The sequence below is a fragment of the Esox lucius genome, chromosome 7, assembly GCF_011004845.1.
Source record: "Esox lucius isolate fEsoLuc1 chromosome 7, fEsoLuc1.pri, whole genome shotgun sequence".
Taxonomy (NCBI): Eukaryota; Metazoa; Chordata; class Actinopteri; order Esociformes; family Esocidae; genus Esox; species Esox lucius.
The window spans coordinates 49,938,923-49,995,489 of record NC_047575.1 but is presented as its reverse complement, the minus strand read 5'-3'; the positions used below and the strand labels follow the sequence as shown (position 1 = coordinate 49,995,489).

The 56,567-nt window shown below is 44.3% G+C and overlaps 2 protein-coding genes across 3 annotated transcripts; one reads left to right on the top strand and one right to left on the bottom strand.

Moving 5' to 3' along the window:
- Positions 1-2,233: 2,233 nt before the first annotated feature.
- angptl5 (angiopoietin-like 5) lies at positions 2,234-29,518 on the bottom strand. The gene is made up of 9 exons (XM_029121009.1): positions 29,363-29,518; positions 26,524-26,698; positions 25,478-25,581; positions 16,034-16,127; positions 15,792-15,895; positions 15,512-15,632; positions 12,708-12,893; positions 3,149-3,562; positions 2,234-2,250 (listed from the first exon to the last, which is right to left on the bottom strand). Exons 1-9 carry the CDS (start codon positions 29,429-29,431, stop codon positions 2,234-2,236), a joined length of 1,284 nt encoding a protein of 427 aa, XP_028976842.1. The 5' UTR covers positions 29,432-29,518.
- Positions 29,519-44,187: 14,669 nt separating this feature from the next.
- On the top strand, positions 44,188-53,633 carry cfap300 (cilia and flagella associated protein 300). 2 transcript variants are annotated; one of them, XR_004575912.1, is made up of 7 exons: positions 44,188-44,322; positions 44,746-44,827; positions 44,913-44,982; positions 45,237-45,394; positions 46,298-48,120; positions 48,461-48,527; positions 51,722-51,736. XR_004575912.1 is itself a non-coding variant. In XM_029120694.2 (7 exons), exons 1-7 carry the CDS (start codon positions 44,192-44,194, stop codon positions 51,851-51,853), a joined length of 813 nt encoding a protein of 270 aa, XP_028976527.2. In that variant the 5' UTR covers positions 44,188-44,191; the 3' UTR covers positions 51,854-53,633. The 2 variants fall into 2 exon arrangements, 1 of the variants encoding a protein (XP_028976527.2); XM_029120694.2 differs by having other exon boundaries at positions 46,298-46,470; positions 51,722-53,633.
- Positions 53,634-56,567: the final 2,934 nt, after the last annotated feature.

The following is a 56,567-nucleotide window of genomic DNA, read 5'->3' as shown; positions in this document are numbered from 1 at the left end:
TAGATGCCCCGATTAGTCATACAGATGCGCAGATAAATGAGTACCTTTATAACCAGCCGACACCAGTCAATGATGCCCCCTATGCAAATACCAGTTCCCCCTCTCCCACAGTCCTCAACTTATCTAAACAATGGGACTCAGTCCTTTAATCATTGAGAATACAACAGGTCTCAGAAATGTCCCTGACACACCCCCATCCTAAAGAAACCTGGACTAGACAACACCCTCCTTAACAATTTTCGCCCCATCTCCAACCTCCCCTTCCTGGCAAGAACTCTTGAAAGGATTGTTGCCTCAGAGCTCCAAACTTACCTCCTCAAAAATAATCTATATGAGCCTCTTCTGTCTGGTTTCCGGCTAATCCATAGCACTGAAACTGCACACCTCAAAGTCGTCAATGACCTTCTCCTCTCTGCTGAAGCCGGTTCCCTCAACATCCTGATTCTCCTCGACCTGAGTGCTGCCTTTGACACCGTTAATCACCAGATACTGCTCACCAGGCTCAAGGGGCTGGGTGTTGAGGGAACTGCCCTCTCCTGGCTGAACTTCTATCTCACTAACCAAACCCATTATATTTCACTCAAAGGCTTAAACTCAGACTCAGCTACAGTCACTCAAATTGTCCCCCAGGGCTCAGTACTTGGTCCCCTACTCTTCATCATCTACATCCTTCCCCTTGGTCAAATCCTCTGTCACTTCAACCTTAATTTCCACTGCTATGCTGATGATACGCAAATATATCTAGCCACCAAGTCTCTCACCAAACCACCTCTGACCCATATTGAATCCTGCCTGACTGTAATAAAAGCATGGATGATGGAAAACTTCCTCAAAATAAACAGTGACAAAACAGAACTCATACTCATTGGAACCAAATCCACCCTCACCAAAACTGGCACTTTCAATCTCAGCATCACCCATCCCCCCACACACGTAACCTTTGCATCATTCTGGACTCTACACTCTCCTTTGATCAGCATGTAAAACAGACTGTAAAATCTTAATTCTTCCATCTTCCCAACCTGGCCCAACTCAGACCTTCCCTCTCCCATCCTGCTGCTGAAACCCTAATACATGCATTCATAACTTCCCGTCTTGACTACTGCAACTCCCTACTTACCGGCATCAAATATACATCCTTCCATGAGCTCCAAATTGTTCAAAACTCTGTAGCCAGACTACTCAAACAAGGCCCCAGCAGCATATCACCCCTATCCTCTGTGAGTTACACTGGCTTCCTATAAACCAACTCATCAACTACAAGATCCTCCTATTGACATATAAAGCCCTAAACAATACTGCCCCTGCCTACCTCTCAGACCTTCTTCTTCCATATCAACCAACACACTCCATTCAGGTACTGCAGGACACCTCATAATCCCCAAGTCCAAGCTCAAAGGCTTTGGTGACAGGACATTCTCAAGGGATGCTCCTTGTCTCTGGAACTCTCTCCCCAAAACCATCCATGACTCTGAGACTATCCCCATCTTCCAGCAACGCCTCAAGACTCATCTGTTCAAAATCACCTACCCATAGCCATGCCAAATCCCACACTCTCTTTGTTGTTCTCTCATAGTATTTATTTTGTTTCTGTTTGTTTTCTGTTCCATGTCACTATAGTACAGCGTCTTTGGGTCCCTGAAAAGCGCTATATAAATATAATGTATTATTATTATTAAGCTGTGGTTTCCAAGGTGTGTTTGCCGGCTCAACAGGCCTCCGTGGCGTCTGCCCTGGCATGACGTTTCCCATGTCAATGGTTGGATTCTGCACGCAGGGCGCTGAGAGTTGGACCTGTGGGTCTGATACCATTGTGTCTTTTCCTCTCAGGTCCTCACATTTTTGCATGTATATCTCAAATAAACAGATTTTCAACACTCTACCTACCCCTGGCCTTAGTTTATGTACCAGGGGCTTAGGGTCACTGAATTATTACTATTACTATGCTGAATACAGTTGGATTTAAGGAATGCTCCTTCTAATTTCTCTGGTGTCCTATTGAATATTGGGGTGATCAGAGCTCTTGGACCAGAACAACTGGGCCTGACAACTCCTAGATGACCCTGTTCAAATCCACCATGCTAGAATCCATTTTCAGCTTCTCAAGTAAGGAACTCCCTATGACGTCATGGAAGAGGCCTATGAAGCAGTAAGTCTATGTGTGTTCAATTATATTTCTTTGAAAAATGTAAACTTTTATTTATACAGGGAAATCACAATTGAGACAAAGGCCTCATGTACATGGTAGTCCTGTGAACAGGATGTACAAAGGAAATACAATTTAAAGCGCAATATAATAAAACATTTACATAAAATTAAGATTCCCCCTCCAAAAATGGTCTAAATTGATGAATCAAAATACCTAAATTAATAAATGGAAACACATTCACTTAACATTGATTAACTCCTCAATGATCTAAATTAGGGGAGATCAGCTTATCTTATTTCTAGAAGGCCCAGAGGGTATCCCTAGTTAGTGGCATGAAAACTAAATCAGTCACTCCTAGCTCAGTGGAAACCGGAGCTCCAGAGCCAACAAGTCCAGAGAGCAAGTCTGGTAATGACTGAGTTTACAGTACTAGAGTGAAGTAATATAAACAGGACATTTCAGCAGAATTGCTTACTAAATAAATGAAAGTGAATTTCGCTTTCTATAGAATGAACCCAGGTTTTATCTTTAACCATTTCACTAGCTCTATTACATGGTTTATTTAACTGTTAAATAAAAAGATCAAACGAGGTAGCTTTTGAATGTTTTTATTAGTCAGACTGTGGTCTCCAGCTACTGTGGTAGCTTGAAACAAGGTTCCCGAGGTTTAAGAAGCCTACTCGTTGGTGGGTATTCTTCTAATCTCCATGGTAACTGATTTGATGAAGTGAGGGACTCCATTCTGTGTCCAAGTGTCCCAATGGAGATGACTCCTCCCATTAACTACCTGGCCCCTCCACTTCTCTCCCCCACTCCTCTCCTTCTCTCCTCCACTCCTCTCCTTCTCTCCTCCACTCCTTTCCTTCTCTCCCCCACTCCTCTCCTTCTCTCCCCCACTCCTCTCCTTCTCTCCTCCACTCCTCTCCTTCTCTCCTCCAGTCCTCTCCTTCTCTCCACCACTCCTCTCCTTCTCTCCTCCACTTCTCTCCTCTCCCCCACTCCTCTCCTCTGCCCCGGTGCTCTCCTCCACACCCCAACTACTCTCCTTCTCTCCCTCAATAGTCCTTTTCTTTACCCCGGTCTGCTCCACCTCTCCCCCACTCTCTATCCCTCGCCCACTCCTCTTCTCCTCCTCCCCTATCCTCCCATTATTTCTCTCGCTCCTCCCCTTCTCGGCCCCAATCTGCTCTGTGTCTCTCCTGCTCCTCAACAGGTCCTGTGGGGACCCGTTGAGGTTGGCCAGTCCACACTGGTTAAACCACCACCCACTGCCGCGGTTCTGGAGGCTACAACTCTCCACCGTCTGGTTGTCCAGGGAACAGAACGGGGAACAGCCGTCGTTGTCCACGTCTAAGGTGCTGAATGGAGCGGTATCCTGATTCTGGTCCTGGTCGTAACCTCGGAATGCATCACCTGACAGGGGTGAGAAGAGAAACTGGAATTTAAAGAATCTTTTGTATATTACATTCAAAAGGCTTTTCTTAAATGCCTTGCTTTCTTTTTTACTGTAGTGCTCTGTCACAGCAAAATCATTGCCGCCACTGCAAAAAAGGAAAAACTACAAAAATCCTGACAATAACGCTTTGTTAGAGACATTGCATTTGCTTGGTATACAGTGGGGAGAACAAGTATTTGATACACTGCTGATTTTGCAGGTTTTCCCACTTACAAAGCATTTATCATAGGTACTCTTCAACTGTGAGTGATGGAATCTAAAACAAAAATCCAGAAAATCACATTGTAATTACTTTGCATTTTATTGCATGACATAAGTATTTGATACATCAGTAAAGCAGAACTTAATATTTGGTACAGAAACCTTTGTTTGCAATTACAGAGATCATACGTTTCTTGTAGTTCTTGACCAGGTTTGCACACACTGCAGCTGGGATTTTGGCCCACTACTCCATACAGACCTTCTCCAGATCCTTCAGGTTTCAGGGCTGTCGCTGGGCAATACAGACTTTCAGCTCCCTCCAAAGATTTTCTATTGGGTTCAAGTCTGGAGACTGGCTAGGCCACTCCAGGACCTTGAGATGCTTCTTACGGAGCCACTCCTTAGTTGCCCTGGCTGTGTGTTTCGGGTCGTTGTCATGCTGGAAGACCCAGCCATGACCCATCTTCAATGCTCTTACTGAGGGAAGGAGATTGTTGGTCAAGATCTCGCGATATACAGGTGCTGGTCATAACATTAGAATATCATCAAAAAGTTGATTTATTTCAGTAATTCCATTCAAAAAGTGAAACTTGTGTATTATATTAATTCATTACACACAGACTGATATATTTCAAATGTTTATTTCTTTTAAGTGGTGATTATAACTGACAACTAATGAAAATCCCAAATTCAGTATCTCAGAAAATCAGAATATTACTTAAGACCAATACAAAAAAAATATTTTTAGAAATGTTGGTCAACTGAAAAGTATGAACATGAAAAGTATGAGCATGTACAGCACTCAATACTTAGTTGGGGCTTCTTTTGCCTGAATTACTGCAGCAATGCGGCGTGGCATGGAGTCGATCAGTCTGTGGCACTGCTCAGGTGTTATGATAGCCCAGGTTGCTCTGATAGTGGCTTTCAGCTCTTCTGCATTGTTGGGTCTGGCGTATCGCATCTTCCTCTTCACAATACCCCATAGATTTTCTATAGGGTTAAGGTCAGGGGAGTTTGCAGGCCAATTAAGAACAGGGATACCATGGTCCTTAAACCAGGTACTGGTAGCTTTGGCACTGTGTGCAGGTGCCAAGTCCTGTTGGAAAATGAAATCTGCATCACTATAAAGTTGGTCAGCAGCAGGAAGCATGAAGTGCTCTAAAACTTCCTGGTAGATGGCTGCATTGACCATGGACCTCAGAAAACACAGTGGACCAACACCAGCAGATGACATGGCACCCCAAACCATCATTGACTGTGGAAACTTTACACTGGACTTCAAGCAACGTGGATTCTGTGCCTCTCCTCGCTTCCTCCAGACTCTGAGACCTTGATTTCCAGAGGAAATGCGAAATGTACTTTCATCAGAGAACATAACTCAGCAGCAGTCCAGTCCTTTTTGTCTTTAGCCCAGGCGAGATGCTTCTGACGCTGTGTCTTGTTCAAGAGTGGCTTGACAGAAGGAATGCGACAGCTGAAACCCATGTCTTGCATACGTCTGTGCGTGGTGGGTCTTGAAGCAGTGACTCCAGCTGCAGTCCACTCTTTGTGAATCTCCCCCACATTTTTGAATGGGATTTGTTTCACAATCCTCTCCAGGGTGCGGTTATCCCTATTGCTTGTACACTTTCTTCTACCACATCTTTTCCTTCCCTTTACCTCTCTATTAATGTGCTTGGACACAGAGCTCTGTGAACAGCCAGCCTCTTTAGCTATGACCTTTTGTGTCTTGCCCTCCTTGTGCAAGGTGTCAATGGTAGTCTTTTTGACAGCTGTCAAGTCAGCAATCTTCCCCATGATTGTGTTGACTACAGAACTAGACTGAGAGACCATTTAAAGGCCTTTGCAGGTGTTTTGGGTTAATTTGCTGATTAGAGTGTGGCACCAGGTGTCTTCAATATTGGACCTTTTCACAATATTCTAATTTTCTGAGATAGTGAATTTGGGTTTTTCATTAGTTGTCAGTTATAATCATCAAAATTAAAAGAAATAAACACTTGAAATATATCAGTCTGTGTGGAATGAATGTATACATTATACAAGTTTCACGTTTTGAATGGAATTACTGAAATAAATCAACTTTTTGATGATATTCTAATTTTATGACCAGCACCTGTATGGCCCCATCCATCCTCCCCTCAATACGGTGCAGTCGTCCTGTCCCCTTTGCAGAAAAGCATTCCCAAAGAATGATGTTTCCACCTCCATGCTTCACGGTTGGGATGGTGTTCTTGGGGTTGTACTTTTTATACCAAAAAGCTTTATTTTTGTCTCATCAGACCACATGACCTTCTCCCATTCCTCCTCTGGATAATCCAGATGGTCATTGGCAAACTTCAGACGGGCCTGGACATGCACTGGCTTGAGCAGGGGGACCTTGCGTGCGCTGCAGGATTTTAATCCATGACGGCGTAGTGTGTTACTAATGGTTTTCTTTGAGACTGTGGTTCCAACTCTCTTCAGGTCATTGACCAGGTCCTGCCGTGTAGTTCTGGGCTGATCCCTCACCTTCTTCATGATCATTGATGCCCCACAAGGTGAGCTCTTGCATGGAGCCCCAGGCCGAGGGAGATTGACCGTCATCTTGAATTGCACTAACAGTTGTTGCCTTCTCACCAAGCTGCTTGCCTATTGTCCTGTAGCCCATCCCAGCCTTGTGCGGGTCCACAATTGTATCCCTGATGTCCTTACACAGCTCTCTGGTCTTGGCCATTGTGGAGAGGTTGGAGTCTGTTTGATTGAGTGTGTGTCTTTTATACAGGTAACGATTTCAAACAGGTGCAGTTAATACAGGTAATGAGTGGAGAACAGGATGGCTTCTTAAAGAAAAACTAACAGGTCTGTGAGAGCTGGAATACTTATGTCATGCAATAAAATGCAAATTAATTGTTTAAAAATAATACAATGTGATTTTCTGGATTTTTGTTTTAGATTCCGTCTCTCACAGTTGAAGTGTACCAATGATAAAAATTACAGACCTCTACATGCTTTGTAAGTAGGAAAACCTGCAGAATCGGCAGTGTATCAAATACTTGTTCTCCCCCACTGTATATATTATCTGGCGCAGTACTATGGTATTTTTAAGGTTATTGAGCTCCTTGCGCTACTGTTTGAATGCACGCATTGAGAAACACAGAGTGCACTATCCTTGTAGGCGGAGTCAGACAGTGAATCCGGCCCAATGCAGACCGGCAGTGCGGGAACCATTTGTTGTTACTGCTGCGCGAAATGCATCACTTAGTGTCACCAGTGTCACCGGACCCCCCCGTCTCAGTTCCAAGGTGTTACGCTGCTATATTATTGTGCTGGGGGATATGAGGAATGCACTACTAACTTTTTTTCAGTCTCCTCCAGTTTAAAATTTTAGGAGGAGATGAGGTCCTGGTCCACACCTGCGGATTACCTGGTTTGGGGGGCCCATTGCTGTCCCTGTCCTTGTCCACCTGGTCATACTTCTGACCTAGTCTAAAATCAAATAGACTCTGGATTTAGCCCAGAGAAATGTATTTATTATTCCAATTGGACTCTTAATATCTCACCCGGCACAGCCAGAAGAGGACTGGTCACCCCTCTGAGCCTGGGTCCTCTCTAGGTTTCTTCCTAAAATCTGTTGTCGATTGTTCTTTTCTTCATAAGCCACTTCTTCATAAGGATGAGTGTGTCAACTAACAAGTTGAAGTATAAAATGATGTTTTCTTTACGACCGCTATCATCTGTTACACGCACCTCAGTGTAACCAAGGTAACATTTCCTAATCTTAGACAGTACATTTTAAATTGAAATGCAATTCATTAAAAAACTGTATATGTCATTAATAAATAAATGTAACTAATAAATTAGTAGAAAAAAAGGACAACAAAATAAGTGGTTAAAACCTGAAGATTAAGAATGAAGCTTACAAAAAACTTAGAACAGTCTCGGGAAAAGCTAGGTAAAAAACATGATTTAAGAAGAAAAAAAATGTAATGTCTGAAATTTCAGCTCTCCTTGCGTCTTGGCTGAGAGCATCAAAGCAAAACGCTGCCTAACCCTACATGCACACTTTCCACCCAATCAACTTGCTAATCGCTCAATCTCTGGCGAGCTGTTAGCGAGTGAGTTTTAGATAGCTAATGGATAAGAGAAGGGACTTCAAGATGCAGAGAACATCTGCCATGCTGTTGGTAGTCGCCAAACTCCGTCACTGCCCGCTCACTGGAAATTAACATAAAGTAGAACATTTCTTATCTCTCAACAATTGCTGTCACTGGGAGATGTTGTCTCTGAGAGTAGCTCTGCCCGCGGTCACCTTTTAGCTCCAGCGAGCGGACAGTGTTCAAGGCCATCGTATCTTTCGGTGCTTGGCTTTGGAATAGCTTAAAGCAGGGACACAACCAGACAATGCACAGACATTTAGAAGGGCATCGGTCGAAATGACAGCTCTCTCCAGATATATGCTGGCAGCGGAACAGACGTTGGGCCTGTCAGCTTCTATGATGTGTGTTTAAGTAAATGACTTGCGGGCACCAGTGGGCTTAAAGGGCAGCTGTTGAGCCTGAGGGGAGAGGGGCAGAGGTTCAAGCCCCCCTGGGGTCTGTCTGTTGAGCCTGAGGGGAGAGGGGCAGAGGTTCAAGCCCCCCTGGGGTCTATCTGTTGAGCCTGAGGGGAGAGGGGCAGAGGTTCAAGCCCCCCTGGGGTCTGTCTGTTGAGCCTGAGGGGAGAGGGGCAGAGGTTCAAGCCCCCCTGGGGTCTGTCTGTTGAGTCTGAGGGGAGAGGGGCAAGGCCCCCGGGGGTCTATCTGTTGAGCCTGAGGGGAGAGGGGCAGACGTTCAAGCCCCCCTGGGGTCTGTCTGTTGAGTCTGAGCGGAGTGGGGCAGAGGTTCAAGCCCCCCTGGGGTCTATATGTTGAGTCTGAGGGGAGAGGGGCAGAGGTTCAAGCCCCCCTGGGGTCTGTCTGTTGAGTCTGAGGGGGATGGGGCAGAGGTTCAAGCCCCCCTGGGGTCTATCTGTTGAGTCTGAGGGGAGAGGGGCAGAGGTTCAAGCCCCCCTGGGGTCTATCTGTTGAGTCTGAGGGGAGAGGGGCAGAGGTTCAAGCCCCCCTGGGGTCTATCTGTTGAGTCTGAGGGGAGAGGGGCAGAGGTTCAAGCCCCCCTGGGGTCTATCTGTTGAGTCTGAGGGGAGAGGGGCAGAGGTTCAAGCCCCCCTGGGGTCTATCTGTTGAGTCTGAGGGGAGAGGGGCAGAGGTTCAAGCCCCCCTGGGGTCTGTCTGTTGAGTCTGAGGGGAGAGGGGCAGAGGTTCAAGCCCCCCTGGGGTCTGTCTGTTGAGTCTGAGAGGGGAGGGGCATGACCTTAGAGACCTACTGAGGAGATTTTTCAAAAACATCTCCAACATCTATTGAGGTTCACAACTAGAAGTGATTTAGCAAATGCTTTGTTTTATTCAAACGACTCACAAGTGAGGCTGAGAACAATCAGAGAATACATCTGCAACTCCTATAACATAACTCTAAACACTGATAATAATAATCAATATACAGCTCTGGAAATAATTAAGAGACCACTCCTAATTGTTCTTAAATCAGCATCTCTACAAGTATGGGAGCCATTCCATTCCAGTGTCTGTTAAATTCCAACACAGGCACACCTCATTTTACTATTGAGGTACTGATTAGGTGATCACCTGAACCAAATATAATTTTACGAGGAAAAGTATAAAAACCACTGCTTTGGTCATCACTATCCTCTTGCAATAGGACCAGCTGGATGGCAAAAACAGAACAAGTAGTACCTCAAATGTAATTTCAATACAAAAAATAACTATTCAGCATGACAAAAGAGTTGAAAAGAAAAGCTTTGAATGAGGAAGGGAAGGGTTCAATTCTGGCTTAACTGGCAGAGGGATACAGTGAGCATCAGGTTGCTTCCATCCTGAACATTTCAAAGATGGTGGTTCATAAGAACAAGGTCAAGCAACAGACATTGGTGAAAACCAAGCAACAGACTGGCAGAGGGCGAAAATGTCCACTGCTCAAGATGACCGTCAACTCACTGAATGTCACTCAACAGCCGTAGGATGACATCAAGTGACCTACAAAAAGAATGGCAAACAGCAGCTGGGGTGAAGTGCACGGCGAGGACGGTTAGAAACAGGCTCCCTAGGGGCAGGGCAGAAGTCGTGCAGAGCTAGAAAAAAGACCTTAGAAGGTCAATTAGAAGCAAAGAAGAGCCAGGTTGAAGTTTGCAAAAGACCATAAGGATTGGACCGTAGAGGAATTGAGTAAGGTCATCTTCTCTGACAAGTCACATTTTCAGCTTTGCCCAACACCTGGTCATCTAGTGGTTAGATGGAGACCTGGAGACGCCTACAAGCTACAGTGTCTCGCACCCACTGTGAAATCTGGTGGAGGATTGGTGATGATCAGGGATGCTTCAGCAAGGCTGGAATGGGGCAGATTTGTCTTTGTGAAGGACGCATGAATCTAGCCTAGTACAAGGTTATCCTGGAAGAACACCTGCTTCCTTCTGCTCTGACAATGTTCCCCAACTCTGATTATTTGTTTTTCCAGCCGGACAATGCTCCATGCCACACAGCCTGGTCAATCAAGGTGTGGATGGAGGACCACCAGATCAAGACCCTGTCATGGCCAACCTAATCTCCAGACCTGAACCCCATTGAAAACCTCTGGAATTTGATCAAGAGGAAGATGGATGGTCACAAGCCATCAAACAAAGCTGAGATACTTGAATTTTTGTGCCAGGAGTGGCATAAAGTCACGCAGTCAGCAATGTGACAGACTGGTGAAGAGCATGCCAAGACACATGAAAGCTGGTAGTTAGATGCCCAGGTATTGGTTGTGTCAGGGCCGTGTATAGGTTATGGAAGGACTCTGGTATAGGCTGTGGAGGAGGGGCCTAAGTATAGTTTGTGGAGGAGTCCTGGTCGGGGGACCCTGGTCTGGTGTGGGTTGAGGCAAGGGGACCTGGTAGTTAGGGGGCAGTTGAAGGGCTGAAGTGCTCACTTATTCAAGCGCTATCGGTCTGTCTTTCTAGATTTTGTATTCACAGTAGATTATCCCAGGGGCCTTCTGTCCGTTAGGGACCTACAGGTGATTTATGGCCTGAGGCCCCTGTGCCCAGGCCCCATTGTCAGTCCGTCATTCATTACTGAGCCTTCTGTTTTCGCCGTTGCCTAGTATTATCCCGATATCGATTCTCATGTTTTGACCATCGCCTGATCTGCTCCTCGACTTCGTCTCTAGCCCTGTGATTTTGGATTGTTTCATATCTCGTGATTCTGACCCTAGCCTGTACGACCGTTCTTCACCTTGCCCTACTGGGAGTTCGTCTCCCTTATAAACCGTCTGCTCCACGATTGGAACCAGCCTCTCCCCCTCTCCCTTTCCCCATTCATAACACAATGAAAGTACAAGGCAACTAACAGAGTTCCAAAGAGACCAGATAGTCAGTGCTCAAATTGCAGGTGCGTCGGTAACAAAAACAGCTAAATTATTAAATGTGTCAAGAGGAACAGTCTCCAAAATCATGACAGTAGATGCTGAACATGGACACTGTAAAGTGGAACAGTCTCCAAAATCATGACAGTAGATGCTGAACGTGGACACACTGTAAAGAGGAACAGTCTCCAAAATCATGACAGTAGATGCTGAACATGGACACACTGTAAAGAGGAAGAGTCTGCAAAATCATGACAGTAGATGCTGAACGTGGACACACTGTAAAGAGGAACAGTCTCCAAAATCATGACAGTAGATGCTGAACGTGGACACACTGTAAAGAGGAACAGTCTCCAAAATCGTGACAGTAGATGCTGAAAATGAACACACTGTAAAGTGGAACAGTCTCCAAAATCATGACAGTAGATGCTGAACGTGGACACACTGTAAAGAGGAACAGTCTCCAAAATCATGACAGTAGATGCTGAACATGGACACACTGTAAAGAGGAAGAGTCTGCAAAATCATGACAGTAGATGCTGAACATGGACACACTGTAAAGAGGAACAGTCTCCAAAATCATGACAGTAGATGCTGAACGTGGACACATTGTAAAGAGGAACTGCGGTCGCAAGTCTTCACTGACCGAAGGACAGACACCCGAAAGACTCAGAAATTCCCACAGAATTTTATCAGTACCACTGTGTCAGACTGTAAAAAAAATTACGTTGTGAGATTCACAAAGCTTGAATTCATGGCAGGGCTGCCCTTGAGAAATTGCTTGTATCTAAGGCTAATGCACAAAGATGGATAACTTGGTGAGCACAAAGCCTTGACCCCTGAGCAATGGACAAAATGTATATGGTCTGATGAGTCATCTTTCGGTGTGTGTCTGTGCCAGTACATACCTGTGCTGCCAGCATATCTTCCCAGGTGGATGCTGTAGAAGTTTGTCTCATTGTCGAGGCGGAAGTGTGCCAGTACATACCTGCGCTGCCAGCATATCTTCCCAGGTGGATGCTGTAGAAGTTTGTCTCATTGTCGAGGCGGAAGTGTGCCAGTACATACCTGCGCTGCCAGCATATCTTCCCAGGTGGATGCTGTAGAAGTTTGTCTCATTGTCGAGGCGGAAGTGTGCCAGTATGTACCTGCGCTGCCAGCATATCTTCCCAGGTGGATGCTGTAGAAGTTTGTCTCATTGTCGAGGCGGAAGTGTGCCAGTACATACCTGCGCTGCCAGCGTATCTTCCCAGGTGGATGCTGTAGAAGTTTGTCTCATTGTCGAGGCGGAAGTGTGCCAGTACGTACCTGCGCTGCCAGCATATCTTCCCAGGTGAATGCTGTAGAAGTTTGTCTCATTGTCGAGGCGGAAGTGTGCCAGTATGTACCTGTGCTGCCAGCATATCTTCCCAGGTGGATGCTGTAGAAGTTTGTCTCATTGTCGAGGCGGAAGTGTGCCAGTACATACCTGCGCTGCCAGCGTATCTTCCCAGGTGGATGCTGTAGAAGTTTGTCTCATTGTCGAGGCGGAAGTCATCGTATGATGCGTATGCAGAAGTGTCGTCTTCGGAGACCAGAGCGATATGTAGCTGAAAGCGAGCCTCCTTCTGGTTGAGGACATGAAACACCTTCCTCAGACCCAGCCAGTGTTCCCCTAAAAAAACACACACTTTCCTCAGACTCAGACAGTGTTCTCCTAAAAACAAACACACCTTCCTCAGACCCAGCCAGTGTTCCCCTAAAAACACAAACACTTTCCTCAGACCCAGCCAGTGTTCCCCTAAAAACAAACACTTTCCTCAGAGCCAGACAGTGTTCTCCTAAAAACACAAACACTATCCTCAGACCCAGACAGTGTTTCCCTAAAAATACACAAATTTTCCCCAGACCCAGACAGTGTTCCTCTAAAAACACAAACACTTTCCCCAGACCCAGACAGTGTTCTCCTAAAAACACAAACACTTTCCTCAGACTCAGACAGTGTTTCCCTAAAAATACACACATTTTCCCCAGACCCAGACAGTGTTCCCGTAAAAACACGCACATTTTCCTCAGAATGGAAGAATGGATTCCACTAAATAACAGCAAATTCTGGAAGCAAATATCACACTGTAAAAAAGCTGAAGCTTAAAAGAGGATGGCTTCAACAACAGGTAAGGATCCTAAACGTACCTCGAAATCCTACATGGACTACCTCAAGAGACGCAAGCAGAAGGAATTGGAATGGCCATCACAGTCCGCTGACTTAAACAGCATTGAAAATCTGTGGAATATTGAAGAATATTGCTGTGTGTGTGTTACCTGGTAGGTGTCCGAAGCTGTGTGTGTGTTACCTGGTAGGTGTCCGAAGCCGTGTGTGTGTTACCTGGTAGGTATTTGAAGCCGTGTGTGTGTTACCTGGTAGGTATCTGAAGCTGTGTGTGTGTTACCTGGTAGGTGTCTGAAGCTGTGTGTGTGTTAACTGGTAGGTGTCTGAAGCTGTGTGTGTGTTACCTGGTAGGTGTCTGAAGCTGTGTGTGTGTTACCTGGTAGGTGTCTGAAGCTGTGTGTTAACCTGTAGGTGTCTGAAGCTGTGTGTGTGTTACCTGGTAGGTGTCTGAAGCTGTGTGTGTGTTACCTGGTAGGTGTCTGAAGCTGTGTGTGTGTTACCTGGTAGGTGTCTGAAGCTGTGTGTGTGTTACCTGGTAGGTGTCTGAAGCTGTGTGTGTGTTACCTGGTAGGTATCTGAAGCTGTGTGTGTGTTACCTGGTAGGTGTCTGAAGCTGTGTGTGTGTTAACTGGTAGGTGTCTGAAGCTGTGTGTGTGTTAACCTGTAGGTGTCTAAAGCTGTGTGTGTGTTAACCTGTAGGTGTCTGAAGCTGTGTGTGTGTTAACCTGTAGGTGTCTGAGGCTGTGTGTGTGTTACCTGGTAGGTGTCTGAAGCTGTGTGTGTGTTAACTGGTAGGTGTCTGAAGCTGTGTGTGTGTTAACCTGTAGGTGTCTGAAGCTGTGTGTGTGTTACCTGGTAGGTGTCTGAAGCTGTGTGTGTGTTAACCTGTAGGTGTCTGAAGCTGTGTGTGTGTTAACTGGTAGGTGTCTGAAGCTGTGTGTGTGTTAACTGGTAGGTGTCTGAAGCTGTGTGTGTGTTACCTGGTAGGTGTCTGAAGCTGTGTGTGTGTTACCTGGTAGGTGTCTGAAGCTGTGTGTTAACCTGTAGGTGTCTGAAGCTGTGTGTGTGTTACCTGGTAGGTGTCTGAAGCTGTGTGTGTGTTACCTGGTAGGTGTCTGAAGCTGTGTGTGTGTTACCTGGTAGGTGTCTGAAGCTGTGTGTGTGTTACCTGGTAGGTGTCTGAAGCTGTGTGTGTGTTACCTGGTAGGTATCTGAAGCTGTGTGTGTGTTACCTGGTAGGTGTCTGAAGCTGTGTGTGTGTTAACTGGTAGGTGTCTGAAGCCCGTTAGTGTGTTAACCTGTAGGTGTCTAAAGCTGTGTGTGTGTTAACCTGTAGGTGTCTGAAGCTGTGTGTGTGTTAACCTGTAGGTGTCTGAGGCTGTGTGTGTGTTACCTGGTAGGTGTCTGAAGCTGTGTGTGTGTTAACTGGTAGGTGTCTGAAGCTGTGTGTGTGTTAACCTGTAGGTGTCTGAAGCTGTGTGTGTGTTACCTGGTAGGTGTCTGAAGCTGTGTGTGTGTTAACCTGTAGGTGTCTGAAGCTGTGTGTGTGTTACCTGGTAGGTGTCTGAAGCTGTGTGTGTGTTACCTGGTAGGTGTCCGAAGCTGTGTGTGTTACCTGGTAGGTGTCTGAAGCTGTGTGTGTGTTACCTGGTAGGTGTCCGAAGCTGTGTGTGTTACCTGGTAGGTGTCTGAAGCTGTGTGTGTGTTACCTGGTAGGTGTCTGAAGCTGTGTGTGTGTTACCTGGTAGGTGTCTGAAGCTGTGTGTGTGTTACCTGGTAGGTATCTGAAGCTGTGTGTGTGTTACCTGGTAGGTGTCTGAAGCTGTGTGTGTGTTAACTGGTAGGTGTCTGAAGCTGTGTGTGTGTTAACCTGTAGGTGTCTAAAGCTGTGTGTGTGTTAACCTGTAGGTGTCTGAAGCGGTGTGTGTGTTAACCTGTAGGTGTCTGAGGCTGTGTGTGTGTTACCTGGTAGGTGTCTGAAGCTGTGTGTGTGTTAACTGGTAGGTGTCTGAAGCTGTGTGTGTGTTAACCTGTAGGTGTCTGAAGCTGTGTGTGTGTTACCTGGTAGGTGTCCGAAGCTGTGTGTGTTACCTGGTAGGTGTCTGAAGCTGTGTGTGTGTTACCTGGTAGGTGTCCGAAGCCGTCTGAGTAGTCAGTCCAGGGTCGGCTGAAGTCTGTCTGGCCGTCTGTCCTCCGCTGCATCACTGTCCAACCACCCCCCATATAGTCCATTTCACAGAACACCTGTGTCAACACATCGCAGAAAGTTCCCTGGACTATTTAGAATTTCAGATGCTCACATTGAAAATTAGAGACACTGAATGCTGTTGTAATATCAAAGCAGATTATGTGAGTAGAATGAGTAGATGATGTGTGTAGAATGAGTAGATGATGTGTGTTAACCTCAAAGGGAGTGTCAGAGTTGTCAGGGTGGATGATGTAGATGCCACTAGGAGTCTTGGGGACAATGGAGCCCAGAGTCTCTTTAATGTCACTGCAGTCACGTCCTGAAAACACACAGTCTAATGCTATCTGAGATATTACAAAGAGCTTTAAACTATTTGGTATCCTACGGCAGACTTATTTTTGTTCGGCCCACATGTTTCCCCAATCACCATTTTGTTTGTTACCATGGGAGCAGTTACCGTGTGACTGTACAGGCTTGATAGAGAACATCTCACTGTTGCTCCGTTGAACCTCAGAGCTCAGAGTCTGGACCTTGGTCATCAACTCTGTCACCTACACACACACAGATAGACTGCTGTCACCTACACACATACACACACACACACACAGCTCTGTCACCTACACACACACACACACACACAGCTCTGTCACCTACACACACACACACACACAGACAGACTTCTGTCACCTACACACACACACTGCTCTGTCACCAACACACACACACAGACTGCTGTCACCTACACACACACATACATACAGTGGTTATACAAATTCTACACACCGCTGTTAAAATGTCAGGTTTTTGTGATGTAAAAGAATGAGACAAAGATAAATCATGTCAGAACTTTTACCGCTTTTATTGTGACCCATAATGTGAACAATTCAATTGAAAAACAAACGGAAATCTTCTAGGGGGAAAAATAACAAATAAAAACCTTACAATAACCTGGTTGCATAAGTGTGCACACCCTCTCATAACTGAGGATGTGGCTGTGTTCAGAATCAATCAATCACATTCAAACTCATGTTAAATAGAAGTCATTAACCACCTGCCATCATTGAAAGTGAATCTGATTACAGTTTGCAAGATTGCAGATTGCTTACAAACATTGAACAATACAAAAGTTACAGTAACAAAACTCTTCACACAGTCAGCAAAACGGAAGTGTATGGGAACCAAACTGTGAATAATTTCTCATTGCTTTCACACAAAATGCATTCAATTAACACATTCCTCAAAATCCATGAACTCTTTTCTTATTCAAACTCAACCACCTACAAAACAATATATTCACAGCACATGTTTTCTAAAAATGCTTACACACTGTTCTCAAAATGGTTAAAAACACAAAATAGAATGATGGCAACTGGTGTGCATTTCTGCAGTAACCAGATTGAAATATAAAGAAAATGTTTGATATTTGTTAGAACATGTTAATTATGCACAGAAGTCCAATAACTGAAGCTAGTCACAGTTTGTCCATAACGAACACCATGTTCATGCATGAGGGTGTCCATCAGTGCACGTGGCACCAGGACACCCTAGGCCGCAGGTCGATGAACGACTTTGTTGTCGTCTCATCTGACCTGCGGCCGTATGTCTTGGACACTCAGGTGAAGAGAGGGGCGGAGCTGTCAACTGATCACCACCTGGTGGTGAGTTGGATCCGATGGCGGGGGAGGAAGCTGGACAGACTCGGCAGGCCCAAGCGTACTGTAAGGGTCTGCTGGGAACGTCTGGCCGAGTCTCCTGTCAGAGAGATCTTTAACTCCCACCTCCGGCAGAGCTTTGACTGGATCCCGAGTGAGGCTGGAGATATTGAGTCCGAGTGGACCATGTTCTCCACCGCCATTGTCGAAGCGGCCGCTCTGAACTGTGGCCGTAAGGTCTCCGGTGCCTGTTGAGGTGGCAATCCCCGAACCCGGTGGTGGACACCGGAAGTAAGGGATGCCGTCAAGCTGAAGAAGGAGTCCTATCAGGCCTGGTTGGCTTGTGGGACTCCTGAGGCAGCTGACGGGTACCGACAGGCCAAGCGGGCTGCAGCCCGGGTGGTTGTGGAGGCAAAAACTCGGGCCTGGGAGGAGTTCGGTGAGGCCATGGAGAAGGACTATCGGCTGACCTCGAAGAGATTTTGGCAAACCATCCGGCGCCTCAGGAGAGGGAAACAGTGCCCTACCAACGCTGTTTACAGTAGAGGTGGGCAGCTGTTGACCTCAACTGAGGATGTCGTCGGGCGGTGGAAGGAGTACTTTGAGGATCTCCTCAATCCCGCCGTCACGTCTTCCATTGAGGAAGCAGAGGATGAGGGCTCAGAGGTGGACTCGTCCATCACCCGGTCTGAAGTCACAGAGGTGGTCAAGAAACTCCTCAGTGGCAAGGCACCGGGGGTGGATGAGATCCGCCCTGAGTACCTCAAGTCTCTGGATGTTGTGGGGCTGTCTTGGTTGACACGCCTGTGCAACATCGCGTGGCGGTCGGGGACAGTGCCTCTGGGATGGCAGACCGGGGTGGTGGTCCCTCTTTTTAAGAAGGGGGTCCGGAGGGTGTGTTCCAACTATAGTGGGATCACACTTCTCAGCCTCCCCGGGAAAGTCTATGCCAGGGTTCTGGAGAGGAGAATACGGCCGATAGTAGAACCTCGGATTCAGGAGGAACAGTGTGGTTTTCGTCCGGGCTGTGGAACACTGGACCAGCTCTATACCCTCTTCGGGGTGTTGGAGGGTTCATGGGAGTTTGCCCAACCAATCCACATGTGTTTTGTGGATTTGGAGAAGGCATTTGACTGTGTCCCTCGCGGCATCTTGTGGAGGGTGCTACGGGAATATGGGGTCCTGGTTCCTTTGCTAAGGGCTGTCAGGTCCCTGTACAACCGAAGCAGGAGCTTGGTCCGCATTGCCGGCAGTAAGTCAGACATGTTCCCAGTGCATGTTGGACTCCGGCAGGGCTGCCCTTTGTCGCCGGTTCTGTTCGTAATTTTTATGGACAGAATTTCTAGGCGCAGCCAGGGGCCGGAGGGTGTCAGGTTTGGGGACCACACAATTTCGTCCATGCTCTTTGCAGATGATGTTGTCGTGTTGGCCCCTTCTAACCAGGTCCTTCAGCATGCACTGGGACGGTTTGCAGCCGAGTGTGAAGCGGTGGGGATGAAAATCAATACCTCCAAATCTGAGGCCATGGTCCTCAGTCGGAAAAGGGTGGCTTACCCACTTCAGGTTAGTGGAGAGTGCCTGCCTCAAGTGGAGGAGTTTAAGTATCTAGGGGTCTTGTTCACGAGTGAGGGAAGGATGGAACGGGAGATTGACAGACGGATCGGTGCAGCTTCTGCAGTAATGCAGTCAATGTATCGGTCTGTCGTGATGAAGAAAGAGCTGAGCCGCAAGGCGAAGCTCTCGATTTACCAGTCAATCTACGTTCCTACTCTCACCTATGGTCATGAGCTTTGGGTCATGACCGAAAGGACAAGATCCCGGATACAGGCGGCCGAAATGAGCTTTCTCCGCAGGGTGGCCGGGCGATCCCTTAGAGATAGGGTGAGAAGCTCGGTCACCCGGGAGGAGCTCAGAGTAGAGCCGCTGCTCCTCCACATCGAGAGGGGTCAGCTGAGGTGGCTTGGGCATCTGTTTCGTATGCCTCCGGAACGCCTTCCTGGGAAGGTGTTCCGGTCCCGTCCCACCAGGAGGAGACCCCGGGGAAGACCTAGGACACGTTGGAGGGACTATGTCTCCCGGCTGGCCTGGGAACGCCTCGGTGTCCCCACGGAAGAGCTAGAGGAAGTGTCTGGGGAGAGGGAAGTCTGGGCATCCCTGCTTAGACTGCTGCCCCCGCGACCCGGCCCCGGATAAGCGGAAGATGATGGATGGATGGATGTTAATTATGTTAGAATATTTAGACGATTCAAACACAGTCGATTGCAGTTTCAATTGAAAACCGACCCAAGTGTTTTACACTGTGCCCTTTGAGAGAAACGGCGAATGTGTGAAAGAACTCTGGTATCAATATATCCAGGTAAGATAAGTCTGTTCAATAACCACACAGGGTATTTACACATAAAGCACTGTAAAACTATGGATTTACTGTTTTTTTGGAGAGTAATGGAGATGGAATCTTTGTGGATGAAGCTGGATTCAACCTGGCAAAAACACACTGCAGGGGAAGAAATTTGATTGGATAGAGAGCAACCATGCATGTCCCAGGCCAGAGAGGAGCTAACATCACAATGTGTGCAGCACTGTTCAATGATGGTTTGTTGTTACACAAACCACTCATTGGCTCCTACAATACATAGAAGCTAGTGATTATACTATACTTGTTGATGTTTGTTTGTGTTTAGGTAAATTCATTTTTGTTTGAACTTATTGTTTATCAAAAGTAAAATGTACTATATGCAAAGATGTAGAAATAATTAAGGATATTCCTCCAAATTGCTGCATTTGTGATTCATTCTTGTTCCATATACTTTAGTAAAGTAATTAAAGTGAGGTGTTTTTCTTATTCTATGATCAAATACTGATTTATGTGGGGAAAAAGATTCCATATACCATGGAACACAGTTGCACAACAGAGACATTACCAAGAACTGGACGTCCCTCCAAGAACTGCCACCCCCCTCCCCCTCCAAGAACTGCCACCCCCCTCCCCCTCCAAGAACTGCCACCTTAACGTGGTGGAGGGGTTTAAGTACCCGAGTGACCCTAGGAGCTATGTTGTCTGGGGCTATATGCCCCTGGTAGGGTCTCCCAAGGCAAACAGGTCTTAGGCGACGGGTCAGACTAAGAGCGGTTCAAAACCCCGTTAATGAAGAAAAACATTTTGAGTACCGTGACGTCGCCCGGTATGGCGCAGCCGGGGCCCCACCCTGGAGCCAGGCCCGGGGTTGGGGCTCGTATGCGAGCGCCTGGTGGCCGGGCCTTCCCCCATGGGGCCCGGCCGGGCTCAGCCCGAACGGGCGACGTGGGGCCGCCCTCCCGTGGGCTCACCACCCACAGGAGGGACCATAAGGGGCCGGTGCGAAGAGGATCGGGCGGCAGTCGAAGGCAGGGGCCTAGACAACCCGATCTCTGGACACGGAAACTGGCTCTAGGGACGTGGAATGTCACCTCGCTGGCGGGGAAGGAGCCTGAGTTGGTGCGTGAGGTTGAGAGGTTCCGATTAGAGGTAATCGGGATCACCTCTACACACGGATTGGGCTCTGGAACCACACTCCTTGAGAGAGGATGGACTCTTCACCACTCTGGAGTTGCCCATGGTGAGAGGCGGCGGGCTGGTGTGGGTTTGCTCATAGCTCCCCAGCTCTGCCGCCATGTGTTGGAGTTTACCCCGGTGAACGAGAGGGTCGTTTCCCTGCGCCTACGGGTCGGGGATAGGTCTCTCACTGTTGTTTGTGCCTACGGGCCGAACGGCAGTGCAGAGTACCCGACCTTCTTGGAGTCTCTGGGAGGGGTGCTGGAAAGTGCTCCGACTGGGGACTCTATTGTTCTACTGGGGGACTTCAACGCCCACGTGGGCAACGACAGTGACACCTGGAGGGGCGTGATTGGGAGGAACGGCCCCCCGGATCTGAACCCGAGTGGTGTTCAATTATTGGACTTCTGTGCTAGTCACAGTTTGTCCATAACGAACACCATGTTCAAGCATAAGGGTGTCCATCAGTGCACGTGGCACCAGGACACCCTAGGCCGCAGGTCGATGATCGACTTTGTTGTCGTCTCATCTGACCTGCGGCCGTATGTCTTGGGACACTCGGGTGAAGAGAGGGGCGGAGCTGTCAAACTGATCACCACCTGGTGGTGAGTTGGATCCGATGGCGGGGGAGGAAAGCTGGACAGACTCGGCAGGCCCAAGCGTACTGTAAGGGTCTGCTGGGAACGTCTGGCCGAGTCTCCTGTCAGAGAGATCTTTAACTCCCACCTCCGGCAGAGTTTCGACTGGATCCCGAGGGAGGTTGGAGATATTGAGTCCGAGTGGACCATGTTCTCCACCGCCATTGTCGAAGCGGCCGCTCGGAGCTGTGGCCGTAAGGTCTCCGGTGCCTGTCGAGGCGGCAATCCCCGAACCCGGTGGTGGACACCGGAAGTAAGGGATGCCGTCAAGCTGAAGAAGGAGTCCTATCAGGCCCTGGTTGGCTTGTGGGACTCCTGAGGCAGCTGACGGGTACCGACAGGCCAAGCGGCCTGCAGCACGGGTGGTTGTGGAGGCAAAAAACTCGGGCCTGGGAGGAGTTCGGTGAGGCCATGGAGACGGACTATCGGGCTGGCCTCGAAGAGATTCTGGCAAACCATCCGGCGCCTCAGAGCGGGAAACAGTGCCCTACCAACGCTGTTTACAGTAGAGGTGGGCAGCTGTTGACCTCAACTGAGGATGTCGTCGGGCGGTGGAAGGAGTACTTCGAGGATCTCCTCAATCCCGCTGACACGTCTTCCATTGAGGAAGCAGAGGATGAGGGCTCAGAGGTGGACTCGTCCATCACCCGGGCTGAAGGTCACTGAGGTGGTCAAGAAACTCCTCGGTGGCAAGGCACCGGGGGTGGATGACATCCGCCCTGAGTACCTCAAGTCTCTGGATGTTGTGGGGCTGTCTTGGTTGACACGCCTGTGCAACATCGCGTGGCGGTCGGGGACAGTGCCTCTGGGATGGCAGACCGGGGTGGTGGTCCCTCTTTTTAAGAAGGGGGACCGGAGGGTGTGTTCCAACTATAGGGGGATCACACTTCTCAGCCTCCCGGGAAAGTCTATGCCAGGGTTTCTGGAGAGGAGAATACGGCCGATAGTAGAACCTCGGATTCAGGAGGAACAGTGTGGTTTTCGTCCGGGCCGTGGAACCACTGGACCAGCTCTATACCCTCTACGGGTGTTGGAGGGTTCATGGGAGTTTGCCCAACCAATCCACATGTGTTTTGTGGATTTGGAGAAAGCATTCGACTGTGTCCCTCGCGGCATCTTGTGGAGGGTGCTTGGGGAATATGGGGTCCTGGGTCCTTTGCTAAGGGCTGTCAGGTCCCTGTACAACCGAAGCAGGAGCTTGGTCCGCATTGCCGGCAGTAAGTCAGACTTGTTCCCAGTGCATGTTGGACTCCGGCAGGGCTGCCCTTTGTCACCGGTTCTGTTCGTAATTTTTATGGACAGAATTTCTAGGCGCAGCCAGGGGCCGGAGGGTGTCAGGTTTGGGGACCACACAATTTCGTCTCTGCTCTTTGCAGATGATGTTGTAGTGTTGGCCCCTTCTAACCAGGACCTTCAGCATGCACTGGGACGGTTTGCAGCCGAGTGTTGAAGCGGTGGGGATGAAAATCAGTACCTCCAAATCTGAGGCCATGGTCCTCAGTCGGAAAAGGGTGGCTTGCCCACTTCAGGTTGGTGGAGAGTGCCTGCCTCAAGTGGAGGAGTTTAAGTATCTAGGGGTCTTGTTCACGAGTGAGGGAAGGATGGAACGGGAGATTGACAGACGGATCGGTGCAGCTTCTGCAGTAATGCAGTCGATGTATCGGTCTGTCGTGGTGAAGAAAGAGCTGAGCCGCAAGGCGAAGCTCTCGATTTACCAGTCAATCTACGTTCCTACTCTCACCTATGGTCATGAGCTTTGGGTCATGACCGAAAGGACAAGATCCCGGATACAGGCGGCCGAAATGAGCTTTCTCCGCAGGGTGGCCGGGCGATCCCTTAGAGATAGGGTGAGAAGCTCGGTCACCCGGGAGGAGCTCAGAGTAGAGCTGCTGCTCCTCCACATCGAGAGGGGTCAGCTGAGGTGGCTTGGGCATCTTTTTCGGATGCCTCCGGAACGCCTTCCTGGGAAGGTGTTCCGGTCCCGTCCCACCGGGAAGAGACCCCGGGGAAGACCTAGGACACGCTGGAGGGACTATGTCTCCCGGCTGGCCTGGGAACGCCTCGGTGTCCCCCCGGAAGAGCTAGAGGAAGTGTCTGGGGAGAGGGAAGTCAGGGCATCCCTGCTTAGACTGCTGCCCCCGCGACCCGGCCCCGGATAAAGCGGGAGAAGATGGATGGATGGATGGATGGACGTCCCTCCAAAATGGATGAAAAGACGAGAAGAAAACTGGTCAGGGAGGCTTCCAAGAGGCCTACAGCAAAATGAAAGGAACTGCAGGAATTTCTGGCAAGTACTGGCTGTGTGCTACATGTGACAACAATCTTCCATATTCTTCATATGAATGGGCTATGGGGTAGGGTGGCAAGACTGATGCCTTTTCTTAAAAAGAAAAACATCCAAGACCGGCTGAAGTTTGCAAAAACAAACATTAAGTCCCCCAAAAGCATGTGGGAGAATGTGTTATGGTCTGATGAAACCAAATCTGAACCTTTTGGCCATAATTCCAAAAGGTATGTTTGGCTCAGAAACAACACTGCACATCACCCAAAGAACACCATACCCACAGTGAAGCATGATGGTGGCAGCATCATGCTTTGGGGCAGTTTTTCTTCATCTGGAACCAAGGCCTTAGTCAGGGTGGAGGGAATTATGAACAGTTCCAAATACCAGGCAATTTTGGCACAAAACCTTCAGGCGTCTGTTAGAAAGCTGAAGAGGAAGTTCACCTTTCAGCCCGACAACGACCCAAAGCACACATCCAAATCCACAAAAGCATGTCTTCACCAGAAGATGATTAACGTTTTGGAATGGCCCAGCCAGAGCCCAGACCTGAATCCAATTGAACATCTGTGGGGTGATCTAAAGAGGCCTGTGCACAGGAGATGTCCTCACAATCTGACAGATTTGGAGCGCTTTTGCAAAGAAGAGTGGGCAAATATTGCCACGTCAAGATGTGCCATGCTAATAGACTCCTACCCAAAAAGACTGAGTGCTGTAATAAAATCAAAAGGTGCTTCAACAAAGTATTAGTTTAAGGGTGTGCACACCTATGCAACCAGGTTATTGTGAGTTTTTTATTTTTTCTCAAAGATTTCAGTTAGTTTTTCAATTGAATTGTTCACATTATAGGTCACGTTAAAGATGGAAAAAGTTCTGACAGGATTTATCTTTGTCTCATTCTTTTACATCACAAGAACCTGACATTTTAACAGGAGTGTGTAGACTTTTTATAATCATTGTAGACTGCTCTGTCAGCTTGCTGGGTGTGTGTTTGTTTGTGTGTAATTGTACACAATCTACAACCCGTTTGGAACCAAACATCTCTGCAAGGGTAACAAAACAAGGAAAATGATGGGGACATTTTGCTGGTAAATTTGAATTCTGTGAAGTACCTAATTAATCACAGATGACATCATAAATTATATTGATTCACCTGTTAAAACACAGCAGATGGCATCACAAATCATTGCGAAGTAATTTAGTATATAATGTTTCTCATCTGAGCCAAAGGTCTGGTTTTACAGATACAGATTCATCCTAATCAGTTGAGTTTTCTATAGAACTTGATTTTTCAGTCCTAGACTAGGTTTAATCCATATCTGCAAAACCAACCTAAAGAGTTACATCATCAGGTAGGGCCATATGACATCATCAGGTAGGGCTATATGACGTCATCAGGTAAGGCTAATGACCTGAAGTCTCCCCTGTTCAAGATCACTGTTCAGTAGCTCATTGAATAGAATAATAGTTGCTTTAATTAATTACACATGTGAAGACATGTAAGTGTTGTATAATGAAGTGCAAAACATCAAGTGCTGTACTCCCATCTCCACTTCTAAATACATCTCCACTCTAAATACATCTCCACTAAATACTTTATCATACCTTACATTAACTAATGTCCTAGTGGCTGTATATATTGTGTCTGAATACATTTCATGAGTCTCAATAAATTAAGTAATATTCTAATTGGATAACAATCTGTAAGAGATTCTACATGCACATTACAATAGTATGCAATAAAATGTGTTTGTTGTGTGTATGTGTGTGTGTGTGTGTGTGTGTGTGTGCATGTTACCTGGCTGGTAAGGAACTCCAGGGCTCTGTGTTGCTCTTCCATCATATCTCTGATCAGCTTCCTGGTGCTCCTCCCATAGGAAGAAATAGAGTGCTGCAGCTGGCCTAGAAACCCACACATGCACACACAGAACATCAGTCTGGCCTAGAAACACCCACGCACACACACACACACACACACACATTACATCAGGCTGGCCTAGAAACACACACACACACATAACATCAGGCTGGTCTAGAAACACACACACACACACATAACATCAGGCTGGTCTAGAAACACACACACACACACACATAACATAAGGCTGGCCTAGAAACACACACACACACAGAACATCAGTCTGGCCTAGAAACACCCACGCACACACACACACACACACACACATTACATCAGGCTGGCCTAGAAACACACACACACACATAACATCAGGCTGGTCTAGAAACACACACACACACACATAACATCAGGCTGGTCTAGAAACACACACACACACACACATAACATAAGGCTGGCCTAGAAACACACACACACACAGAACATCAGGCTGGCCTAGACACACACACAGAACACCAGGCTGGCCTAGACACACATACACACACAACATCAGGCTGGCCTATACACACACACATACACACACAGAACATCAGGCTGGCCTAGAAACACACACACACACACATAACATCAGGCTGGCCTAGAGACACACACACACACACAACACCAGGCTGGCCTAGACACACACACACAACATCAGCTGACCTAGACACACACACACACAACATCAGGCTGGCCTAGACACACACACACAGACACAACATCCGGCTGGCCTAGACACACATACACACACAAAACATCAGGCTGGCCTAGACACACACACAACATCAGGCTGGCCTAGACACACACACACACACACATAACATCAGGCTGGCAATCACATAAACACATAAAGACATGATTCAATTGCGCCTGCATCAGAATACAGTCAGATTAACATACAATAAATGACGAACTAAGTGGTACTGATAATATTGACAAAGAGTGCTCACCACACAGCGAGTGTTTCTCCTCTTGTAGCATCTTGGCAGTGACATCACAGGGTATGGTACATCCCTCCCGACCCTGTCCCGCCCCCAGGGGCTTATGGCTTCTCGCAGAGGTTTCTGGGAAATTCTCAGCCAATGTCTCAGATTGGTTCTGAGTAATGCTGCTTCCATCTGGCTCCTGACCAATCAGAACATAGACAACACCATCCTTAAGTATTTCCGCCCCATCTCCAACCTCCGCTTCCTGGCAAAAACCCTTGAAAGAATTGATGCCGCACAGCTCCAAGCCTACCTCCTCAAAAATAATCTATATGAGCCTCTTCAGTCTGATCTCGCCTGGCTCAATTCATATCTCACTAACCGAACCCATTTCATCTCACTCAAAGGCCTAGACTCAGATTCAGCCACAGTCACTCAAGGTGTCCCCCAGGGCTCAGTACTTGGTCCCCTACTCTTCATCATCTACATCCTTGGTCAAATCCTCTGTCACTTCAACCTTCCTTTCCATTGCTATGCTGATAATACACAAATATATCTAGCCACCAAATCTCTCACCAACCCACCTCTGACCCATATTGAATCCTGCCTGACTGCAATAAAAGCATGGTTGAAGGACAACTTCCTCAAGCTAAACAGAACTTCTACTCATTGGAACCAAATCCATCCTCACCAAAACTGGCACTTTCAATCTCAGCATCGATGACGCCGTTGTTTCTCCATCCCCCCCACGCATGTAACCGTGGTGTTATTCTGGACTCTACACTCTCCTTTGATCAGCATGTAAAACAGACTGTAAAATCTTAATTCTTCCATCTCTGCAACATGGCCAAACTCAGAACTTCCCTCTCCCGTCCTGCTGCTGAAACCCTAATACATGCATTCATAACATCCCATCTTAACTACTGCAACTCCCTACTCACTGGCATCAAATATACATCCCTCCATAAGCTCCAAATGGTTCAAAACTCTGTGGCCAGACTACTGACTCACACCAAGTCCCGGCAGCATATCACCCCTATCCTCTGTGAGTAACACTGGCTTCCTATCTCCCAACGCATTGACTACAAGATCCTCCTATTGACATATAAAGCCCTAAACAATATTGCCCCTGCCTACCTCTCTGAACTTCTTGTTCCATATAAACCAACACACACACTCCGTTCCAGTACTGCAGGCCACCTCATAATCCCTAAGTCCAAGCTCAAAGGTTTCTCAAGGGATGCTCCTTGTCTCTGGAACTCTCTTCCCAAAACCATCCATGACTCTGAGACTATCCCCATCTTCCAGCAACGCCTCAAGACTCATCTGTTCAAAATCACCTACCCATAGCCATGCCAAATCCCACACTCTCAATCTTTGTTGTTTTCTCATGGTGTTTCGATTGTTTCTGTTTGTTTTCTGTTCCATGTCACTATAGTACAGTGTCTTTAGGTCCCTGAAAAGCGCTATATAATTATAATGTTCTATTATTATTATTATTAGACTGCATCATTGACCTTAAACCCCTAACCTTAACCTTCAAACCTGGCCTTGACCCTAACCCTGTCTTCTCAGATCAGATGAACTAGTCAGCTAAAGAGTCTCTATGAATACCAGCTATTAGTCTTCTCAATTACCAATCTAACTGTCAGAAACACAGGGTTAGAACAAGTGTGAGAACTGGAACAGATCAAAACGGTGAACCCAAATGCAGAAAACCAGATGGCAGTTCTGTGCAATGTCTGCAAATCTTTTATTGGATGAAAAGGAATGTCCAAACTGTCATTGGAAATATCCAAAATGTTCCAAAAATACTCCAAAAATGCTACTCAAAAGTCAAGAAAAAACTAAAAGAACCATACCAGTTTCACAAGGTAGCTATAGACTCCAGATGAGGCACAGCAAAGGATAGACCTAGACTTGGTCATGGCACTGGAAACATTGAGCAAATTACTCAGGAGAAGGGTGACATACACAAACATGCAACAAGGCACAGGTGACAACAATAGGACATAATGACAGAGACTGAAAACCAACAAGAGATACAATGGGGCCTCTAGTGGCCAAAGATATGTCCAAAACCCTGACACTAACTTGAGTTAAAGGGATAACTTATCCATATTACAAAATGACACATTAGCGTGCTTACATATTGGTTAAGCAGTCAATAGAAAAATATGAGAGGAATACCTGTTTTGGTTTAGTTATTCTGACTTTGTTTCTAAATTATAAAATGATTGCATTTCGGACACCATAATAACAGAGAAACTCCTCAGTACTTGATGACACCATAATAGTAACACAGAGAATCTCCTCAGTATTTGATTACTTCATAATAAAAACACAGAGAATCTCCTCAGTATTTGATTACTTCATAATAATAACACAGAGAATCTCCTCAAAACTTGGTGACACCATAATAATAACACAAAGAATCTCCTCAGTATTTGATGACATCATAATAACAACACAGAGAAACTCCTCAGTACTTGATGACACCATAATAACAACACAGAGAAACTCCTCAGTACTTGATGACACCATATTAATAACACAGAGTAACTCCTCAGTACTTGATGACATCATAATAACAACACAGAGAAACTCCTCAGTACTTGATGACACCATATTAATAACACAGAGTAACTCCTCAGTACTTGATGACATCATAATAACAACACAGAGAAACTCCTCAGTACCTTGATGACACAGTAGAAATAACATGGGGGAAACATCTTGGGACTTGATGACACCATAATAATAATACAGAGAATCTTCTCAGTACTTGATTACCCAGTAAAAATAACATGGGGAAACATCTTAGAACTTGACAAGTGAAGAGTTAAAATATCTGAGTATCTACCTCTGAAATGCTGAGGGACTGTGGAAGGTGAGGAGCCAACAGCAGGACCAGGACAGCTTCCAGCCACATCCTGTCTCTACAGCTTCAGAGCTTGGAGAAGTCTGGTCCGTTCTGTCTGTGTGTCTGTGCTGTAGTCTGGTTCGTTTTGTGTGTGTGTCTGTGTTGTATTCTGGTCCGTTATATCTGTGTGTCTGTGTTGTATTCTGGTTCGTTCTGTCTGTGTGTCTGTGTTGTAGTTTGATCCGTTCTGTCTGTGTCTCTGTGTGGTAGTCTGGGTTCTCTTTGTGTGTCTGTGTGTAGCTTGGGTTCTCTCTGTCTGTGTGTCTGTGTGTAGCTTGGGTTCTCTCTCTCTCTGTGTCTGTGTGTAGCTTGGGTTCTCTCTGTCTGTGTGTCTGTGTGTAGCATGGGTTCTCTCTGTGTCTGTGTGTAGTCTGGGTTCTCTCTGTCTGTGTGCTCCCTGTAATCTGTTCCTCCTCCAACGAGGACCAGGAAGTGTTCCACTCCCCCATACTAAACAGCTGAATCAGCTCTCAGAACCCAGCTCAACCAGAATCTCCTTTCTAACATCTATCCTGTTTGTCTCTCTGTCTCTCCTCTCTCTCCTTTAGTCCACCCTCTGTTGTTTTTTCTCCCCCACTCTCATAATCTCTCTCCCTCTCTCTGACACTCTTTATTCCTCAACCCCCATTTCCTTTGTCTCACTCTATTTTTACTTTTCTTTCATGTAACTCCTACCCTCTCTTTCTTGCTCTCCCTCCCCCTCTCTCTCCTTCCCTTCAACTCTCCCCTATCCTCCCTCCCTCCTTCTTTCCCTCCATTGTGCTGTATGTGTGTAGGTACGTGTAACATCTGTGAGATACCCAGCAAGCATAGAACGTTGTGGGAAACGTTTGCATACAACCTTCTCATGATGTACTGGGAATGGTGTAGGATGCAGGGTCCTGTTATAGACAATGTTATTTACAACATTTATACACATGCAGGGTCCTGTTATAGAGGATGTTATTTACAACATTTATACGCATGCAGGGTCCAGTTATAGAGGATGTTATTTACAACATATACACATGAAGGGTCCTGTTATAGAGGATGTTATTTACAACATTTATACACATGCAGGGTCCTGTTATAGAGGATGTTATTTACAACATATACACATGCAGGGTCCTGTTATAGAGGATGTTATTTACAACATATACACATGCAGGGTCCTTTTATAGAGGATGTTATTTACAACATATACACATGAAGGGTCCTGTTATAGAGGATGTTATTTACAACATATATGCATGCAGGGTCCTGTTATAGAGGATGTTATTTACAACATATACACATGCAGGGTCCTGTTATAGATGATGTTATTTACAACATATACATATGCAGGGTCCTGTTATAGACAATGTTATTTACAACATATACACATGCAGGGTCCTGTTATAGAGGATGTTATTTACAACATTTATACACATGCAGGGTCCTGTTATAGAGGATGTTATTTACAACATATATGCATGCAGGGTCCTGTTATAGAGGATGTTATTTACAACATATATGCATGCAGGGTCCTGTTATAGAGGATGTTATTTACAACATATACACATGCAGGGTCCTGTTATAGAGGATGTTATTTACAACATATACACATGCAGGGTCCTGTTATAGAGGATGTTATTTACAACATATACACATGCAGGGTCCTGTTATAGAGGATGTTATTTACAACATATATGCATCCAGGGTCCTATTATAGAGGATGTTACATTAGTTTGTAAACTGTCCATCCCTGCCTGTCTAGCAGAGAGCTCAGATCAGTGTATCTAAACATCGGATGTATCTCTGGTAAAATGCAATGATGTGCAAATCATTTAACCCTGAATTTAATAAAAAATACTACAAAGACAACATATCAAATGTGGAAACTGAGAAATGTTATTGTTTTTGGAAAAACACACGCCCATTTTGAATTTGATGCCTGCAACAGGTCTCAAAAAAGTTTCACTCATTAAAAGGAAAATCAATTCATAACATTTTTTGACATGCGTTTTTCAGGATTTTTTTGTTGTTATTCTGTCTCTCACTGTTCAAATAAACCTACCATTAAAATTATAGACTGATCATTTCTTTGTCGGTGGGCAAACGTACAAAATCAGCAGGAGATCAAATACTTATTTCCCTCACTGTATAGGGTTTCTTCTTTGCATGGTAGAGTTTTGCAACTAACTTGCATTTGTGGATGCAGCAACATAGTGTTCACAGACAATGGTTTTCAGAAGTCTTCCTGGGCCCATTCAGTGATTTCAACAACAGAATCATATCTGTTTGAAATTCAGTGCCATGTGAGGGCCTGAAAATCACAGCCATCCCAATATTGGTTTTTGGCTTTGTCCCTTGCATTCAGAGATTTCTCCAGATTCTCTGAATCTTTTAATGATATTATGTACGATAGAGGATGAGATCCCCAAACTCTTTGCAATTTTATGCTGAGAAACATTATTCTTAAATTGTTGCACTTTCTGCCCCCGCAGTCTTTCACTGTGGTGAACCCCATCTTAACTTCTGACAGACCCATCCTCTCTAGAAGGATCTTTTAAAGGTCAATCATGTTACTGACCTGTTGCCAATTGACCTAATTAGTTTTGTGATATTCCATCAGGTTTAGTTTTTCAGCAATGCACAATTCTTCCAGTCTTTGTTGAGATGTGGTCTTTGTGCTATTTTCTATTGAATATAGGGTTTAAATGATCTGAACATTATTGCATTCTGTTTTTTATACATTTTACGCAGCGTCCCAAATTTTTTGGAAACAGGGTGGTATTATAACAATAGTGTTGGCATGTATAGTTGTGTGTGGGTGTGTGTTTATGTCCCTGGTCAGTCGGATGAATGTGGAATGCCTGGCGCCTGGACGCTTCCACATATGGCTTCTTTTACACATGCCTGGAACACCAGGCGCTCTGAAATATAATACCTGCCTACTCTGTGTGTGTTTGTGTGTGTGGGTGGTTGGTTGTGTGTCTGTGTGAGAGAGAAACTCCTTTCCACTGATGTTTCCATCTGTGCAATACAGCCACCCCCTGTACAGAGATATCCTGTACAGTATGTCTAGTACAGTATGTCTAGTACAGTATGTCTAGTACAGAGATATCCAGTACAGTATGTCCAGTACAGTATGTCCAGTATAGTATGTCCAGTACAGTATGTCCAGTACAGTATGTCTAGTACAGTATGTCTAGTACAGTATGTCCAGTACAGTATGTCTAGTACAGTATGTCCAGTACAGTATGTCCAGTACAGTATGTCTAGTACAGTATGTCCAGTACAGTATGTCCAGTACAGTATGTCTAGTACAGTATGTCTAGTACAGTATGTCCAGTACAGTATGTCCAGTACAGTATGTCCAGTACAGTATGTCTAGTACAGTATGTCCAGTACAGTATGTCCAGTACAGTATGTCTAGTACAGTATGTCCAGTACAGTATGTCTAGTACAGTATGTCTAGTACAGTATGTCCAGTACAGTATGTCCAGTATAGTATGTCCAGTACAGTATGTCTAGTACAGTATGTCCAGTACAGTATGTCCAGTACAGTATGTCTAGTACAGTATGTCTAGTACAGTATGTCCAGTACAGTATGTCTAGTACAGAGATATCCAGTACAGTATGTCTAGTACAGTATGTCCAGTACAGTATGTCTAGTACAGAGATATCCAGTACAGTATGTCTAGTACAGTATGTCCAGTACAGTATGTCCAGTACAGAGATATCCAGTACAGTATGTCTAGTACAGTATGTCCAGTACAGTATGTCCAGTACAGAGATATCCAGTACAGTATGTCCAGTACAGTATGTCTAGTACAGAGATATCCAGTACAGTATGTCCAGTACAGTATGTCCAGTACAGTATGTCTAGTACAGTATGTCTAGTACAGAGATCTCCAGTACAGTATGTCCAGTACAGTATGTCCAGTACAGTATGTCTAGTACAGAGATCTCCAGTACAGTATGTCTAGTACAGAGATCTCCAGTACAGTATGTCCAGTACAGTATGTCCAGTACAGTATGTCCAGTACAGTATGTCCAGTACAGTATGTCTAGTACAGAGATCTCCAGTACAGTATGTCCAGTACAGTATGTCTAGTACAGTATGTCTAGTACAGAGATCTCCAGTACAGTATTTCTAGTACAGAGATCTCCAGTACAGTATGTCCAGTACAGTATGTCCAGTACAGTATGTCTAGTACAGTATGTCCAGTACAGTATGTCTAGTACAGAGATCTCCAGTACAGTATGTCCAGTACAGTATGTCCAGTACAGTATGTCCAGTACAGAGATCTCCAGTACAGTATGTCCAGTACAGAGATCTCCAGTATAGTATGTCCAGTACAGTATGTCCAGTACAGAGATATCCAGTACAGTATGTCCAGTACAGTATGTCCAGTACAGAGATCTCCAGTACAGAATGTCCAGTACAATCAATCATATGTATTTTATAAATCTCCTTTTACAGCAGCAGTTGTCACAAAGGGCTTTTACAGAAATCCAGTCTGAAACCCCACAGAGTAAGCAACAACAGTTCATGCACAGTGGCTAAGGTTGTTTTCCACTGTAGATAGTACCCTGTACCCGCCCATTGTGACATCACAGGAAAACTGCTATGACACCACCTCCAACGTGACACACACGGGAACAATAATGGAGATATCGTACAACTACACCTGATACCAGCAAAAAGCCGGCATTCGGCAACTAACGTAAACCCTGCAGTGAACTGAAAAATCATTTGAATGAACTCCATCAATTTCCTTTTAAACTGACATGCTTTGAATGTAAAGTGGCAAATCAAAAGTAAACTAAATCTGGATAACATGGTCACAGACCCTGTTTGAAAAACAGTGAAAAAGTAGAATAGAATTATCACCCTGCAGTATTAAAGATGACATAACTGAGCAATGTTCTGTTATATTTAAGTGTATACACTTAACCACTCAACACCAACACATTTAAAACAACCTACATAGCCACTCCATTTCGATTAAAAGGTATAAATAATTGCCTTGTTCATTGCTGGCTATAATACCACGCCAACTGACTCCAGAGTAGCCTACTGTACACAAGGCAGCGTTTTCCAGTAGTAGTGAGGAAGCACGCATGAGCAGTAACTTTGATCTTAATATATTGCAGACTGTAAAAATTGTTAGAAAGCTTGGTTGGCTGCTTCTGTTTGACTTGACATTAAAAATAACTTGGTGCTGAGCTAGAATCTAACAGCTTAGAAGGCGTGACTATATAGCTCTATATTTGTTGGAACATCCAAATCACACCATTGAAATCATGGAACACTCTTTTAGGCCTCCCCTTTAGAATAAGACCATCCCCAAGGTTGTGTGATGGATGGTTGATAGAACAAGAAACCAGCCAAGCCCAGTTCCTGCAATAGAAATCGTTGCCCTCTCGAGATTCAAACCCAGGTGGCCCACATGAAAGGCTGTGTCATTAACCACTACACCACAGAGCTCTTGTGTCTATCCTGAACAAATCCTCTTTTGCCACAGGCAGGTTTTAAAAGTTATATGGCCATTCGTGAATGACATTGATATAGTTAAACTGACTAACATTTCTTACTAAGTTTACCTCCACCACAAATAACGTCTATGTACGCCGTTTGCCACTGGCCGTTTTAACAGTGTTTTAGCCAGTAATAAGCTTTACCGGTATCTACTAACTTACTGGAATATTCATAAGAATTATGCAATTGCTAGCGAGTCTGCCAAAGCTATTTCATTTCATGGCATAAGAACTTTTTTTCTTTCATGGCAAAACAACATAATTTTTTCTTTCATTCGTGAATGACATTGTTACAATAACTATCAATAAAGGAGACGATAACTAACTTTTGATCTGATGGGGGTAACGAGTTGATTTCAACGCCAGCGCATAAGTCCAAACAGAGAGGAGTTTTGGGAAAATACGATCACTTGAATTACGATTCTGGTCCTATGCACTGGCACTTAACCCATTTCAACTCAAGGACTCCTGGGACAGACCCGCAAAGACACGCCGTTCTCGTCTCTTAAAACCATTCTCTGATACTGGATGGTTAGCAGCAGAACAGCTTGTTTTGTTTTGCTTTGCTGCACGCTGTGTTTATGCCTGTTTATGTAAGATATCACAGTGTATGACGAGTCACTCTCAAGTCACGCTTGTCCAATCAGAAGTCTTCCGTATTTTCACATGTTTTGGTATCGCCTCAACTCACTTGGAACGGAGCTACTAAAAATGATCTGGTACCAGCAAGTAGAGCCAAGTCAAGATGGTACCTAGTGGTGGAAAAGCTCCCAAAGCAAGCAGAATCGAGGCGAGGCGAGTAGAGTTGAGTTGGGGCCATGCAGTGGAAAAACGCTGTTATGGGCCAAAACAATGTTTTTGAATAATCAGAAGACTAGCAGGTCATTAAGTGCAACTGTGCTGTGATCAGAGTCCTTAAAAAGAACTGGGACAGTCAGGTGCAGTGTGGACAGGGACAGGACTGGGACAGGCAGGTGGGGTGTGGACTGGGAATGGACTGGGACAGTCAGGTGGGTTGTGGACTGGGAATGGACTGGGACAGTCAGGTGGGTTGTGGACTGGGAATGGACTGGGACAGTCAGGTGGGCTGTGAACTGGGACCAGACTGGGACAGTCAGGTGGGTTGTAGACTGGGACAGGACTGGGACAGTCAGGTGGGGTGTGGACTGGGACAGGTCCAGGACAGTCAGGTGGGGTGTGGACAGGGACAGGACTGGGACAGTCAGGTGGGCTGTGAACTGGGACCGGACTGGGACAGTCAGGTGGGTTGTAGACTGGGACAGGAATGGGACAGGCAGGTGGGGTGTGGACTGGGACAGGACCGGGACAGTCAGGTGGGGTATGGACTGTACCCTGATCGGCATCACAACTAGGAGAAATTCAGGCAAGGACAGCTTCGACTCATTTGGGCCAGGTAGATCTGAGGCATAATTCAAGTGCCTCCTAAGGTCAACCGGGATTTTGCATTCCAAGAATTCAGATACCTCTTGGTCATACAATTTGCTGAAGAGATGAGTCTTTAGTAGACACTTAAAAGTTGAGACTTAGTCAGTGTCTCTCACCTTAAATGGCAGATCATTCCACCATAGTGGATCTCAATGGGGAAAAGCCCCCCACCTAGCTGTTTGTTCAGAAATTCTAGGTATAATAAGAAGGCCTGCATCTTGTGATCTCAGTGTACGTATAGGTGCCTGCCTACCTCTCCGACCAATTTTTTCCATATCAACCAACATACTCTGTTCCAGAACTGCAGGTCCAAGCTCTAAGGCTTGGTGACAGAGCATTCTCAAGGGTTGCTCCTAGGCTCTGGAACTCTCTCCCCAAAAACATCTGTGTCTCTGAGACTATCCCCATTATCCTGAAGACTCATCTGTTCAAAATCGCCTACCCATAGACATGCCCAATCCCATTCTCTCAATTTTCGTTTTCTCATTGTATTTTTTGTTGTTGTTTGTTTCTGTTCCATGTTCATTCTGTTCCTTCTCAAATGTGAGATTTACAGGGAAGACAATACACCTCCTTGAACAACATTTGGGAAGCTGTGGTTGCTGCTTCAGCAAAAGTTGATCGTGAACAGATCAAGAAACTGACAGACTGCATGGATGTTAGGCTCATGGCAGTTCATGAAAAGAAGGGTGGCTATATTGCTCGCTGAATATTTTTGAAAGGCCAGAAATGTTGTTTAATTTTTATTTTGTGTTACTTATTTGGTGCACTTACTCTTTTTGAGAATAAACAAGTGAGTTGGAGAAAATATTTTTGTAATTTAGTTGCCTAATATTTCTGCACACTAATTGTTGCTCGATAATTTTACACACTTATGTATTCCCCTGAGAAAGATCAAAACAAATGTTTCCTTTGTCAAACATTCAGGTTTGAGGTTCATTGATATTTTGGATTGACTGAGAGCATTGTGTTTGTTCAACAATAAAATAAATATTGAGGAATACGATGTGCCTAATAATTGTGGATGCAGTATATAGTGAAAACACAAAAGGTACCACAACCAAGCCCTGAGTAACACCAAAACCTACATTTGATTTGTCAGAGGACAGGCCATCCACACATATGAACTGATATCTTTATGATAAATAGGATCTAAACCAGAACAAGAACATGTCCGCGTAGCCTAACATGGGTTTCCAATCTCTTCAATGCAAGCAAGCTTTTTTATATAGCACAATTCAACCATAGAAGTAATTCAATGTGCTTTACAAAGAAAATAAAAATGCAATAGAATAAAAACATTTAGTTACAATTCTCTAACCACCTTCCGTGCAGACTCCACCCCGGTATCTCAATCCTTGCACTCCAGCACTAGGATGAACCTGTCCGTCCCTTTGTGAGATAATCTCTGCATCAATGTCTTACCTGGCTGTCTCCAGGAGGACATTCCTGCCATGTCTGTACATGCATTTTATATTCATCCTCAATGAATTACAGTTACCATAACTGTTTACTGAACCACCCCGGTATCTCAGTCCTCACGCTCCAGTGCTTGGATGAACCCGTCAGTCCTTCATCCCCTACATCGATGTCTAAACAGCAGCACCAGATCTTGCATTATCCATCATCAGCAGATTGTTACATTTACACAGAGCTTATTCCTCTGATAGCACCAGAACTTGCATTACAGAAAAATCTTTTAACGATTTGTAAAACATAAAAGACATAAAAATGAAATAAAAACTTAACTGGTAGATTCCATAGTAGATTCCATGAGAAAGCTATAAAAGCTGTTAGGCTAACAGTGTGGTTAAGTTGAAGTGCAAAGAGAAGAGTTTTTAACCTGGATTTTAAAATGTATATGTTTGGGGCACGTCTAAGATCTTCTGGCAGTGTATTTCAGTTGTGTGGAGTATAAATGCGAAATGCAGCTTTGCCATGTTTAGTTTGGACTCTGGGCTCTACTAGTTGACCTTGGTTCATGGATCTAAGAGCCTATTCTTCAAACACATCAGAAATGTATTTGGGCCCTGAACCATTCAGTTATTTATAGACTAATAGCACCACTTTAAAATCTATTCTGTAACTGACTGGAAGCCCGTGCAAAGATTGAAGAACCAGAGTGATGTACTCTGAGATGTGCTCAATGGTGTTGAAAGAAACACTAAGGTCTAAAACAGGGGTGTCCAAACTATTCCATGGAGGGCCGTGTGTCTGCAGGTTTTCGCTCTATCCTTGTACTTGATTGACTAATTATATTACTAATTGATTAGTTTCTACCCTCACCTGGTTGTTTAGGTGTGAACTGGGAACCAGTTTATAGGAAAAACCCAAAACCTGCAGACACACGACCCTCCGTGGTCTGGTTTGGACACCCCTGGTCTAGAAGTAATAGGATGCAAGACCTTTGTCTGGTGCCATTAGAAGGTCATTAACCACTTTCACGGGAGCAGTTTCATTGCTATGATGGGGTCTGAAACCAGACTGGTGCATTTCATAAATACACCGATCAGACATAACATTATGACCACCTGCCTAATATTGTTTAGGTCCCCCTTTTGCCACCTTAAGAGCCCTGACCCATCAAGGCATGGACTCAACTAGACCTCTGAAGGTGTGCTGTGGTATCTGGCACCAAGATGTTACCAGCAGATCCTTTAAGTCTTGGAAGTTGCAAGGTGGGGCCTCCATGGATCAGACCTGTTTGTCCAGCACATCCCACATTTGCTCAATTGGATTGAGATCTGGGGAATTTGGAAGCCAAGTCAACACCTGGAACTTGTTGTTGTGTTCCTCAAACCATTCCTGACCCATTTTTGCTTTGTGGCAGGGCGCATTATCCGGCTGAAAGAGGCCAATGTCATCAGGGAATACTGTTGCCATGGAAGGGTGCACATGGTCTGCAACAATGCTTAAGTAGGTGATATATGTCAAAGTAACAGTGTTTGTGTCTACTGTCTGGAAGGAATGTAGCTAACATAAATTTGTTTTATGTTGGTAGGGTTCACGCACAATAGCTGAATTTGCAGAGCCACAGTAGCAAGCAAACCGATTGTGCAAACTAAAACAGTATTACAGCACTACTTTTGGTGTGTCCCTCAAGAATTGCTCCTGAGAAAATGTTATGTAATTGTCCCCTCCATACTTGATATCAGATTTTTCGTCCCTGCAGTACAGAGATCTCCAGTACAAATGTCTCAAGTAAAGTTTATTCAGTACAGAGATCTGTAGTACAGTATCTCCAGTAAAGGAATCTCCAGTACAGATGTCTCAAGTACAGATGTCTCCAGTACAGATGTCTCCAGTTAAGTATGTCCGATACAGTATCACCAGAACAGAGATCTCTAGTACACATCTCCAGTACAGTATCTCCACGTAAATGATGAGATGTGACGAGAATGTAGAGTTAGGTTTGATGTCATCAGATTTAGGGGGAGGGCTGATCTCTTTCATTATTTCTATCTCATGTTTCTCTTTTTCATGTCTTTTTCAATAAATGTCTATATATTTTTGCCGAACAGTGTAAGCAGAGCCAGCCAAGAAGAGCAAGTTTTTCTGCCTGCCTGCCTGATTGACTGACTGATAAGTATTTGCAACAATATTGGAAAATTGCCAAAGTAAGTAAAGTAAATAAAGTAAACATACAATATAGTAAAAGGCTAGAATGTACAGTACTATTGGATGTAGTTAAGAGAACAGTGATAGACCAAGGGGCATATTTTTTGCTGTAATAATTAAAGAGATACAGCGCGGGAAAAAGTTCAGAGACCACTGCACCTTTTTCTTTCCTTTCCAAAAAAGTCGAAAAGGAAGGTTTTAAGTGAGGAACAGAAGGGGAAAAATTAAGAGACCCCTGCAATTTGAATGCTTCTGTTCCTTACTCAAAACTTTCCTTTTCAACTTTTTTGGAAAGAAAAGAAAAAAGAGCAGTGGTCTCTTAATTATTCCAGAGTTGTATATATATGTACATTAGTAGTGTGCTTCAGGCGGTAGATATGAATATGCATACAGTGCAGTGTGAGTCTGAGAGTGTATAAAAGGTTCAGGGGGTAGATATGAATATGCATACAGTGCAGTGTCAGTCTGAGAGTGTATAAAAGGTTCAGGGGGTAGATATGAAAATGCATACAGTGCAGTGTGAGTCTGAGAGTGTATAAAAGGTTCAGGGGGTAGGTAGAAGTGCAAAGATCCTGGTCGGGGGTGACGGAGGGGGAGGGGTTCAAGGGGGGGTTACTGCTAGGACTCAGAGTTCTGCAGTGTATCAGCAGTGTATCAGCAGTGTATCAGCAGTGTATCAGCAGTGTAACAGCAGTGTATCAGCAGTGTAACAGCAGTGTAACAGCAGTGTAACAGCAATGTAACAGCAGTGTAACAGCTGCAGGGAAATAAATGTTCGGTGGTCTACGATGGCAGGATTCTGGACACCAGGGATGTACTAGGTGGTTTTCATTACCCGCTGCAGAGCTACATTAAGTACAAATTATCTGCACTGAGAATGCAGGGGGGAAGTACGTTAAGATGAAGCTATCATGTCAGGTCTTTACAATATATAAATTCAATGTTGAATTTACTTTAACTTTTCAGATATCCAATTCCATTCTTTAAGACCTTGAGTCACTGCTACAGCCGTTCTAGGGGCTCAGGAGTCATAACTCACCATAGGTTTCTCCCCTGAACTTTCAGCAGCCAGTCTGCTATATTATACCATGAATTAAATCCAAGCCAACTGCTTGACCTTTTGCTTATCACTGGAAATACCCTTGCCGATTTGACAATCGACAATGGTGTTATGTTAACACCAGCATTCGATTCATATACCACTCAGCCACTAGTATCAATCAAAAGAGTATCAATCAAGAGTAGGATTACACGATTTGGGAAAAAGCTATTCTAAAAGGAAACTATGAAATATTAGTAAACAATCTATGCTTGATAATTTGTAAGAAATTAAAATTGAGGCTCTTAGAAAATGTAATGTAGAATATAGTGAAGCGATTTGTGATGAATATCAAAAAATTTTCAAAAGCCATTTCAAAAGGAATCTTTCAAATATTAATAAAAAAATATATGCTTGGTAATTTGTGAAAAATCCAATTTGAGGCTGCTAGGCAATATAATGAAAAATATATGGATGCAATTTGGGATGAATATCTAAACATTTTAAAAAACAATTTCAAAAGTAATATTTAAAATACTATGGTTGATAATTTGTGATAAATTAAAGTTGAGGTTCTTAGATAATGTAATGAAGAATATACACATGCAATTCAAAGGGAATTTTTAAAACATTAGTAAAAGATCATTGCTTAATTTTATGTAAAAAAATAAAAGTAGAGACTCTTAGATAATGCCATAAAGAATATACAGATGCAATTTGGGATTAACATTGGGATTAACATCTGACTCACTCACTCAGTCAGTAAGAGACATTCGCTCTTCTTCGCTGGCTTTGCTAACACAGTCAGGCAAAAATACAATACAATTGTATTGTAGAGATATATAGTATGTAAATATCACATAATCAGAATATTGATTTATACCACAGTTTGCATGGGATGTGATACATGAGAGCTGATACAAGCAATTGATGTTTACATAAATATGCAATACAGTACTTTCACTAGTTTGTTGGCTGGCTTGCTGTCAACAAGCCATGTTCATATGGTTTCATTTCATCTCATCTGAGATGGTTTCTCTATCTGTAATCACAGAGCATGTCATGGACGTAGTCTGTAAATGGTTTCTCCCTCTTCACAATGTGATTGCGTAGTGGTTAGAGAAGCGGACCTACAGGTCGCAGGTGAAGCAAAGTACTGTATACGGTTATATTGCGACTGTTTCTGGAAAAGTTCATCTCAGTCTCGCTAGCAATTGCTCAATTCTTGTGATTTTTCCTAAGAAGTTAGTAGATACAAGTAAGCCTATTACTGGCTAATAAGCTGTTCAAACTGCAATTTCCACGATTTAATCGTCGTTTCACTTGATGAAAAAGTTAGTTATCATCACCTTTATTGATAGTTATTGTATCAATATCATTCACGAATGAAAGAAAAAAGTATGTTGTTATGCCATGAAAGAAACAAATACGTTGTTATGCCATGAAGTAAAATAGCTTTGGCAGACTCGCTAGCAGTTGCTCAATTCATATGCCTATTCCAGTAAGTTAGTAGATACTGGTAAAGCCTATTACTGGTTAATAAGCTGTTCAAACGGCCAGTGGAAAAAGCTAACAGTTCATAGACGCTATTTGTGGTGGAGGTAAACTTAGTAAGAAATGTTAGTCAGTTTACCTGTATCAATATCATTCATGAATGGCCAATAAGCTGTTAAAATGGCCAGTGACAAAAGACGATTTGTTCATAGACACAAGAGGCTATACTGACACCCCTCAAACGTAGAGCTCTGTGGTGTAGTGGTTAACGACACAGCCTTTCACGTGGGCGACCCGGGTTGGAATCTCAAGAGGGCGATACTTTCTATTGCTGTCCGGCTGAACTTCCCTTGCCTGGTTTCTTGTTTAGTACCTGCTCCATAGAGGTTCCAAGCGAGTTGAGGTGATACCAAAAGATGACCTGAAAACACAGAAGACTTCTGATTGGACAAGAGAGACAAGAGTGACTCTTCACTCACTGCGACACCAGACATCTTGCATAAACCAGCATAAACACAGCGTGCAGCAAAGCAAAACAAAACAAGCTATTTTGCTGTTAGCCATCCAGTATCAGAGAATGGTTTTATGAGACAATAATGGCGCGGCTTTGCGGGTCTGTCCCAGGAGTCCTTGAATTAAAATGGGTTAATTTAAGTGCTAGTGCATAGGACCAGACTCGTAATTTAAGATTCTGTATTTTCCCAAAACTCCTCTCGGTTTGGACTTATGCACTGGCGTTGAAATCAACTTGTTATTCCCATCAGAACCCCCCGTGAGAGACCCGCACTTGGACAAAAGGACAGAGGCGTCGCTAGGATCACAATACATTCGGGGCTTAGCCCACCCCCCACCCCGCCCGGGACAGAAAGTACATGGTTTTGAATGTACATGCTGGAGGAAATGTTCAATATACATGCTAGCGGACTACACGTCTACATTGTCATAATGCGCGATCAGAATTATAGATGAATAGATCAAGGACAATTTTTTAGGGGGCAATTTGAGATCCAGGGCTATAGCCCATGGACGCCAGGCCATATGACACCACCACTACCATCATTAATGTTGAACCCTGGTTGAGGCTCTTGGACAATGTCATGTATAGACTATACTGATGCGATTTGGGATGAAAAGTCTGACTTTTTGAAATATTGATTTCAAGTAATAAACTACCAACTCTATTATAAAAAGCCATCGTTCTGAGGACTGCACTTTTACCCCTGTCCCTAAATCGTCCGTCCTCCCACTCGTAGTCTTGTCGGGCACTCAGTGCTCTGCGGTCGGCAGACCAACGACAGTTTTACCGGTACATGGGAGTATGTCTGAATATTAAACTTAAAAGAGGATGGGTTTCCACGATTCTCTCGTCTTTTCACCTGACGAAAAAGTAATATAGTGTCACCTATACTGTTAGTTATTGTATTAACGTAATTCATGAATGAAAGAGAAACGTACGTTGAAATGAAATAACTTTGAATTTAAATAGCTTTTAAGGAGATACTAGTAGGCCTAGATGTTTTTCTGGTGGAAATAATAAGAAATGTTAGTCAGTTTAACACAATGTTTAAAGGTGTCTGGCTAAATATTCAAACTTCGCGGGGGCAACAGCATTCATTCCTCCTCTTCGCCTGGTTCTTTCTCGTTTTTAAGAAGTTTAGTTGGTTGCTATGGTGACAAATAAACATAAACCGCTTCACGTCATGGCAACGGTGAAGAGCGCCTTCTCCTTCAACCTACTCCCACGAAAAAACTTTTATTTCCTTCAGGACAAATGTACTTTGCAACTCCTTATGAAATGGTAAGGTAATGGTTGTCGAACTTTATTGCTAGCTTAAACGTAGGTAGAAAACAGGTTAGCTAAGTTTAGTGGCCTATTTAGAGTACATAGCTAGCCAAAGAAACGAGCTACACTCCAGTAGCTACAGTATTTACAGTACAGTAGATAGCGGTTCCTGTGTGTTGTATCTCTCACTTTATCCTGGGAAATCAATTGTCCCTGAGTGAGAAAGTTCATCCTGAACGCTCCTCGTTCTTGGTAATAATAACTCGGCAAACTGGCAGTACTATCTTGTTTGAATTAGCTACTGTACTGTACATAGTAGCACAGACTACCATATTGTTTTCAGTTAACTTGTTACAATACATTTTTAGCTACAGTTACTGTAGCTACCTAAGTTCTAGACAGCTATATATATTGACAACCGTAATTTGTGTATGTTAGGTCCATGCTAGGCCGTCTCTCAGCCCAGGCCTACAGCTTTGACCAGACCTTCTTCCCCTATAACTGCCACGACTTTACGCTGGTGAGTTATGCGAAAAACACATTTCCAGGCCCTCCACACTGTAAAGGACCAATAGAAATTATGTGTGTGTGTGTGTGTGTTTCAGAGCTTTTTCAGAGACCCCTGTGTGCTGGCTAACCTCAGGAAGATAGAGGCTGGAGCCTGGGTTCAGATGAGTAGGTCATGTCAGGGCTATGTCATCCCAATGTGATTTCTGTCATCTGTATGCCACCTTTTTGTCATCTCTGTTGAATGTCAGTGTAATCTCTGTTGAATGTCAGTGTAATCTCTGTGTCGCTGGAAAGTGGCTTAAGAAACTTTTTGTGTGTCCCCCAGAGAGTGAACAGGTGTGTGTATTAAGCTGTGTGTGTGTGAGTGTGTGTCCCAGACAGCAATTAAGTGTGTAATTTCAGGTTTGTGTGTCCCCCAGACAGTGAGGTAGTGTGTGTTGAATCAGAAGTTGTACCTTGCACTAAGGTGAGTATGGAGATGTTTGACCCGCTGTTCTCCAGTGGAATCATCAGACCGTCAGGACACATCGTCAAGTGTCTGCACAATACACACAGCGACTACGACCTACTGAGACAGGTAATACACACAACGACTACGACCTAATGAGACAGGTAATACACACAGCAACTACGACCTACCGACACAGGTAATACACACAGCGACTATGACCTACCGACACAGGTAATACATACAGCGACTACGACCTAATGAGACAGGTAATACACACAGTGACTACGACCTACTGACACAGGTAATACACACAGTGACTACGACCTACTGACACAGGTAATACACACAGCGACTACGACCTACTGACACAGGTAATACACACAGCGACTACGACCTAATGAGACAGGTAATACACACAGCGACTACGACCTACTGACACAGCTAATACACACAGCGACTACGACCCACTGACACAGGTAATACACACAGCGACTACGACCTACTGACACAGGTAATACACACAGCGACTACGACCTAATGAGACAGGTAATACACACAGCGACTTCGACCTACTGAGACAGGTAATACACACAGCGACTACGACCTACTGACACAGGTAATACAGACAGCGACTACGACCTACTGACACAGGTAATACACACAGCGACTACGACCTACTGACACAGGTAATACACACAGCGACTACGACCTACTGACACAGGTAATACACACAGCGACTACGACCTACTGACACAGGTAATACACACAGCGACTACGACCTACTGACACAGGTAATACACACAGCGACTACGTCCCCTGACACAGGTAATACACACAGCGACTACGACCTTATGAGACAGGTAATACACACAACGACTACGACCTAATGAGACAGGTAATACACACAGCAACTACGACCTAATGAGACAGGTAATACACACAGCTTGTTCAAATTTGTAACTGAAGTTTTACATGGTTATTACATTGTCACGTGTGTGTGTGTGTGTGTGTGTGTGTGTGTGTGTGTAGATGCTGCAGGAGGAAGACAGTGAGGAGTACAGAGTGATAGAATTGGGTGAGCGGAGAGAGTTCCTGTTCTGTCTCTTTAAACATCTGACTCTGGGAGGAGAGCTGTGTCAGTATGAAGATACCATCAGCCCTTATCTGGAAACTACCAGAACCATCTATAGAGACCTGGTCAGGTACACCATCAGCCCTACAATACTAGAACCATCTATAGAGACCTGGTCAGGTACACCATCAGCCCTACAATACTAGAACCATCTATAGAGACCTGGTCAGGTAGACCATCAGCCCTACAATACTAGAACCATCTATAGAGAACTGGTCAGGTACACCATCAGCCCTACAATACTAGAACCATCTATAGAGACCTGGTCAGGTAGACCATCAGCCCGACAATACTAGAACCATCTATAGAGACCTGGTCAAGTAGACCATCAGCCCTACAATACTAGAACCATCTATAGAGACCTGGTCAGGTAGACCATCAGCCCTACAATACTAGAACCATCTATAGAGACCTGGTCAGGTACACCATCAGCCCTACAATACTAGAACCATCTATAGAGACCTGGTCAGGTAGACCATCAGCCCTACAATACTAGAACCATCTATAGAGACCTGGTCAGGTACACCATCAGCCCTACAATACTAGAACCATCTATAGAGACCTGGTCAGGTACACCATCAGCCCTACAATACTAGAACCATCTATAGAGACCTGGTCAGGTAGACCATCAGCCCTACAATACTAGAACCATCTATAGAGACCTGGTCAGGTAGACCATCAGCCCTACAATACTAGAACCATCTATAGAGACCTGGTCAGGTACACCATCAGCCCTACAATACTAGAACCATCTATAGAGACCTGGTCAGGTAGACCATCAGCCCTACAATACTAGAACCATCTATAGAGACCTGGTCAGGTAGACCATCAGCCCTACAATACTAGAACCATCTATAGAGACCTGGTCAGGTACACCATCAGCCCTACAATACTAGAACCATCTATAGAGACCTGGTCAGGTAGACCATCAGCCCTACAATACTAGAACCATCTATAGAGACCTGGTCAGGTAGACCATCAGCCCTACAATACTAGAACCATCTATAGAGACCTGGTCAGGTACACCATCAGCCCTACAATACTAGAACCATCTATAGAGACCTGGTCAGGTACACCATCAGCCCTACAATACTAGAACCATCTATAGAGACCTGGTCAGGTAGACCATCAGCCCTACAATACTAGAACCATCTATAGAGGCCTGGTCAGGTACACCATCAGCCCTACAATACTAGAACCATCTATAGAGACCTGGTCAGGTAGACCATCAGCCCTACAATACTAGAACCATCTATAGAGACCTGGTCAGGTAGACCATCAGCCCTACAATACTAGAACCATCTATAGAGACCTGGTCAGGTACACCATCAGCCCTACAATACTAGAACCATCTATAGAGACCTGGTCAGGTACACCATCAGCCCTACAATACTAGAACCATCTATAGAGACCTGGTCAGGTACACCATCAGCCCTACAATACTAGAACCATCTATAGAGACCTGGTCAGGTACACCATCAGCCCTACAATACTAGAACCATCTATAGAGACCTGGTCAGGTAGACCATCAGCCCTACAATACTAGAACCATCTATAGAGACCTGGTCAGGTACACCATCAGCCCTACAATACTAGAACCATCTATAGAGACCTGGTCAGGTACACCATCAGCCCTACAATACTAGAACCATCTATAGAGACCTGGTCAGGTACACCATCAGCCCTACAATACTAGAACCATCTATAGAGACCTGGTCAGGTAGACCATCAGCCCGACAATACTAGAACGTATCTGGTGTAGTGTATTTTAGTGTGTTTTTTGTTCCAGTGTTCAGAAGGATCCAGATACTAGAACGTATCTGGTGTAGTGTATTTTAGTGTGTTTTTTTGTTCCAGTGTTCAGAAGGATCCAGATACTAGAACGTATCTGGTGTAGTGTATTTTAGTGTGTTTTTTGTTCCAGTGTTCAGAAGGATCCAGATACTAGAACGTATCTGGTGTAGTGTATTTTAGTGTGTTTTTTTGTTCCAGTGTTCAGAAGGATCCAGATACTAGAACGTATCTGGTGTAGTGTATTTTAGTGTGTTTTTTTGTTCCAGTGTTCAGAAGGATCCAGAGACGAAGCAGATCAGTGTGGTGTCCACAGTCATCAACGTTTCTGCTCTGGTAACAGACCTGTTATTGTTACATTATTATATTTAGCATTTAGTTAATTTAGCACACTTTAGCACACCTCTGGCACCAATCAAGGCCGAAAGACTGTCTGTGGATGTGTTTTTATGGGGCCTTTACAAAATAAGAGTCTATATAAGAAGTTAATGGGCATGTTTGGAGCAGGCTGGTTGCAGCATGTCCTTCTTAACTGTTCATTCTTATCTGTAGCAAGCATGTTTTTTTATATAGCACAATTCATACATAGCATTCATACATAGAAGCAATTCAATAAAAATGCTATAGAATTAAAACAGTCATATTGTTACAATTCTCTAGCTCAGCTGTCTCCAGGGGGACTGCATGAACTTCAACACCCTGGTATCTCAATCCTCACATTCCAATGCTAGGATGAACCCGTCAGTCCCTATGTGAGATAATCATTGCATCAATGTCTTACTTGGCTCTCTCCAGGAGGACATTTATGCCATGTCTGTACATGCATTTTATATTCATCCTCAATGAATTGGAGTTACCAACTGTTTACTGTACCACCCGGTATCTCAGTCCTTGCACTCCAGCACTTGAATAAACTCATCAGTCCTTTTGTGAGGTAATACCCTACATCGATGTCTAAACAGCAGCACAAGAACTTGCATTATTCATCATCCGCAGATTGTTACATTTACACAGAGGTTATTCCTCTGATAGCACCAGAACTTGCATTATGATTGGTAAAAGATAGCAAAATAGAAATTTTATAACAACATAAATCCAAGAAAGAGGGAAATATGAAATACATCATAAAATAACAGCATAATAATAAAACATAGAATAATAAAATAGAAATCTGCTAGTTTATTTCAGTTCTGAACAGCATAACTGCTAAACGCCGCTTGACCATGTTCAGTTTGGACTCTGGGCTCTACTAGCTGACCTGTGTTTATATTCTTCAAACATTTCAGAAATGTATTCGGTGTCTAAACCATTCAGTGATTAATACACTAAAAAGACCACTTTAAAATATATTCTGTAACTGACTGGAAGCCAATGCAAAGATTTAAGAACCGGAGTGATGGGCTCTGTTCTCTTGGTCCTGGTTAACATTCTAGCAGCAGCATTCTGAATGATTTACAGACTTTTTTTTGTCCAGTTAAGAGGCCATTACAACAGTCAACCCTACTAGAGATAAAAGCATGGATGAGCTTCTCTTGGTCTTTTTGGGACACTAATCCCTTGATTCTGGCTATATTTTTAAGATGATAGAATGCTGTTTTGGTGATTTGTTATGACTGTTAAATGTGAGGTCTGAGTCTATCAGAACACCAAGATTGCACACTTGATCTCTGGTTTTTAGGTCCTGAGAATCCAGCTCTTTACTAATACTTGTTATCTCATTTTTGTTGCCAAACACAATAATTTCTGTTTTGTCTTGGTTTAATTGTAAACCATTTTGGTTCATCCAGGTATTTATGTGCTCTATACAGTGAGTATACGGAGGTGTTGTCAAACACAATAATCTCTGTTTTGTCTTGGTTTAATTGTAAACCATTTTGGTTCATCCAGGTATTTATGTGCTCTATACAGTCAGTATACGGAGGTGTTGTCAAACACAATAATCTCTGTTTTGTCTTGGTTTAATTGTAACCCATTTTGGTTCATCCAGGTATTTATGTCCTCTATACAGTCAGTATACGGAGGTGTTGTCAAAGGGTCAAGAGACATATATTTGAGCATCATCAGCATAACTATGGTAGTTAGGGGGCCAAGCAGCAAAGTTGCTGGAACAATTTTATGTTTGTACGTTTTATTATTATTATTCTTCTCCAGGGCCATTTTCAGAGGTCCATAGCTCGGTCCCCTCTGGTTCAAAATTCTCCAAACTTTGCCTGATTGTAGACGGCCAATACTCCTCATGGTGGCGCTGTAGCACTCAGTCGAAAATGGAAAAAGTGAAGCTCAGATCTCATGAACCGAATGTCGTAGACACATGCAACCAAGTTCCAGATATACCCCTTCTCATGCTGACCAAAAAAGTCTCTGGGCTCTTTCAAATTCGCCCCTTGGATTTTCCTTCATTTTGAATTTGGTGAAAAACACGTTAACGACATCTCCTCTGAGACCGCTGAATGGATTTGCATGCCGTTTGGTGTGAAGGACCTTTGAACCATTATCTTTAAATGTTATATAAGGGAAGTTGATATCACTTTAGTTCCATTTATCTCAGCAAAATTGTAATGGCTGGGGTAAAATTTACATTTGGAGAAGATAGAGGGTTGAAGGGACAACCAGCAGTCCCTGTGGTGTAGTGGGGACATCCCTGTCGTTCAATATTTTGACCCTGGTTCGATTCTTCTCTGAGATGTTCCAAATTTTGTATTTCAGAAATGTATATCCACTCGGTTCTTTTCACCCTTCACACAACAATATATATCCCCTCATTAATACCATGATTCTCATATGTTTAGGAGAATAATTGTTTTACGTGATATACTGTTATTATATACTGTTATTGTTTTCCAAAGACACAAATCAGCCATGGAGTGATTGGGGTCATTGTTTTTGTTATAAGTAGGATGTATAGCTATTAGCTATATAGACTTTGTGCAAGACTACTCTTTAGTTCCATTATTACATTTTATTTTGTCCACGTTATTTCAGCAAAAATGTAATGGCTGAGGTAAAAGTTGCGTTCTGCTGTTTAAATAGGGTAATGATTAATGACAGTCTGCCACATAGAAAACCAGGGATTGAAACCTGCCAGCGACAACAATATTCATCCCTCCTAATCGGCTGAACTAGGATTGCCTGGTTCCTTTTCTGGTTTCAAGGTCTTTTTGTTTTGATTTCCTCTCCTTCGATTGGACATCCTGACTACTAGCGGCATTGGGCATTTTTAAATAGCAAAACATTTCTCTAGTGAGAGCATGCAGTGAGATGCTTCCTGTGCCTCGCTTGGCCCCCTGAAACGCTGCTCGCAGCTTTAATTGATCTTGTTCTGTAGAATTTGGCCCAGAGGTAGCATATAGAGATTGAACAGAAGCTGAATCTCGTCCTTCACATTTCAGAGCAAGTTGCTCTGATCCAATCAACATTGACCATACAGATTACTGTTCCCAGCATATTTGACTTTTTAACTGTATAACTAATTTCATATAATAGGTAACCATTGTGTTTATTTGTTTGTTGTGTGTGTGTGTTGTGTGCAGGATGCGTCAGGTGTGTGTTACCCATCCAGAGACAGAGAGGATCAGACGTTCTGTTACCTCATAGTGGATCCCTTCAGACGACACGTCTGTGTATTTTACCACTGCTATGGAGTAGGATCATTCACCCTGTAACACGCACAATCTGTAACACACATTCTGTAACACACACACTGTAAACAGGTCTGTGTTCTACCACTGCTGTAGAGTGGGATCATTCACCCTGTAACACGCACAATCTGTAACACACACATTCTGTAACACACACACTGTAAACAGGTCTGTGTTCTACCACTGCTATGGAGTAGGATCATTCACCCTGTAACACGCACAATCTGTAACACACATTCTGTAACACACACACTGTAAACAGGTCTGTGTTCTATCACTGCTATGGAGTAGGATCATTCACCCTGTAACACGCACAATCTGTAACACACATTCTGTAACACACACACTGTAAACAGGTCTGTGTTCTACCACTGCTGTAGAGTGGGATCATTCACCCTGTAACACGCACAATCTGTAACACACACATTCTGTAACACACACACTGTAAACAGGTCTGTGTTCTACCACTGCTATGGAGTAGGATCATTCACCCTGTAACACGCACAATCTGTAACACACACATTCTGTAACACACACACTGTAAACAGGTCTGTGTTCTACCACTGCTATGGAGTAGGATCATTCACCCTGTAACACGCACAATCTGTAACACACACATTCTGTAACACACACACTGTAAACAGGTCTGTGTTCTACCACTGCTATGGAGTAGGATCATTCACCCTGTAACACGCACAATCTGTAACACACACATTCTGTAACACACACACTGTAAACAGGTCTGTGTTCTACCACTGCTATGGAGTAAGATCATTCACCCTGTAACATGCACAATCTGTAACACACACATTCTGTAACACACACACTGTAAACAGGTCTGTGTTCTACCACTGCTATGGAGTAGGATCATTCACCCTGTAACACGCACAATCTGTAACACACACATTCTGTAACACACACACTGTAAACAGGTCTGTGTTCTACCACTGCTATGGAGTAGGATCATTCACCCTGTAACACGCACAATCTGTAACACACACATTCTGTAACACACACACTGTAAACAGGTCTGTGTTCTACCACTGCTATGGAGTAGGATCATTCACCCTGTAACACGCACAATCTGTAACACACACATTCTGTAACACACACACTGTAAACAGGTCTGTGTTCTACCACTGCTATGGAGTAAGATCATTCACCCTGTAACACGCACAATCTGTAACACACACATTCTGTAACACACACACTGTAAACAGGTCTGTGTTCTACCACTGCTATGGAGTAGGATCATTCACCCTGTAACACGCACAATCTGTAACACACACATTCTGTAACACACACACTGTAAACAGGTCTGTGTTCTACCACTGCTATGGAGTAGGATCATTCACCCTGTAACACGCACAATCTGTAACACACACATTCTGTAACACACACACTGTAAACAGGTCTGTGTTCTACCACTGCTATGGAGTAGGATCATTCACCCTGTAACACGCACAATCTGTAACACACACATTCTGTAACACACACACTGTAAACAGGTCTGTGTTCTACCACTGCTGTAGAGTGGGATCATTCAATCAGTAACTCACAGACATTGTAACACACACAAACACTGTTCCAATGTTACAGATGATTATTTAGGGTGGGGGAGGAAGCTCCTTCAGGGGGATGCAGGTCTGTCTGTCTCCACTAGAGGGGGCTGACTTCAGTAGTTACTACATGCCAGATGTATTACCTCAAGTTATAGCCTTTATCCTCTTCTGTTGCTCAGTAAAATGTCATTTTACTTTAAACAGTTTGTCATTTTTTACAATAAATGTTTCTATTAAATGTGCATACATGAGGATATGTTTTTTTACCTACCTCAGGAACCTCATTGATGCAAATTGTTTTTTTTAGAATTGCCATTTGTATCCGCACACCTATTTATCCCACCTGTACATACATTATACTGAATACCTGTACAAACATTATACTGAATACCTGTAAATCTGTACATTTTCCACTGCACATTTAGAATTTCCATATGTAATGCATTTGCATTAATTTCAAATCTATACATTCCACTTGTACATACAGTGGATATAAAAAGTCTACACACCCTTGTTAAAATGCCCGGTTTTTGTGATGTAAAAGAATGAGACAAAGATAAATCATGTCAGAACCTTTCCCACTTTTAATGTGACCTATAATGTGAACAATTCAATTGAAAAACAAACTAAAATCTTTGAGGGGGAAAAATGAAAAATAAAAACCTTACAATAACCAGGTTGCATGAATGTGCACACACTCTTATAACTGTGGATGTGGCTGTGTTCAGAATTAACTAATCACATTCAAACTCATGTTAAATAGAAGTCATTACACACCTGCCATCCTTTAAAGTGACTGTTCTAGTAGGATTTTCATGACATTTTCTTAGTTGCATCTCACAGCAAAAGCCATGGTCCTCAGAGAGCTTCCAAAACATCAGAGGGATCTCATTGTTGAAAGGAGAAGGGTAAAAAAGAATTTCCAAAGCATTATATATACCATGAAACACAGTTAAGTCATCATCAAGTAGGGAAAACAGAGACATTACCAAGAACGTCCCTCCAAAATTGATGAAAAGACGAGAAGAAAACTGGTCAGGGAGGTTTCCAAGAGGCCTACAGCAACATTAAAGGAACTGCAGGAATTGCTGGCAAGTACTGGCTGTGTGCTACATGTGACAACAATCTCCCGTATTCTTCATATGAATGGGCTATGGGGTAGGATGGCAAGACGGAAGCATTTTCTTACAAAGAAAAACATCCAAGCCTGGCTGAAGTTTCCAAAAACAAACATTAAGTCCCCCAAAAGCACGTGGGAAAATGTGTTATGGTCTGATGAAACCAAGGTTAAACTTTTTGGCCATAATTCCAAAAGGTATGCTAGGCGCAAAAACAACACTGCACATCACCCAAAGAACACCATACCCACAGTGAAGCATGGTGGTGGCAGCATCATGCTTTGGGGCTGTTTTTCTTCAGCTGGAACCGGGGCCTTAGTCAGGGTGGAGGGAATTATGAACAATTCCAAATACCCAGCAATTTTGGCAGAAAACCTTCAGGCGTCTGTTAGAAAGCTGAAGATGAAGTTCACCTTTCAGCATGAAAACGATCAAAGCACTCATCCAAATCCACAAAAGCATGGCTTCAACAGAAGAAGATTAACATTTTGGAATGGCCCAGCCCGAGCCCAGACCTGAATCCAATTGAACATCTGTTGGGTGATCTGACGAGGGCTGCGCACAGGAGATGTCCTCGCAATCTGACAGATTTGGAGCACTTTTGCAAAGAAGAGTGGGCAAATATTGCCACGTCAAGATGTGCCATGCTAATAGAGTCCTACCCAAAAAGACTGAGTGCTGTAAAATCAAAAGGTGCTTCAACAAATAATTAGTCTAAGGGTTTGCACACTTATGCAACCAGGTATATTATTTATTTTTCCCCCACAAAGATTTCAGTTAGTTTTTCAATTGAATTGTTCACGTTAAAAGTGCAGTAATGCAGTCGATGTATCGGTCTGTCGTGGTGAAGAAAGAGCTGAGCCGCAAGGCGAAGCTCTCGATTTACCAGTCAATCTACGTTCCTGCTCTCACATATGGTCATGAGCTTTGGGTCATGACCGAAAGGACAAGATCCCGGATACAGGCAGCCAAAATGAGCTTTCTCCGCAGGGTTGCTGGGCGATCCCTTAGAGATAGGGTGAGAAGCTCGGTCACCCGGGAGGAGCTCAGAGTAGAGCCGCTGCTCCTCCACATCGAGAGGGGTCAGCTGAGGTGGCTTGGGCATCTGTTTCGGATGCCTCCAGAACGCCTTCCTGGGAAGGTGTTCCGGTCCCGTCCCACCAGGAGGAGACCCCGGGGAAGACCTAGGACATGCTGGAGGGACTATGTCTCCCGGCTGGCCTGGGAACGCCTGGAAGAAGTGTCTGGGGAGAGGGAAGTCTGGGGATCCCTGCTTAGACTGCTGCCCCCGCGACCTGGCCCCGGATAAGCGGAAGATGATGGATGGATGGATGGACGTTAAAAGGTCACTTTAATGGTGGAAAAAGTTCTGACATGATTTATCTTTGTCTCATTCTTTTACATCACAAGAACCTGGCATTTTAACAGGTGTGTGTAGACTTTTTATATCCACTACTACATATACTTAATACTTGTACATTTTCTGCCCTCTTCTATTTGCACTTCTGGTTAGATGCTCACTGCATTTCGTTGTACTATTCTTGTCCTTGTTCAATGACAGTAAAGATGAACCTAATCTAATATGATGAGCTGCTGAAAGACAATAGGATGTACCGTACTGTTAAAAAGTTTGGGGTCACTTAGAAATTTGCTTTTTTTTATATATATACATGAAATGAGTTTGAATAGGAAATATAGCAAAATGAATAGTAAATATGGTCATTGACAAGGTTAGAAATAATTATTTTTAATTGAAATAATAATTGTCCTTCAAACTTTGCTTTTTTCAAAGAATCTTCCATTTGCAGCAATTATAGCCTTGCAGACCTTTGGCATTCTAGTTATCAATTTGTTGAGGTATTCTGAAGAGATTTCACTCCATGCTTCCTGAAGCTCCTCCCACAAGTTGGATTGGCTTGATGGACACTTCTTACAATACGGTCAAGCTACTCCCACAACAGCTCAACAGGGTTGAGGTCCGGTGACTGTGCTGGCCACTCCATTATCAGAATCAGTTTTATTCCCAAGTAAGTTTCACAACAAACTAGACATTTGTTC

What these genes read in the sequence shown, in the direction of transcription:
- cfap300 (XM_029120694.2), top strand. Translation starts at nt 44,192, where the DNA reads ATGGTGACAAATAAACATAAACCGCTTCACGTCATGGCAACGGTGAAG. An exon ending in TGGAGCCTGGGTTCAGATGA is followed by an intron (nt 44,983 to 45,236) that starts GTAGGTCATGTC and finishes TGTGTCCCCCAG; the next exon opens with ACAGTGAGGTAGTGTGTGTT. An exon ending in TCATCAACGTTTCTGCTCTG is followed by an intron (nt 48,528 to 51,721) that starts GTAACAGACCTG and finishes TGTTGTGTGCAG; the next exon opens with GATGCGTCAGGTGTGTGTTA.
- angptl5 (XM_029121009.1), bottom strand. Translation starts at nt 29,431, where the DNA reads ATGTGGCTGGAAGCTGTCCTGGTCCTGCTGTTGGCTCCTCACCTTCCA. An exon ending in TGGAGTTCCTTACCAGCCAG is followed by an intron (nt 16,128 to 25,477) that starts GTAACATGCACA and finishes GTGTGTGTGTAG; the next exon opens with GTGACAGAGTTGATGACCAA. An exon ending in AAGATACGCTGGCAGCGCAG is followed by an intron (nt 3,563 to 12,707) that starts GTATGTACTGGC and finishes CACCCCTGTCAG; the next exon opens with GTGATGCATTCCGAGGTTAC.